The following is a 60,948-nucleotide window of genomic DNA, read 5'->3' as shown; positions in this document are numbered from 1 at the left end:
TGGGTCTGTCCAGGGATTTCTTAATTCTTTCCCTCATTTCCCCTTTGTTTAGTTGTTTTGCTTTTTTCTTCTGGCCTTCACCTGTTTGTTCTTGTGGGAACAGCTATTAAAGACTCTGAGGAGGCCTGTCAGTGAGTAATTGCTAGCACCCAGTAATTAGTTGAACTAATCAGAAGTGGTTAATTGTGATGGGATAATAAATGTAGTAGTCCACCACTGTGGTTTGCAGAAGGGAGGTGCAGATGCTCAGGTGAATTTTAGCACTTATGAGTAGGCAATGAATGGGGGATGTAGGGGCCTGGCATGGGTCTGGGTAAGAGCTATGGGTCCTCATTCAATAAATCTGGTGACTCTTGATATCTGGATGTTTAGGCAGCTGCAGTCCCTGAGCTGAGGTTAAGATGCACGGCTTCCAGGTTTCTTTACCCCACCGTGGCTCCGTGCACCAGCTCTGGAGTTCCAGTTCAGAGGGTTGCAGTGCATGTTGGATCAGGAAACTCCTACTGTCTTTCCTCACCCCTTATTTATAGAGGTGGCTCTGATCTGGAATGAGGTCTTTGAAATCACTACCATGGGTGTTGATGAGGATCTCTCCAACCTGAGTCCTCTGCTTGGAGAGCTCTAAGCCCTGAGTACTTGCATTGCTACTTTTTTGCCTTGGCTTGCTCTGATAAAGGGCATGGTTTGTGATCCCTGTCTTGTAAGACAGCAGGCTTTGGCACATCCTGAGACACCAGTCTCTTGGATCAAAGCTCCGACCTCAGGCAGTGAACAACTTTTTATACTAAGAAGCAAATGGAGACACTACAGAGAGCATGGCTGGGATGGGCAGAACACTTCAACAGAAAAAGTGTTGTGCTGTATCCTCTCTTCTCACTGAAATTTTAGACAGTACTCTTGTCTCCCTGCTTTTTCATGCCTTTGTTTCTGAAGAAGCATGGTCTGTTCTTTGCTTGGACTCTTGCCCTGATTGTGTTCTCCTTGGATATGCATCTCATCTAGAAGTGACCTTTGTATTTTGCTCTCCTTCTATTGCTAACCAAAACTCCAGACCATGGCTTGGGTGGGCTACTTGTGTCAGCTTTGATCATTTGTTGCCACAAGGCTTGCTTTTTCTTTTGTAAACAGGGGCTGCAAATAAAGTGCTGGATTTAAAGCAACAATGGGGAAACAAACCACCTTTTTTATCACTCCCTCTCCTGAGGATGGACCTCATTTAAATGGGGGCTCCTGATGCTGTCCTATGTAGAGTTTGTGTAGAAACTTCTGACGGGATTGTCAAAACTAGGTCATGGAAGCTGAAACTTCATCTTGGAAGGGCAGAATTTCTGGCCAGAGAGAAATATCCTCATCAGGAGTACTTGAAGATGGGATGAGTTTGGTGGTCACCTCAGAGAAGAGAAGCTGAATCTCATGCCATGGCTTGAAAGTCACTGTGCTGCATCCTGTACTTACTGCCTTGCTCACAGTTTATTGCTTATTGCACAAGGTTTGTTTTTCTCCTCTTGCACCTTTCCCCCTTCATATGGATAGCTCAAGAACCACTGAGCAGGAAGAAGGTAGGAATGAGATTTTCTTCCTTTTGTTCCCCCTTCCATCTCCCCTTTGAATGTCACAAGAGTGGAAGGTTTCTTCTTTGCAGAAGCAAATTAAAAAACACTCTCTGATGATCACCATTTTCTACGAGACTGAGCCCTCCTGGGAGGTCTCTACCCTGCCCCAGGGGAGGTGAGGGATGTGAGTACATCTGTGTATCCCAGTGCCTGTTTCCCACAAAGAAACTTTCCTTTATTTTGAGACTGGTTTTGTTTGGGTTTTTTTGGTCACATTATTAGTTTTTCATTTTTAAAGACCATTGACACACTGCCTCCAACATTAATTTGCCACTCCTCTCCTGTGATGTGTCAGAGACCCTTTGGGGCAGCTTATCTTCAAAGAAAGTCAGTTTTTCCTGTTTTACTTGAGGACTTTCATCATTCCTTCTTCAACCTGGAAAAAAAAAAAACCAAGCCCTAAATAAGCCCATGTGCAGGAATCCAGACAGATTGGATTGTACCAAAAGGACAAGACACAAACTGTACCTTTACACTACACCAAGCCCACAAAGCTCAAATCCATTCAAATTTTAATTCCTTTTAAACACCTAGATGGCCTGTATGGCTTAGAGAAAATCTAGTTTGCCTTGTCTACACATAGTGTTTGCTGTTTGCCTTTCTCTTGATGTGTCCTCTTCTCTGCTTGTCCTTGGCAAGAGGGAATCTGTCACTTCTTGAGCATTAGAGAAAAGCTTCTCACACTGTAGACTTATAAATAATAATAGAAACCTATAAGTGTTCATACAGTAAATGCACATTAAGCACCATCAGATCTGGAAGAAGTATTCATATTTTATGAGACACTGCACAGCCACCTAGGCACACATAATACAAAGGTGTCCTGAGCAGGTGATCAGATAGCAATCTAGGCCATAAACTGTGTTTTTTCTCCAGGAGTGGGGACCTGTTTGTTTGCCCAGAATCGCTCCTGCTTCCTGACATCAAGCGTGGCACAAAGTTCAGAGGGTGCGTGCATGACTGTGGGGTCAGCTTGAGTTCTTCTCACTAAATCTCAACATAAACAGTTTTGCCTCAAATGTAACATTAGAAACAATCAACAGATGTTAAGATGTGTTACACTAATGACCTATTTCATATTCAAGTTCAGTTCCGAATTCCCTTCTCAGCCGCTAATTTGCATAACGTTTTATTCACGCTCATTAGCCATCAGGAGATTCTAACTCAGCAAAAGTGGATATTCATCAATTTCCCCTTTGATAATGAATTGATATGACACCAAAAAACCATCATAAGCTTCCCTGTACCTGCTGCAGTACCTGGAAAGAGTGTGTCGTGCAGCCCAGTCACTTCATATCCGACAAGGATGCCTTGGGGGAATTCTTGTGTTTGATTTCGGTGGAATAAATGAGCCCTGCAGAGAGGCAGTAAAAAATATGAGACCATGAGCGCATGCTAATGAACCTGCCTAACTGTGAAGGTTTCCAAAACCGCCCCAAAATGCTGCCTGAAGTCCAGGAACCTGTACAGTTAGCAGCTGAAGCCTTCAAAGCTGCAGGAGGGTTACCAAGAGGGAAGAGAGACAGGGTAAGAACCAGGATGACCAATAATCAAAAAGTGGTTCTAAATCTGATTGATGGACCAGCTTACATCCTGCCCCTGACCTAGTCCATGTCAAACTGCATCATCAAAAACAGCAGCCACCACCTATCACGTAAATGGAAAGCAAATGACACCCTGACACACATGTATGGAGAAGACCAGAAAATTTTCACTGACCAAAAGCTGTTGACTAGCCTGGATTTTATATTTTTGTCCTTATTTTTAACACTGCTGGAAAACTTGGTGTTTGGGATACACTGAGTTTGTTTTCAGCTCCGAGGGAGATGTCTTGATGTCAATGAAATTTGTAATGGTGATGGCACACCAGCAAAAATGAGTGTGGCACATTCATTGTTAAGGGAGGTAGACTCGATCATGAAGATTAATTTGGAATCACCTGTTTCTACAAGTCCAATTAACTTGGAGAATCTTCAGATTCTGGTGTTTGTTTTTGAATGTGTCATGCTAAGCATGATGAATCTTGTTTGCCTTCAACTGTCAGGTCTAAAATAGGGTGGATTTGTCTCTATGTGGGGGAAGAAGGTACTGGGGAAGGTCTTTGTCACCCCCCTCTGCTCTGGATCTGGATAGACCCTGTGTCTTACAGCTCTGAGTTGTGAATTTAAGTAATTCCAGGACATGCCAAGGCTCAGTTAATAATGTAAGACAATTCTGGGAGTGGGGGTAGGGGGTAGCCTGCTGTTCCTTGTATTGATCAGGAATTAATGTCTAACCTTTAAAAATGCAGTAGAGAATCACAGTGTGATTGTGAAACCCTACTTTGTGCTGTGAACAGCCACCTCTGGGGGCCCATGGGGCTCAGCCTGCTGATTACAGATGCATTTGGAAAAACCTGAATTTTCAATTTTTCACATGAATCTTATAAAGTGAAACGGACTCCTGCTGGGATTTATGGAAACTGGTTTACTCTCCACTGCACTCAGTACATCTACTTAGCTGAGTTGGGAGAGTGCTTTGACCAGAGAGGCTCTGCAAGAATTATTCCACCCTCAGCAAGTTAATTGCTGCATCGTCAAGTAGCATGGTTATCCATCCTATCCCTTCTGCTTTCTCTCTCGTTTTTTCCCCCCTCTTCCTCTCCAAGAGCTGATGTGTGATGTCTTTTATTTTTTTTTTTCTCATCCTTGCCATCTGTTTCATGTTTGTAACTTGCAGAGGGTGGGTGTGTGGTAGTGGAGCTTGTGATGAAGTTTGCTGGTGGAGGCATTTCTTTCACTCTGTTAATTAGATTTGTGTTTTCCTTACTCCCAGTTCTAAGGGCCATGCAAATAGGACTAAATTATGCATTAGTGATATGCCCCAGTGTTTGAAACATTCTTATTGTTGGGGGACACCAGCTCCATCCTGTATTGCTCCTTTTCATTGAATTCAATTATATTTAATCTATTAACATGGAAAGTCTAAAAATTCTATTAAAATGTCAGTTTAATAAATCTTCCCAGGTTTAATCTTTCATTTCTGGACTGGGGGAAGGGGAGGATGAATTATGATAGTTTTAAGTTTTCCCTGAGCAGCCCCTGTGTGTTAAATTGTCTGTAACTGTCAGAGTGTTTCTGAACTTATCTCTATTGGTAAAACAATCTGAGGCAATAGGAAGGTGCTTGGGGTATTTACTGGAATCAAGCACTTCATGTACAGGTCTAAAACATGCCACAACTGGGGGAATTTGGACCCAGTTCTTTCTTTCGAACTGTTACAGAGAAGGAAGGGAAATGGGGGCTTCCTGCCTGGTCTCCACTCCCTGCTCCAGGCTCTCAAAGATGGGCTTATCTGGCTTTAGACATGTGATTTGGACCCAGCACTATTTAAAACTGATTAGATTGTTGTTTTTAATTTCTCTCTTCTTCCATGTGCCGCTTCAGAAATACCGAGGGCCTGTCCATCGTTCTGGTGGTACCCCACTGTGCTGAGTACCATGTGAGCCTCTCCTGTAAGCAAAGCTGTCTTCTCTCCCTCTTTTTGTGCTGTTTTCTGCTTTTAATAAACGCTGAAATCGTGTCTCTTCTGTTTGCTTCAGCTAACCCTTGATTTGAAGCTGTTCCAGTGTCTAACGCACAGGGAGTTTTTTACTATTTCCTCTCGGCATTCCTGTGCTTGAAATCAGGACTGACATAGGAGATTGCAATATAAAGAGATTGCAATGGTTTAGCCCAAATAAAGGAAATCCAGCTCTTGGTCCTGCACCCTTATGGCTGTAACACAGAGGATGCAGGTGAAGTGGTTGTTTTGAGACCTGGGACACGAACAGAGCATCCAAGAATGCTTTGTGACAGGGCTGCTCCTATCAGGCGAAGACTCGAGCTAAGCATCCCTTCGTGGGGGGTTTTGTGGGCACTGTCTGGGAGGGCAAAGAAGATCCAGGTGGTGATTTGACCCAAGTGAGTCTGCTTGCACCTGAAGTCCTCCTGGATCTGGTGTGGAGACAGTGATGAGGATGGTGGTGGGTGATACCTGAGGGTGATATTTTTTATGGGGCATTTGTGCTGCTCTGCCTGTCCCATAAAAATGGGGATTGCTAGTCTGTAGATGGTGATGGTTGCAGAGAGCTGTGAGTGTCAGGTCTGACCTTGCTTGAAGGGGCTCAGCTGGGGTTCCTCTGGACAGTGATGGATCATAATTTGTCCTGGCTCTGCAGGCTTTGCTCATGTTTTGGGGTGCAGATCCAGGACTGGGAGAAAATCCAAAAACTGTGGGCTCTTCAGAGGAAGGATGCTGAGGAGAAAAATCCAGCTGCCCCTCCATGGTGTAGAGTGATGCCAGAGCCAATGCACATGAGGATCTATATTGAAATGGAAAAGACTTTCATTAGTTTCTTGGCTTTGCTGGGGATCCCTGTGTGCTCTCAGCAAAATGTCTGCACAGCAGGAGAATGTGGTTGGCATGGGCATATGGCTTATGACATCTCTGCCATATCAGCAATGAAGTATCTCTGACAGAAGTCAGTTCCATGTGGGAAATTCTGCTGTGGCTGTTGGTGATACAGCACTGAATGAGGAATAATTCCCCCCAAACAGTCCATCTGACCAGTGATCCTATGATGACCTGGCATGCCTGGCATTGCTTCTCCAGAATGGAAATGGGTATGGTCTGGCACAGCACACCAAAAAAATAAAACTCCTCTTCTTGCCTCTCTCTTGCTCACATTTTCAACTTCTCCCAATGCTTAAGCTCAATAGAGCTGAATTGTCCTATTGCAGCCCTGGAAATGGAGAAAGTCAGTGATCAGCAAGGGTCAAAATGTTCTCAGTGGATACTGGGGAGAGAGAGGTGATAAATGGTACTGGTGGAATACCACGGTCAGCTGGGCTGTGGTGCGTAGCTAATGCCAGGCTGCAGGGAGAGTGTTGGGGCACAGTGCTTTGTTTGGGTGAATAAACCATGCATGTTCATGGAATATTAATTAATAATAAATGAACATGCATGAATTATTCATGCTCATAAAAGCAAATTTGCCCTGAAGGCATAACACAAGATAGGTTTTAAGAAGGTTTGTGGGGTTTTTTTGTTTGTTTGTTTGGTTGTTTTTTTTTTTTTTTAACTAAGGAATAGATTTGTATAGGGCACAACTGGTTGGTGGTAATTTGAATCCAAATGCAGTGTGACTGCCATGGCCAAGCCAGTGTATCTCAGCACACTGAACATCTCCTGCTTCCCCTAATGCTATTTTAGTCATTCAGTTGTCTTCCAAGATGCATTGAGGGACCTACTTGCTCGGAGTCCCATTTGACTCTGGCAGGCCAAAAGCAGTCCCCTGGGTTAACACCGTTGCTGTTGGAACAGGGATAGATTTGTCCCTGCGTGTTCGTTCTGCTGACAGATTTGTTCCACCAGTGTGCAGCGCAGATGTCTCATACATGATGCAGGATTCAGGTGAGATTTGAAGCAGTGAGCTGACGCAGGAAATGCTGCCTCTATTTTAAACTCCAGGTTATGCTAAACAGGCCAGCAGAACCTTTTGCTGCGCCAGTGTCCATCCTTCTGGACAGCACAATAAACCCCCATAAAGAAGGATTTAAATGAAAAAATGCTTTTGTGTCTCATTGATGTGCCACCCTGCCATAAGAGGCTGAAAGTTGTCCCTAACTTAGGAGGTATCATGACTCAGCTTCAGGCTTCACTCTTTGTGCCAAGGCAAAGATGGATGGCTGCAAGCAGTACATGTAGGATAGGTATCACTGTGGGACTGTCACCTTGTCCACTGTGCTCTGTAAATGCTGACCTTGCCAGGGCCAGGGGCATAATGTGTTGCAGCCATGCAAAGAAATATGCAAACATGTGCAGTATCTTTCTAAGTGCCCTGCATTGTCACTGGTCTACAAAGTGAAATGCAAAGTTTTTCTCCCCGTCTGAGTCCATTAAGGATTCTCAGGCTGCCATCACCCATAGTTAGATCCTAACAGAATTAGAAACATAGCCCCCACCTATCTACATCCCTGCACAAGTTTCATGTCAAAATATCCTGGCTTCTCCTGATTAGATGTGGGAAAACTGGGTAAGCTGGGTGTTGCTGCACTTGTCCAGAAGTTGCCTGTTGATGGTGGGTAATTTCTAGCTCTCCCTGGGCACTAAAATCTCTCCAAAATACCATCCTGTTGCTCCCAGAAAAGGAGCTGTCTGGGTGGTTGTACATGGATATCATGGTGATCGTGGCTGAAGGTCCTACTCTCCCTTCCTGGGCTCCTTGCACACTCTCAGCCTTCTCAAGTTTTGCACTTCTGGTCAAAAATTGCAGCTGGCTTAAGGTGCACTGTCCCTGCCCCACAAAGTTTGGCCAAAGTGGTGTCTCTGGGCAGGCAAATGCGGCCATGGTGTCAGTGACCAGCTGGGGAAAGGGCCCCCCACATCTCTGGAAAGTGGGTTAGGAACTGTGAAAGTAGAGAATGGTCTACACATTTGCTGAGTGGTGCTGGATGGATCTTGTGGGCTGGCAGGATGGCAGGTGCAGGGAAAGGATGTAGAGTGGCACACCATAAACATGGTGCTTGCCAGCCTCCCAGCCATCATTTCACAGGAGAACACCAGGGAACGTTAGAAATAGAGAAGAGATCCCCAGACACAACTCAGGTCTGCTATGAATCTGGCCTCAAGCCATCAAAATAATCTTAAACTCCTTTTTATTTCCTTTCCTATATTTTTTTTCCCCCAGAAGCATGCGTTGACTTCCTCAGCTAATAAAGAGCAGGGCCATAAACTCTGCTGCCTTTCCCTGGCAAGGCCATTCCCTTTGGTGAGCTGCTTCCTCCCGTCTTCATCCTCCCGTTATTAGGTTTTTAGTTTCTGCTTTTCCAGCAATCCTTCTCTGCTGAGCTGCTGTGTTTTGATCTCTTCTTTTTCTGATTCCACAACAAACATGTTTTAAAACCTTTGGTGCTGGTCTGCAGACAGTTTTTCCAGGAAAAGTGCTTCATGTATTACAATGTAAAACATGGGTGGATTTTTTAGGATTTAACATCTTGGAACCTAAGCCTTTGGTCTCCTCTTTCATATGGTCATGAAGGCAGAAAAATGGGAATGATTTAAGTAATCTGTATGTTAAGAAGTAATAATCTTTGCAACCATTTTATCCATCCAAATGCTTTTAACTTTGATCTTTCTGTTTTCTAGCAACACCTTGTGTTTTTTTCAGACCTCTTCACCTTCCAGAGATAACCATCCCTGATGACTCTTCTGAGTGCTTCCCTCAGCTAAAGAGAAGCAGTGTCTGATTGTCACTGCACCATCCATATATCTCCATGATTAACTGAGATAGTTTTTGGTGTTTGGGAGGTAGGGCAGCAAAGGGACAAAGCTCTCTAGACCTTGAAAGCTGCTTTGTCCTTGCACAATGGAAATCTGAAGCCCTAGGTCTTGCTGTGTTTAGAAGTCAGTAGATTTACTAATTAATGTTCTTCACTCAATTAAAAAGCCCTTGATCTGAGCCCATCAATAGATTTTCGGTATCTATAGAAATCTTGGCCTTGTGCTGAAAGATTTAGCAATTTCCTTCTCTTCCTTCAGACTAAGTCTCAGTGGGGATGAGAGGCTGTTTGGCAAAACAGGCTTGGCCACTCTGCTGGGCTGTGTCAGGAGCCCTGCTGGGAGGCTGTCCTCAGCTGCAGCTGGGAACTGGGCTTAATTGCAATAATTTACTGGGCTGGGTAATTATCGGATTAAGGGTCAGTGTTGTAGCACTGAGGGAAGGCATTGACAGAAGATGGGGTCTTGTCCCAAGAAGAATCTGGCAGGGCTGGTGCAAAAACAGCAAAGGCATCTGTGATACCTCCTTTTGAAAGGTCCCCCAGCTTAGGGAACAAGGCAGCTACAAACTGACATTTACTTTACTCTATTTAGGCCATAAACAAGGAGGGTAAGAAGGAGAAGTATTTTTATTTCACCTTGTAACAGGGTAGAGACAGTTAGTGCTATGTTGTCTCTCTTTCACCTCTTGCTATAAATACCTTCTTGAGAGAAGGATCTTCTCAGCCCACTTGGTTTGCATTTTAATTATTTTCTCTGTCTGGCACATTTCACCTGTTGAGCTGTCTATTGTTGTTGATGTTTGGTAAAGGCAGAGAAAAGCTGAGCATTACTGTGGACTGGACATCCCAGTTCATGTTGGAGAATGCATATGAACCTTTTCCCCGTAAGAGAAAACCCTAAAGTGAAAACTGAAGCCAGTTGTTCCTAAGACCACTGGCAGAGAATGATGCACTGATGTCTTGAGCTGACCTAAATCCAGCACTTTATAGTGTTAGGACCTATTTCAGTGACTTTCTCAAGAGGTTTAGGCACATGTAGCCTCCAGTTAAAAACTTTGTTCTCTTACAAGACCTTGCTGAAGTCATGAGCCTTAAAAATCTCTAATCATTCTCCTTTCCTGAGAAACACTTTCTTCGTCAGTTGTCTTGTTCCACCAACTCCTTTTCTTCTCTGCAGGATGGAAACCCCTTATTAGTCTTGTGTGTATGGCATGTCTGGTTTTTGGAGTGTTGGGAGGTGGAAATACGATGTGTGATGGGGAAGGTGACATAAGAAGCCAATTCCTAAAGCCTGTCCTTGTTAGGCAGTGCCATGGCAGAGCTCACTGGATAATATTCTCTGCACTTGCAACTGCCCCAGCTTGGCGTGGGGAGGAGGTGGAGATGAAGGGCCAGACATGGCAAGGGAATGAGCCCCTGTGGCTTGAAGGGAAGGCAAAGCTCAGGGACTGTCATCTCTCAGCCCTCATGCTGAAAGTGAAGGGGCAGGCAAGGTGCAAGCAGCACAGGCCTCTGCAACACGCTCCCCCTTCTGCTTTGCTCTTTAGCAGCCCAGCTCTAAAGCCAGAGAAGTCATCAGCCCTGGGAGGCTACATGGTTTCACATCCAAAAATGTAGCTCAGATATGATTCCGTTTCGCCTGCCTTGTGTTTGTCTGCTTTTCCTAAACCCTCAAGTCTCTCGGTCGGAGCGGATGGGACTCATCTCATCAAACTGGCATCCGCAGTGTCGGTGCTGACTTCAGCAGCAGTCACCCGGGGCTCCTGAACGGTCTGCGGGGACAGAGCCAAGGCAGCCGAAGGAGTCCAGGGCATGATTCATCTCTTCTTAAACTGGATGTCTAAAATAGGTCTGGAAAGTTGTGCTCGGGAAGTGCCGATTCCTCTCGGCTGGCTGTGAAAGGAGCTGACGGTGATTAGCTCAACATCCCTGTTGAGGATATCTGTGTCTAGTCGGATGAATCCTACCCAGATGGCTTTTGGCTGTGTTTGTACACAGAGCTCAGCACAGAGGGGCCATATCCTCAGTCACCGTGGATGTTACCATGATATAAATAATAACCACCACCACCACTGAGAACACGTACTGTACATCCCTCGCTATTCCAGCTCCACAACCATACATCTTACCATCTTCTGGGGTTCCACATGTATTTGCTAATATAATAAGAAGGGGGGGGCAGATGTGTGTGGGTGAGCGAGTGTACGGTGTCCTGTATGAATAGGTTGAGATGGGCTGATATCATAAGACAGCTCTTCTGTATCCTGATTGATTGAGGTGTTCTGTTTCCACATTAACTTGCAATAAAGTGCTCTCTGATGCCGATACGCATTCATCATGTGCAATTGTGGAGACTGTTTATAACTTAATTTACTCCAAGGTAATGATGATTATATCTAAATATTTATGGAGAGGTCAGTGCAAGTAAATTTCTCAGTAATTTTGTTTTGCTTTTCTTTTCTTTCTCTTTGCTTCAGCCAGCCAAATTATCTCAATGCTCCCTACAGACCTTCTGCTAATTCCTTTGTTTGCAGTGACAGTTAGTGGAGAAAGAAGGCTGATTAACTGCAGGCAGCCTCTGCGTTGAGCAAGCCAGCAGTCTAACCAGAGGTGCACGCCGCGTCTCTGCCTTTTATTTTAATTTTGACCTGAAGGAATGTCATGGGCCAGAGCTGTCTATTAGGATATATCTGAATCGTGTGCGTGTTTGTGTGAGTTAGCAATGCTAAGCAAAGCTTCCCACTAACACTGTAAAATCAATACTTTCTGCAGATGTGAGAGCGGGTGGCACTTATGCAGCACTGTTTGTCCATCTCATGATGATCTGCTCAGTGCAGACCATGGGTGATCATTTTTAGGGTGGGCTCAGTCAGGAAATCAAGTTATTTATGGCTTGGGGTGTTTGTTAATTTTGGGGTGTGGGCTTCTTCCTCCATTTGTTCTGCTTGCTCCTTCTCTGTGCTCTTTTTCTCATGTGATACAGTCCACTAAGGGGATCCCATCTCTTCTAGCAGGACTTAGCCCAGTGGGGCTGTGGTCTGTAGATGATTCCCAGCCTGTCTGCTAATATTTAGGACTGACTGGAGCTGGAATTTTTCACTCAGGAATTTTTTGAGGCAGCGTGGAAAATGGACCATTTTGTTATCTCTGAGGGAATAGGAATTTCATGATATTGATATGAAACAGCTGAGAGGATGTTTCATTTTGATGTCTTATGAAAAACATCTGTGGATCCCTGCGCTTCTTGGCTCTCCCTGCTCCATATGCAGAGCTTCAATACATCACATTATCCCTTTCCTTCTCCTCCTTCAGCCATGTTTGTGTACTTGTGTGACCCTGAGGGCTGTGCTTTGTGCAGGAGTTTTTGTCATTAGTCAAGCAATGAACCCCTAGTGTGTCCCTCAGGCAACCCAGGCAATGGAATACCTGGATTCTGGATGAGTGATGAACTTGGAAAGAAGATGGATGCTTATATCCTCAATCCCATGAAGGTGGCACTGGGTAAGACGGCTCTGCAGGATCTGATTGTAGCTGGATATCTCTTGCTCTCTTGGCTATCAGCACCAGCATAAGATAATTCATTTCTGCTCAAGAACTGCAACCTCCCACTAGCCAATGGCAGGCTGTTGTCAGCTTTGGGGGCTGGCAGTGGTTGTGAGATGTGGCAGCTTTGGACCTAAATGGTCTGCAGAAAGATGCTGCAGTCTTCCCTTGAGTTTGGCCCCCACTGGTACTTTTATTGCTGCATTCTAACACAGTGGTCCATGTCACCTTTACCCTCATCCAGCTTTAAATACTGCTTTACTTCCATCCCTGGCATTACCTCTTCAAGTATTTTCTGCTTTTCCCTTTTCCAGTTCTATTTTCCCTGGAGGAGCAGGAGAAGCCCAGCAGCCATGCCTTCCTGAGCAAGGACCACTGCCTTTTGTCCTCACCCCGTGCTGTGCCACAGCAGAGGGATGCCCAAGCTCTGTGACTGCTGATAAGTGATTGCTCCATGCATCTATTGGTGATTTGGTGGTGAGGATGTATTTTCAGATGCTCCTCAGAGCATTCGATCACCCAGCTGTGGCCCTCAGCTGCCTGGATCCAGCTGGAAAAAAGACCTGTCTTGCAGTTTAGTCTTTATGGCATGGAGAAAGGCAATTGTATAAATCCACTGTCAGCCTGAATCAAACGTTAGAAGAGAGAAAAGATATTGAAGTATTTTGAACCACAGAGGAAAAAAAAATTGTAAGTGCAATCTGCTCCATTAAAAATTTCATAGGCCGTTACTTTTACAGTGCAATTAGCTGAGTGATTCCAGTGCTATTGGAAGCCAGAGCAGTGGATAATCAGAGGCAGAAATGCCTGTGCAGGTACCTTTGCAGAAAACCTTTAGGTTTTAGCTGCTTCTCACGTGTTCTGAGTGCGCTCGTAAGTCACCAACTGTTGATCCCTTCCCTTCAGCTTCACTTTTCTCCTTTGCTTGTGTTTCCTGCCACAACTCCAACAAGCCCCAGCCCCTGTGCCTTGATGTCTTTGTTGCCTGTGCAGCTGCTGTGGGACAGCGGCACAATGGGACCTGTCAGCGCTGGGGAGTGGGGCGGCGGCGGGCGGGGGGCTGCTGCAGGCAGGCAGAGGGGGGCTTTTGTCAGCGGGGAGTGTTTGTACCTTTGATGCCAATCATTTTGGAAGAGTTAATGCTGACATGGAAAGCAGTGAGAGGGCTTTTCATGTGAATTCTGATGGAGAGAAAGGGATCCTGGGAGCCACATAAGCACGTTTCCATGGCTGAGCGCTTCGAACCAAGTTTGCGGTTTCTTTTTAATGCAAACTGATGGCCATTTTTCACTGCAATACTAGGGGGAAACTTCCTATTTCTTTGATAAAGGGCCTGATTCTGGTCTTGCTTGCACCAGACATGCAGGAGGAGGCGTCAGGGGACAGGCTTTCCTTGTGCAGAAAAATGTTTGGGGTTAATTTTTTGAATTTCATCATGAGGACTCTAAGCCATGAGACTTACATCAAGGCAATAAGAAGGTTTTACCACCTAGTGTTTGACACTTGAGCACTCTGGTTGTGTGCTTATGTCCAAAGGCTCAAGTCTGCCAAACCTTAGAGATCTGGAGTGGGCAAGGGGATAACTTCACTCAGTGAAAGCTGCAGGCAAATGGGAAGGCTAGACCCCAATTTTTACATCTGCTGTCTCTGTTCTGGCAGCTGAGGGGATGCTTTTGGCTTGTGCAGTTGTGCAGCATGGGAGGTGAGCTCTGTGAGTGGACACGCACGGTGGGAACACGAGTCAGGCCTGCATTTATATGCATGTCAATGACCAGCCAATTCACTGATTAATTTGACAGCAAGCCCCGTGAAAGGCACTGGGAGCTTTCTGCCCCCACTCCAAAGCCTGGAGTTCAGTGTCATACTACTGCACAACAATCACTAATGAGAAAAAAAATGTTCTTATTCCTTCTCGCTAAAAAAGACAGATTTCCTTAAAAGCCAGACCCCGACATTTCAGTGAACTGTAGTTGAAGACAAAGAATGTGCATTGTTTCTAAACAGATGCAATAATAATAATAATAAAAGATCTTCTGCTTTTCAAGCCAATCTCACAATTTCCATGGTTTTTCTCATGCTTCATGATGACAATGCCAAGTCTCTGTTGTCAGACTGCTGAAAAAACTCATTCAGTTTCACCCAAATACCAAAGAAATGAGCAAAATCAGATGGGTCTCCACAGTTCGGATGGAGTTTACATCTCCTGTTCTGATGCTGTGCCTTAGAAGAAGCAGCAAATGCAGGAGGCTGAGCTCCAAGATGTCCTCCTGCTGTCTTTCTTCTGTGGCTATGCACAGGGCTCCCTAATCTTCCCTCTCTCCTAAAGTATCTCCTCACAACACACTGCTTACCAGAAATGATTCATAATTCAAGATAATTCATTTCTCAGCATGAAGCCACATTGCAAAATACAGACTGCCCTGATGTTACTGGATCTGCACAACAGCTCTACCCTGAGGCTTTCCCTTCACTGCTGGTGCTTCTGCTCCCTGGACATTTCCACACCGTTTCAAAACTGAAGTTTTTCTCCTCCAGGAAAAGAGAATTCCAGCATCCAGGTCCAGCTGTCTCATGTAAAAGATTTCATAGCTAAGTTTTAGATTCACTTTTGGAAATGTGGTGAACTCCCCAGAATGCAGAAGGTGTGTTTTCTTTCTAGGTTATTTCACCACCACCGCTCACAAATCCTGGGCTGCTTGGGTGCCCTTTGCTATTTGGGATCAGATGACTGGCCAGGGCTCCCAGAAACAGCCTGGATGGAGCCTGGGATGAAAGCAGGACCCCAAATCCCATTCTGGAAGGGAACCAGTAACACTGCTAACTTGTTAGCACACAAAGGGCTCTGGAGAGAAAAAAGAAAATTCAGGGCACCTTCTTCCCAGGTCAGGAGTTACTGCACTGCAGTCAGGGTATGAGTGGCTGTTACTATGTCAGCTGTGAAGTAATATTGGAAAATCCAGGCACCTGCAGCTGGTAGTGGAATGGGCTAAACTCCATCAGACCCCTCCCTGAGGTTCTGGCTTCCATAAAATCCTCATTGTGGTGCTGTGTTCCTCTACATACAGGCACTGTTGTGCTCCCTGTCTGTGATTTGCAGAGGATTCTGGTAACCAGAGGCTTAAGATAAATCAGTTCTTTTTGTTGTTGTTGCTATTGCTGTGGGCAGCCTGGTACTGCTGAACTGTGGCCAGGGTCTCCAGTCCAGCATATTCTTCTGCCTCCTACAGCTCTGCTGGAAATCAGCTGTCAGGCCAGATGTTTAGCAACCATTTTTCCTAGTAGGAAATTAGTCCCTATCAGGTAGCAGGTGGCGTTTTCTCCCTTGCTGTACAGTCAAAGGCTTTGGGGAGTGAACATCCTCATCCTCTCTCACCTACAGCTATTTCCAAGGGGCAGCAGCATGGAACCGGCACCAGCAAAGCCTATTACTTAGAAGAACAGAGAGGAAATGAAGGTAAGAAAAATAAGTGTCTCTAATGGACCCAGACCAACAGCAGAACATCCATGAAATTGTAATTTACAGAGACTTTGGCTTTTACGAATACAGTCTCAGACAATGAGGGGTATCTATTTTCTGTTGGAGGCACTGGAGCGTCTCTCTTTAATGTTAAAAAAAGCTGTGCACACCTGGAGAGAGGGATATGAGGGCAAATGTGCCAGACAAGGGATGCAGCTTAGCTCTCCCAGCTGCTGCTGCAGAGATGGGTGGGGATTGGGAGGGCACGTCTTGCAGAGGGTTTTGGTTGCAGCTCCGGCTCCAGCGGCGAGCACATGTGAGATTCTGAGGTGCGATTCCCTGCTGATGTGCACCTGGCATCTGCTTTACCTGTGCCAAGCACGGCCCCTGCCAGGGCTGGCTCGTGGAGCAGCAGAAGTGTTGCTGAGCAGGGATTAAAGCTGCTGCCTTCCGCAGGTTTAGGGTGTGAAGGAGAAGAAAACATGCTTTGAGGACTCCTCAGGGAGAAGACATAGTAGCTGAGGTCCCGGGGGATACTAGATCCTAGATACCTACTTATCCATACAGAGTCTGTGTGCAAGAGGGCTTACAGTTTTCCTTGGAGATTTGCAACTTCTGCTGGTTTCCCCAGCATATAATATTGGCTTGACAACTGTAGCTAACTTCTGGTTCCACTTGCTTTTCCTGTTAGCTGGGAGTGTTGTGTGCAAAGAGGAGCAGACCTCGTTTATGTCTGCAGAACTGAGGGAGGTCAAAGGGAAGCCAGGAATGGCCCCAGTTGCCAGTCAGAGCTTGAGGCAGGGTTTGTGGGGAAAACTCTGTGTGAGTAACCCTCAGCTGGAGAGTGCTGTGGGGATTTCTGTATGTATATGCCATGTGTGTATTTATGCCCAGAGCTGCTGTGTTTGCCTGGTGGGAGCGTGGACACAGGTACGTTTGCATCTGCCTGTGGGCAGGCAGCAGGTTATCATGTTATTTCGCTTATCAGTTCTCCCTTTTAGTGGTTAAATACTTCCCAGATCAGGTCAGACTGTGCAGAAATGAGCCATGATTCAGAGAGTTTTGGGATAGACCAAAGGGTTTGGATGCTCTGGTAGCAGAGGCTCTGATGAAAGACAAGCTGAAAGCCTGTCCCCTCAGGGTATACCCAAATGTCAGGACCCTAACTGGGCTCTCCAGGCACTGCTCCAGCTTTATGCCAGATGTCTCCTACCTTCCCTGCAGGGTCAGCATGTAGCCAGTGACTCCACGTGATCCTTGGCTCTGCCACAAAATGTCCCCATGAGTCAGAGAGTGACCTCTGAGGCTGCTGGCAGAGCATACTCCTTGAGGGACAGGGGAGCCCTGGTGTGTCCAGTGATGCTGCAAACCATAGAGACACCCCGGACCTCGCTTGAACTGCAAAGGGTCTGGTTTCCAGGGGGATGCAGAGACAGACTTTAAAAAGGAATCAATTAGGATATCTCTGTTCTCACAGACTGCCACTCTATGGCTTGTACTGACTGACTGGTCACAGCTCTCCTGAAACATCTTTGGGTTCCCTGAGACCACATGTGAGTTCCCAGGGACCACTGGCCGCAACCAATGTGCCAGATTTTGGTAGGGCATTGACAGAAGCACAGTGGAGCTGACAGTGTGTGGGAGCAGCCCTGGCCCCATGGTGTCTGACTGTCGTGTTCTCGTTTTGGGCTCCTGTGGGGGAAGCATGGGGAATGTGCCTGCTGGTGACTTGGGCTGTCAGGTGTGACTGAGGGCTGTTTTTTGAGCCAGGGAATCAGCAGAAACCCACAGCACAAGAAGACCAGGAGAAATGGAGTCTAAAACCCTCTGCCGAGCTGCAGAGACATCAGGACCCAAGAAGAGCTAAAGCCTTGTGATTGCATGCTGTCTGCTGGAGGTAGAAAATGCAAAACAAGACAAAAAACCACAGCCAAATCCTCACCTGGTGCCAGCAGCAGCCTGGTGTCAGCTGAGGCTCAGCCCTGCGCTGGCGCCTGTCCTTGCAGGCAGCTGTGGAGGGGGAGCAGTGTTGGGCAGCAGAGCTGCTCCTCTCTTTCCTTCCTCCCCATCCTTCCCAGCCCCCTTCTTTACGGGGTTAATTTTATTTTTTCCTCCAGGGGTTTAGGAACAGCCAGCTGAAATGCGCAGGCCAGCTGCCTGCCGGTGGCAGCAGGAAAACAGGCAGACAAAGCAGATGGACGCAGCAGGGGTGAGGGAAGGAGCACTGTCTTCAGCGGGCCATGGGCACCACGAAAGAGTAAACAGCTCTCCAAAGGGAGCCGGGAGCTAACTCCAAACCCCATCCTCTCCCAAGTACTCAATCACAGCACATTAACAAGAACGCCTGGACTGCTGGGGGAGAGTAAACAATAAGAGGCCATGCTGGCAGGGGAGTGGGAAAAGCAGAGCCCCCTCCAGCTAATATTTATTGAAAGGGGTGTAAAAAGTGGCTTGCGGCTCAGCGTGCTGTCAGCGAGCTGCACTCTGTGCTGCTGCTCATCTCCTTTTGGGACGACCGCCCTTTCCCTATCTCTGTCCCTATCCCTGCGTGTGCAGGGGATTTGTTTGAGAGGAAAGAACAAAGGGAATCCAGAAGCTGGAGGTGAATCCACTGCCCCCTCCTCCTGAGCTGGCTGCGGCTCAGTGGGTGCAACCTCACTTCCCAAACCTGGGCTGGGTCTGGCATTTGGGGACTCGACTGCTCCAGCGCCACTCGCCCGTGCAGCCACCCAAGTGAACTGCTGCCACGTGGGAGGGGGGATTGTGTTTGGGGGACCAGGGCTATTGTTTAGCAGCAGGAGGGGGTGATTCTTCTCCCGCTTGTGCCAGCGTGACTTCCTTGATTTTGCTGGAGCGGCTCCTGATTTATGCCTAGGAGCTGGATCCCGCTCGCCAGGCGTTGCTCTTTCATCTGCAACATTGCAGTGAAGTTTGTTTACAAAGGTTTTGGCACGGCCGCAGATTCCTTCTCCCCTTTCCCCCCCTTCCTTCTAATCAGCTGCAGTTTTCTCTCTCCTTTGGCTCCCACTGAAAAACTGATTGACCTTTCTGAGCCGTGGCTGACACATGAACCATGCAAAATCCTTTCTGCTCCCTCGGCCCCGTGCTTGTTTGGGAACCAGGCTGCCTGCAGCAGCCCGAATGGGTGGCCTCAGGCAAATGAGTTTGCTGCCTTTTGGGAGCTGCTTCGCTTTTAATATTGGGCATCCTTGACATTGGGTGAATGTGTGTTTTGTGGCTGAGCCTCCCCAGTGCTCTTTGCAAACAATGATGACATTGCTAAAAATGTGCCTCTGACATGTGCTCAGTCCCAGGTTGCCTCTGAAATGGACCCATTTAAGCAAAACTGAATTTCAAGGCAGAATATGAAAACTTCTGGCCCAGTGGCCCCCTCGATCCTAGCAGGATGTATCCACATGGAATGTGCACAAAGGTTATTTACTCCTTTTTGGGACCAAACTTAGCAGAACCCTTCCATGAGAAGCCAGCCTGACCTGCAGCAGCTTTATGCTTTAGCCATGGGGTAAGACTTGCCCATGTTTGGCCTGCTGGGCTACTAAAAATCTAATGAGAGCCATGAATTCGCCATAAATATGCTTAAACTGTTTTTTCTTTCCGTATTTCTTGACGGTAAAGAAGCATGGGGGAGGAGGTAGTCTAGTGGTCTGGCTAAATTATCTTTGCAGCAGTTCCCACGGACTCAATGTCCAGTGATATTGGGGCCTAAACACTCTTTTACACCTTCTTGAGCACACATTGGACCTTATCCCTTTTACCACATTTCAGTGGTGGTTCAGCTTTCTGTCGTGTTACTTGTCTGTATTGCAAGAGTGAGGTTCAGAAGCAGCTTTCCACTGCTGGGAGAAACTGAGTTGTTTTTGAGGCAGACCAGCCTCTGCTAGAGGCCTATTGCTGTCTGCCTTGTATTTGAAAAGCTGGAATTGGAGGCAAGTGAAAATATAATCGAGATGTTTTCTTGCTGTTATCTAAAGCAGTGTTTTCTTGTGCTAACTGGAGTATGTTACACACCTTGGTGAAATCTGAGTGTTGCTCACCTTGTCCAACACAAATCAGATGAAATATAAACAGTAATTTGTAGCACACACAAGGACAGAGCTCTGAGAAAAAAGCCAAGGCAACCAGGGATGTGTCAAAGAGTGAAGGCTGCTTCAGCTCTGGAAGCAAGATAAGAAGTTTCCATTTCCACAGGAAGACAACAAATTGTCCAAAAAACCCTACACAGTAATCACACAGGCTGAGCCTCCTCAGGCTCAAAATGCAAAGCACGAGGGTCCCATCGGGTACCCAAATGTGTCTGGCCTGTGTCCAGCCAGGGGAGCTCTCCTTGGCTGTGATGTACCCCAAATGACCCGTACTCAGGTCATGGATGCCAGCAGAAGGCTTCCACTGGACTCGAGGAGAGCACTGGTATAACTTAACATCAGGATCTCCACCTCTTTTTCAGGAAAAGATGTGTCCTCAAATCAAGTGAAAAATAAAAGTGTTTTCTTCTCTTATCCCTCCTACGGTCAAATTCCTCTGGTGCTGATGGTAAGCTTCTCTTTTCCCTGGGAAATACATCAATTTGATTTTATCCCTCAAAGGATAAGTCACTGAACGACACCACCAGCCAATTTCCCCCCAATTTTGGCTGCCTCTGGGTGCTGGGGGAATACTGTTGAAAGGAGCTCTGCTTTGTTTCAGTCCTTCTATGCATGCTCATTTTATTTCTCATGCTTTCTTCCTCCCTGATTTTTTTTTTTTTTTCCCAAAGCATCCTTTTGTTCACCAAGAGCTGCTACTGCTGCTGGGCTGTGCCTGTAGCAGCAGAGTGTGTCCTAGCGTCTGTCCTGGGCAGTCTGTCCCTGCCTCTACTCTGCCATGCCGATTCCCCCATCAGAATAAAATTAGGGAAAGCAGCAGCAGAGCCCAAGTGTTTAGACCCTGCTGGAGGGCAGTTGCACTGCATGGAAGCATCAAAAAATTTGACATCTACAACCAATGGTGGCAGAGCCCTGGCATGGTGAGCAGGACCGGTCAGTGATGGGAAGCTTCTCTCAAAGGGCAGTAAATATTCAGCCCTCCATCTTCTCTGGGCTGTGGTTGAACAAGGTGGGCTCCAAAAGCACTCTGAAGCTCTCAGCACTTTGTACTGGTTTTCATATTGTACCACTCCATCTCACCTTGGGGTTTAACCCTCATGATGACGCTTTCTCTTTTACCCCATGGCCAAATAAAAGCTCCCTTATTTTGGGGTGTTGCATGGGTTTATCAGGCAGAGTCGTGTGAGATATGCTGCTCCTTCCCTGCAGGTGGGCAGAAGAAGAGGGGATTCATTTTGAAGACATCTCAAGCCTATTTTTCTTTTTTCCTCATGCCAATGTCTCACCACTTGGGTAACTTGGCTGGAAAATCCATGTGGAGCAATCTCAGCCTCTTGTAGCTCTGATCATGGTCTGCAGTTCCCTCCTGAAGCCCTCCATGCTCTCCAGGAACAGATTCACGCCAGCCTAAGGGCTGAAGGGTGACTTGTGTCGCTAACCCTGGGACCTGTGGATGCTGGTGTAGATCCCAGCTGAGGAGAAGAGCTCCTGGGGCTTGTAGAAGTAGATTGAGAGTCAGTCTGATGCTGCACAGTGCTGCTGTGGAGGCTTTGGCAACATCCACATGTGTCAATGGGGTCCTTTGGAGGGCATCAAGGGAGCTTTATCTTCGGCCTTAGTGATTTAAGAATGCCTGTCCTTGTCTCCGTGTCTCTTAATTTCATAAGATTGGATGTTTTAGGGATGTAGGGTATGTTTGTGCCCTCCAGAGGTCTACTAGGAGGCATCCAAGGCAGGCAGACCTTGCTTTTGGGAATGGCTTTGCTCACTTCCCTGGGATACAGCCAGTGCTGGATGCCACAGTGGCCCCAAAGAGTTCCACAGGGAAGGCAGCTCTGGGCTGGAAAACAGGGGCTGAGGAGCACACTGTGCTCGTGGTTGTCTGGGAGTGATCTGTCAGCCCAAAACAGGCATGACATCATTTTAAGAGCAAGAGCTTTCCAGACAGTAGTTAGGGATGTTTTGAAGTTTCCTTACTTAAAGACTGTGGAATATTTCGGGGTCCTTGGAAGAGAGACTTTGTCTGCAGTGAGTCCTACACCCCAATGTTTTTCTCAAACTCCGTTTGCCAGCAAATTGCCTGGATTTGAAATTCAGGTGAGTTGTTGGATGAAAAAATACGCTTCCCCACGTTGCTCTGACCTCTGAGATAGCTGGTTTATTTTTTAAAGACATCACTGCTCCCCTTGGGAATGGTGTCTAGCTCTGTTTTTTGCTCTAAGGAGGTAGCTCTTTTCATGTTTATCTTTGATTCAAACATTGTAAGGAGCAATCCCCCGCACTTATGCGCTTCATTGTATTCTGGCCATGGGAGATTCTCCCCTACTGTTTGTAGCTCTCTTTTCAGTGTAGCTAGTAAAATATTTGAACAGAAAATAAAAAAAAGAAAAGAAAAAAAAAAGAGACACTAAACAGCCTCCAGCATTTAGAGGATAAAACAAGATGTACGCAGAGGGCTGACTGTGGTTAATGCACAGGGCTGGGAGGCCTCAGATGGACCACGGCCTCACTTTGCTGCTCTTCTGATTTCTTCTGTCACTTTGTCTCATTTACTTGACCATCTCCTGCTGCAGCTCTTTAACATACCCCATGTTTTCTGCCTGGAAAACCCATGCAAAAGCAGAGTGACAAACAGAGGTTTGAGGTCTGTGTTGGGAGGGATGATGTTTGTTAGTTCAGCTGATGACAGATGAAGTATTGGTGGAAGAGTTCAGACAGCCTTTTGGAGTGGTGGAGCATGTGAGAGGCTGTGCACAAGCAAATGCAGCCTCCAAGGCCAAACAAATCAGGAATTTTCTCCACTTCAGCATTTTTTCTCCCTTGCTGGCCGAGAGAAGACTTGGGAAGCAGTTAGCCTACAGGTAGCAAGATATTTTGAAGCATGAGTTGTTGTCACTATAAGGATTCACACTTGCTGGACACATTTATGGGAGTTGTTTGCAATGTGCTCGCACATGTACCTGTTGAAGCCCCAGCTAGGCTGAGGTCTCTTTCCCTGCTGATTGTTTAGGGCAAAGGCAGCTTTCAAGACATCTTTCTCCCAGGTCTAATGCTGCAGGGAAGCTGTTTTGCACAAGGTGGTTGCAAGCAATGGCTCCTCCACTGAAAAAATGAGTTCGATCTCAATGGGCTGTAACAGGCAAATGTGTGTTAAAGGGTCTTAAGGTTAATTTTGTCCTTCGGAAGCCTGCTGTGAATTCAAAACTGAGCCAAACTGGCATGAAGGGGCATCATAGGGCTGAGTGTTTGGAAAAGCAGAAACTCACTGTGATGGTGATCATGGAGTAGTTTGAGGAGAGGCCTCCAGCAGGATCTGGTGCAGTCCAGGTAATTCAAGTAATTTAAAAAAGAATATCCCCAGATTCTGGAGGGTTTTTTTAAACTTCTGGGGCATAATGGCATGTTTGGGAATGGAGCAAAAAGAGTGAATATTTACATAAATAAGCCAATGTTCCTCTGTGGGAGAGGGACAGAGTGAGCTGTGAATTAATGATCCGCTTTTAATTTGTCCTTTCATTGGGATCAATGAAAATGTCAGAATGATTGAGGTATATGTGCTCACAGGAAAGATATGAGCCCAAGAGAACAACATTGTGCCTATTTCTAATATATTTTTTTTTCCATGAAGATGATGCTTCCCTTCACCTCTAATACCAGAAATGTGATAAGAGAAAGCAAAAGGGCAGCCTGAAATTTACCCCTCTGTGGGAGCTGGTCTGAAGGTGGTGATCCCTTGAGAGTCAAGTTATTTAACCTGCACTGCTGTGTTTGCCATGAGTAAATTTCTCAGGAAGCCTGGACAATGCTCATGTCCCATCAGAGTCTTGAAGTCCACCACCCCCGGGCTGGCAGCTGCCCTTGGCACAGGATTCAGCCTCCCTGGTGCTGTCAGATGCCATTTTGCTGGCTGCAGATGTGTGCTGTTTGCTCTCGCCAGTGCTGAGAGGTTCAGGGCTGGATGTGTTTCAGGACACCAGGGGGACAAAGAGACACTCATGTTTCTGAAGATCCTGATTTGAAAAGGCTGGTGAATGTGAAAAGCTGGAATTAATGTATTGGAGGCAGAACCAGCCTCCATGGCCAGATTTGAATTCTGATTACTGGGAGTATTGATGTTTGATCCCCACAGCCACATCTAGTGCAGGACAACATTAACCTTGGCTCTGCACAGGGTTGTCACATTTCCCACTGTGGGAGCAGAAGGAGTAATGAGGTTTTCAGTGTAATGAAGCTTCTTGAGGGTTTTCTTCAAGAGCAAGCAATTTACTCAACTTCATACTACAGCCACACATTCACAGCTAAAATGGGTGCCTTGTTTCAGCCAAAAAAAAAGGTATTTCTGAGTCTTGGGCTCCCTTTTTGGCTGCTCACTTGGTGCTTGTATTTATCATCTGTAAATCAAGTTTTTAAGGGTGTGGTCAAGGGTTAACTGCCTACAGGAGGGGCCTGGGTGGAAACAGTGGCTTGAGGTGGTAGACTCCTTTGTACATCCCCCATCTCGATGGAGGCTCTGGAGCAGCACCATGACAGGGAGAACGTGTCTGCAAACTGCCAGGTGTGCCCTGGCCTAATTAAATATTCATTGTGACAAAATGCCACAAACACAGGGGAGTTTCCAGCTATTGCTTCACCCCAGGTAACAAACCAACTCTCGCTCACTCCTGGGGCTCCCGCGATGCATTTCCTTCCTCCCTCCACACTCAATGCTCACCTTGCTCAGCCTCTTGTTCCTTGTAATGAACAGGGAAAGATTGAGCTGGGCTCTTTTATTTCATGGGTGCATTGTCTTAGTGCATCCATCCCCACAAATGCTTCTTTTTTTTGTCTCATGAGGGCCTGATTATTACATCCCACTCTGTTCTGTGGACTCTGGCTTTGAGTTGAGGTCTTCTCTAGGTGGGTCAGCTGCCAGACTGGACCTAGAGCCTCTCTCTTCTCTCTGCACCTTGGCTCAGGCTGGGTTTTTGTTACAGAAAATTTCTTATTCTCAACACTCCCAGACATGAGCAATGCAACTGTTCTGCTGCCAGCAAACACAGCCCCCAGCAGGAGCTTTTATGACAATATCACCTCAGCTCTTGCCACTTATCCAGCCCCGTGGTGCTGTCTCAGGAACTGACCTCATAGTTTCCTGATTTTGAGCTCAAAATTTGGGGCACAGGGCACAAACGTGCACAGCACTGATTGCTGTGTAACCTTGGTAGCCTGGTGAGCTCATCCTGTGTGAAACCACTCATCAGCCTGTCTTCATCAACCAATGTCCTGTGTCAGGGACCACGAGCTTCCTGGGTGGTCTCAGCAGACACAGGTTTTAGCCAAAATAAGGGTCACTCTTACACATACCCTAAAATAGAAGGGGAAGGACTGAGGGTCAGGCTCCTGGCTTCAAGTTACATTTCTTTTCTCTTTTGAGATGAATATGCTTCTTGTGGAAGGCATCAAGCTGGACTGTTCTCCAGGCTAGCTTAATTTCCATCCCACATCCTGACCAGTTCTTCTTATCCAGGCCAGATGCAAAAAACCCCTGCTGTTATGGAACAACTTAATCACAAAGAAACTTTTCTACAAAATCCTTGTTTTGCTTTCTTCTCATTCCCCCATCCCTCCAAGCAAGGAGTTTTACATCCCTGATGACCTGCTAGGGCTTTTTTGACTCCTTGCTTTTATTACTCCTGTGGCTCACAGAATCATAGAAGAGTTTGGGCTACAAGGGACTTTTAAAGGTCATCTCGTCCAACCCCCCCTGCAATGAGCAGGGACATCTTCACCTAGATCATCCTTATTATTAAAATGTCCAAACCTTCCCTGAACATGTGGCTTGTAGAGATGTACTAGTGCGGTGAAATGCGTATGAAAATTATGCATTATGTCAAATTCGGGGCAGAAGTCCTTCAGTGAGCTGATTTTTAATGACTTTATTTCTTTAGTTTCCCAGCTGATTATTTAGCCATCTTCACCAGAAAGTTGTCTCAGTGAAATGAGAACTCACCCACATTCAGGATAAAATCACAGTTTGTTTTGGTTTTTTTTTTTTTTTTAGGTTTGAAAATGTCGGGTTGTCTCTGGTGGAGGATGTGTGTGCTTGTTTTACTTTGTATGTGTGGCATCCCTGCATATGTTTTGGATTGGTTCAGGAGCTGAAATAGCAAAACAAGCTTTTCTTTATTCAGAAATGGAAATGAAATGATCAAACAGCTGAGACAGGAGCTACACGTAATGCTTTATGTTTTACTGATTATTTAGTAGATATCAATAGCAGTAATTATTATTACTATGGCTCTTTCTGCTGTTACTTTCCCCACCAGTCCTGAGTTTTTCTAAGTTTGCATTACATTTTGATAGCACATTCCTGTTTGTTTTCCACGCATTGAGGGTGTTTTAAACTCTGCTGCAATCTGCCTAGAGGTTGTGGCAAGCCAAAGACAGTGGTTTGTGCAGTGCAGGAATCCAGGATCCCTGCACAGAGGTGGCACTGGGTATGCTGTTTGCCCTTACCCTGCCTCTGTAGAAATGTGCATTTTACTGATGATTAGCTACCAAGGAGCATCCTAAAGTTCTTTAGGTGAATATCTGGTCACAGGGATGCTCTGATTTTTGGGCTAGGAATGCTAAAACTCAGGAATGCAGCAGAGCTTTATTGGCAGGCTCTAACAGGGGGAAACTGAGACCTAAGGCATGGTTGTTGACAACAGAGGGCAACTTCAGAGAAAGTCCTGCAGGAAAAAATGCATGGATAAATAAGGGAAGGGACCTGCATAAATCCATGTCCTTTTGCAATTTCAGCCATTAGAAGCTGGAAATGCAGGGTGGAAATCATTTTAGGCAACTAGGTTTGTTGCAGCTATGCAGCTAAGTGAGTTATGAAAAGGGGAAAAAATGCCAAATCAAAAGTTTTCAGGCTCTATATTTATGGATGGGGCTTTGCTGATCTTTTTAGTAGATTTCCCCTCCACCCCCCCCCCCCCCCCCCCCCCCCCCAATTTGGCACGGTTAGCATGACAGAAGCTAAGATGATACATATGTTTTATAACTGTAGCTCACATTGTGAGTTTAAAATCAGTTTGTCAATGTCTCTTCTCCTTTCTCTCTTTTCTTGTTCTCTGTATGTGCTGTTACTCTTCACGAAAAAGTTCTGCAGCCTCAGCTGAGGAACTGGATGTCATTTTGTTGAGGGAACAGCAGTGACATTTTGTTTGGATGGGACTGACATTCTTGCAGCTCAGATGGCCAAGAGAAAATGACAATCACACAAGGTCTTTTTTCTCCACATCATTTCTCAAATCCTGGCTGTGGCCATAAGAGCATTTATTTAGAAGAAAATTAAGAGAGGAATTGCCACAGCTAAGTCTGATTAGGCAGAGCAAAATGCCCAGGATAGCTCATGGCACATTTGGATGTAACAGAGACTCTTAAAAATACTAACTTCAGCTTCCCCAGAGGTGCTGGCCACTGCAGATGTGTTGACTGGATGTATCATGGGGCAGAAAAGCCACATGCATTCAAATCTTCAAACATCCTGTAGCTAAAGGCTCACAGTATCCTGTATTTCTGCATTGGACAGTGGGATATATCAGGGTAAAGTCTAACACTGCAGATGTGGGAAGGTTGCCCCACACGTAGGTCTTGCTTTAGCTTCTCAAAAGTGAACATTTTCCCAGTGAATCCAAAGTCTGCACATGAGATATAAACCTGGGAGTGAACCTCTCTTCTTGGCATACTGGCAAGCTCAGGGATGGGATTGAAAAAGATACAGCACTGATTTAGGTTGTTGGTTCATGCTTGCTTGGTGTTGCTTTACTGACTTCCATGAAGCTAAGCTGAATTAGATCTACTGAAACCAAATCCATCTAATTTTCTCCCCTTGCTTCTTACCTTCAGGCTTGATGTATTATGTCTGGAAGCAAACAGTTAGAATAAGATGCATTTGTTAGATTGTGTCTTTTCATTATCCAGACAGAAGGAAGAGGCAGTTGACAAAGCTTCAGCAGACGGTGCATAGTTGTTGTTTATGTTAAACAAAACGAGAATGTGCAGCATTCAGGGGTATAAACAGCATGACAGCAATAAGCATAAAACATAAGATTGGAAGCAGATTTCACTTTCAGGCCTTGAGGAGCAGATGGATCTCAGATCATTGTGCATTTGTGTACAACTCCAAGACCTATATAAACTCATTTATTCCCTGTGTCTATGTGTTTTACAAGAGTCAAATGTAGCACGGCTACAAATGGATGCAGCTCCATTGAACATAATGGGCTGGACCCAAGCACCCAGATCTGTCTCCTAAACTGCTCCAACAACACTAAAAGGATGGAGAGATGCTTTAGTCTTGCAAGCAGAGATTGCCTTGTCATCTTAATGTTCAGGTGACATAAAGATGAGGCAGCCCCTATTTGCATCTCCTCTGTGCACAGGCTGGAGGGAGCTGAATGCGAGAGGAGTCACAGCTGGTGGGATTTAGACTTGCTGAACTTGCACAGAAGCTGTTTTCCTCCCCATATCTTATATCTATATGATATATAGATATAGAAGAAGCCCTAAACTTTTCCCTTGATTGCTGTTTTCTTCACTCTCAACCCCCAAATTCCCATCCCAGATCTTGCAGCAGGGTGAACACAGCTGGAAGAGGAGATGTGGCTCAAACAATGGCGTTGCATCTGTTTGTTCATGTGTGTTTCAGGACTGATGTTGTAAGTTAGAGAGGAAACCAAGCCCACCCTCTGTACATTGGTGGAGATAAAGTCTTAATTTCTCAGTTTCAGTGAGCCAACTGGATCAGTTCAAAAGCTGCACTGATTTAGTACTTACAGAGGCAGGACCACACGGGATGCCTATTATTTATGGCCCTGATTCCACGGCAGATCCATGTCATTGAAGTGAAGGACATAATGAGGGATTTCAGGCCCAAGCAGAGACCATCCAAGCAGGTGGGAAAGTGACAGGCCAGCATCCAGCCTTCAGAGCACAGACCAAAGTGAAGCTGTTTTAAATAGCAACAATGGCCCTAATCCCCCGGCAGGATGGAGAGATGCAGATTGGTAAAGGGAAGAAAGGGAAAAAAATAGCAACCGCATCAAGTGTGTGCATGTGAGAATCTCTTTCATGATGCATTAATAGGATGCACTGAATAGGAAGAAGAGACCCTGGAGTGTGTTTAAAACTGATTCCTGGTATAATACGAAGCACTGTAAATGAAGCGCTGTACAAAAGAAATAATAAAAATACATCACTGCAGTCAGTACCACTGTCTGGGTCAGTGTTTAACCACGTCAGGGCTCATCATTAACTCAGAGGCAGAATAACATGAGCAAGCAAGATGATAACTGGGAGGGAGAACACAAGGACAGGACCCCAGCAAGGTTCCTCTTGCCGCTGCTCCAGGAAATGGGAGCCCAGGAGGGAGAGGAAGCCCCCCCAGCAGGAACAGCTCTGCAGACACCTCCAGCAGCGGCGTGGGTACGCGCTCACCTCCTCCGTCACCAGCCCTCCTGCAACAAGCCGCCTGGAACAGCCGCTCGCCTGCAAGCGAGGAGCTTTAATAAATGATCATCACGCGCAAGCCGTGCCTGTGTGTGAGAGAGGATGGGGTATTTTTAAACGCAAAACCTCCCACCAGCCACGGTTTGAACACGGACTGCATGATCCTTGGGGGAAGGAGGAAAATGTGCTGGTTTCCTCTAGAGTCGGACCATTTGCTGCAAACTGGGTTGTTCATCTGAGGAGAGTTACAGAAAATGCCATCCACAGTGGCTGGTAATTTCAGGGTGGTATTACTTTTAGGATGGCCTGTTAGAGGCCCTGTCCTAGGAGAGGTGTTTTGTACTTTCTGGAGATCAAAACATACCTAGATGCTTCAGGTTGGATTGCTCTGACTCCAGCAGCTGAGAAAATAAATCTATATGAACGGGTTTCCAATGCTGGTTGTAAATAATTTGTGCAACCATCAGGAGAAGGGTGAAATTCTACCTCCACCAGAGTTAATAGTACATATGCCACTGACTTCAGTGGGATGAGGACTTCCTTGGGCTGCCTGACTCTGTCCCCTTGGCTGACTGTGGTCTCCAGCTGGGATCTGAAGCCATGCCAGATCCAGAGCATCACACCCAGTGTCTCAAAGTAACAACTCGGGCCCAGTCAGATTTATCTACCCCTTGTATCCTGGGTGTTTTACTTCTCAGTGTTTAGCACCTTGCCTGATGTAAGCTTTAGTCACGCTGAGGAAAGCAGCTTTATTGAATTTGGCTGTAAGTTGGCATTGACTGGACAGACTGTATCAATTCAGAATGGACTATTACCATCCCATTTGCTAGTTATCTGGAGCTCACATATCCTGAATAACATGGTCTGATGATGTCAGTGTCTCAGGGTCAATAACTAGTCATCAATATGAGATCTGCTGTCTCTTCCTTCTCTTCTTTTTGAGCATGGGAGAATATACATATATTGTGTGACCTTTACATTGAAGATGATGCACAGAAGCTGAAGAGTTGCACAGAAGTCAGTGAGGATGCACTACAGCAACCATGACCTGAACCACTCTGACAGCCTCCACCATGAGGCTGCTGCCTTTAGCTCAGCAGTGTTACTTCAAGGGCATCTCGAACTGCATTTGGGGTTCTTTGTCTGTGACTCTTTGAGGAAGCTGGGAAAGTAGGAAGTGAGACAAGGAAATACATACTGGAGTCTCTTGAACCTCTCCAGTGAGTGTAGTGGGATGGAGGATGATGGGAGCAGGAGGAAGCTCACGGGAAGGAAAGGGGAGAACAGGCAGAAGTACAGACTTTGTGAAAACCTGCCATATAGGTTTAACCTAAACACCCACCTGCTGTCCTGGCCTCTCATGGCCTCTGGGGGACTTATGACAGCAACAGGGGGGGCTGTGCATGACAAGGGATTTTAAAAATGAGCTGTGTAGAAAGCTTTCCTCACGCCCTCAGCCTGACCTGCCAACCCCAGGCTGGTGATACCCTACATTTCTGCACGTCCCAGTGGAATATCTGCATGCCTCCAGCAGCAGACAGAGCCCCGGGCTGGTGAGGCAGGTTTTAAGTCAGCTTCTCAAAGCTACTCATCTGTCATCTGTGTGCACCATGTTAAAGCAGCATTTCATCCTGATGCTGGAGGGCTGCTCAAAGATGCTGGGTGGCCATCATTTGCAGCTCTAAGCTTTACAAAATCCAGCCAAATAGAAAGGGAAAGACAAAAAATGGTTCTGCATCATTTCTGCTGAGGAGGCATTTCATGACAAGTACAAATACAGAAGTTGCTTTGACTCCTGGACAGATGCAGTCCGGAATCTAAAGGATGATTGAGGACAGATTTTCAGAGGTTGGAACGTACATACTGACTGTAAAATTACTTCATTGTGCCTGGCTGTGCATGTTAAGCCCATATTTGCCTGCACAAACAAGGTGCTTATGCATGCAGTTAGAGGTTTTGCAGACACAGGGGCGAAGGTGAGTTCAAACCCTGGATTTCTCCATCTTTACGACTTTACTTAGCAGTACTCTCTCCTTGCCAGGAATGCTTCCCTGGGACCAATGTTTGCAAGGAAGAACTCATGCCATGTCCCCTGATGGAAAAGATTTAAGCTCATAGCTTGTGTTCAGCTAGACTGTTTTAATTGGGATGGTTCCCAAAGCAAAGAATAATAATCCTTGAGCTTTAAATTACCCTGGAGGAAAGTCTCTTTGGCACACAGTGGGAAGGTGCCTTCAGCATGACTTCTCACTCCTCATTTGATGCTGCAGCTTCAGCTCCCAATGTCAGCAGGTAAAAGCTCAGGGTGGCTTTTAGGAAATGCTCAAAATGACCTTCACTTGTGCCCCAGGGCAAAGCTCAGGGCTGATGTCTGCATTGTGAGGCGATGCTCGGGCCCATGGGCAGTACAAGCTGTGACAGCACTCCTGTCTCCTCCAGCTTCAGTCCATTTCACCAGTGGCAGGTGGCTTAAGTTCAACAGCTCCACGGTTCTTAGGGTGAGCTGAACTAAGGTTTCCTTTGTCCACCCTGCATGGATGGGGTTTTGGGTCCACTCTCTTCCCCCACCAGACCCTCTGGAGCAATGTTTATGTGCAGGACTGCATTGAAACCAGACTGGTGCTGGGACAACCTGGATAGAGGGTGGGCTCAGAGGTGGTGGACATGGGCAGCATGGGGGCAACAGAGTTGTATCAGTCATGATATAATGTGCAGAATGTCGTCTCTGTTTGATCACAGAAAAACTGCCTGGGCTTTCTGTGAACGGGGAATTAAAGCTGCAAAAGCAGCTGGTCACACCTCGGTGTCTGGAGGCAGAGAGAAACTGTGCTGCTCTTAGGGAGATAATAAAGGCCTAGACATCCACAGGCTTTGAAAATAATTCTCTGAGTAAAGCGTGCTCCTAATCCTGCCTCTCCCGTGACATTCCTGCCTCCCTCAAGATCTTTGTCTCCTGCTTGGCTGTCCGATGCAGCTCAGCAAGAAAACTCGTGGTAGTTAATAATAGCAGCTTGGGGATAGAGATTACAACCAGGGCAACGTAAATAAGACATTTATTTTCAACAAATGGGATAGGGTGTCCACTCTGCCATGTTTGCATTTGGCATTCATGGAAATTTAAGGCCTGATATTTGGTGTCAGGCGTGTCCATAACAATGTGGATTCATCACGGCCCTAATTATAGCTTGTGGGCAGATCACATGGGGTAGCATGGCTTATTTATAGGTAATATTTATAAACAGACCCTCAATCTTCCCAGGAAAAGGTCTCTTAAAGTGAGACACATTATGGTGATTACTCTGAGAGCCATCACAGGGAGCATCACTGCCAAATGCTTTCCCCTTCCCAGTCAGACCATGCAGCATCACTCCCTGCAGCAGGCAAGGGCCAGTCTTCCCATCCCACCCAAAACACGACACACAACCCCCACAAACGGATTTGCTGCACTTTCTGGTTTCTTGCAGGGGAAAGGGGATGCCTGTGTGAAAATAGTGGTTTCCCAATGCCACCGATTGCATGTGACAAGCGTGCAGTTATATCTCAATAGGCCACTGCAGCGTTCAGCCACAATCATGTGCCTTAATCACCTGACTGTATAAATGAGTTTCCCTTGACAAGATTCGATCCCTTCGGGCCCCTTGACTAATTACCTGCTATTGTGAGAGGCCCTGCTTGTTGGGGAAAGCAACTTTTGTCCCCCAGCAATAGCAAAATAGAGAAATAAACACAGAAGTCTGGAGATCAGAAGGTGCTCATTTACTCTCCATATTTAGTGCCACATAAAAGGGATGTTAATTATGTTCCTCTTTGATGACAAAAGTAGCTTTTGCAAACAGTTTTGCTTGTTTGTTCTCTTTTTTAAACAAAGGCACCTGTACTTTTGTCTTCCTAATCACTCTGTAGCACACAGCAGCCTTGTGAGGAGGAACTGGCAAGTAACCATGCCACCCAGCTGTGGATGCAGGGGTTTCTCATGGCCCTGAAGAACAGAAAGTGGAGCTTCCTGTCCCTTTTACATCCCCTGGATCAGAGCTGAAGGTGCTATGCAGATAGAGGAGCTGCCTGGCAACTTTCCTGCACGTACACAGAGGCAAGAGCTGGCCAGAGAGTGCAGGGCAGGTAGGAGTCAGGCCAAAGAAATTTTGCAACACCTGAGCTCTGGAGGGACAGTCTTTTAGTGCCTGCTCCCAACTGTGCATGCTCCTGGGCATCATTTTCTGTGCATATGGGTGACAATGATGTGCAAAAAACATTTGAGAAGGTAATTCGAGTTGCCCAAGAAGAGAGTTGGTATCTCTTCACAAGAAGGCATCGAGTCTGTTGTACCCGTTTTGACCTCTTGTTTATTCTGCCAGGCTTGCCCCATTCATTTCTGGATACATGGATCTGGAAATGGAAGGTGACAGAGCACATGCCTCTTGGATCCTGCTGAGTGGTGGAGAGGGTGTTGAGATGCCAGAGCTTTCCACATGCTGCATGAGGGTGCTGGCTGATTTACAGTCCCTGCTAGAGCAAAGCTACCTACAAACTTTAACGGAGCAGGTTCAACCTTTTTTAAAAATTTTAAATTTTTTTTTTAATTTCTCTCTTTTTTTCTGAATATGCAGAAATCCACCCCAAATTGTCCTAAATCAACCTCTCTTCTGACATGCTGTCTCACACCTCTTTGGTGTCAGATTCTTTTTTAGGTAGTGCTAGAAATCAGAAAGATGAAAAGAGGGGAGACGTCTGACCTGTGCCTTTTCTTAGAACATCACATGGTTGTGGCTCACAAGCTGGTATGATCCAGCTCCAGCAGTGTCAGTCACCCTGTACCAACCTGGAACTGCCCTGGGATGAGCAGGAAGTCTTCTGCCCATCTTGGGGAGAAGGGGCCTCTTTGATGTTTCCTAGTAGGGATGGTCTGTTTATAACTGATAATCTCCTGAGAAAATTATCAGGAACAGCCTAAGGTCATTTTCTATTCTTACGTTTTTTGCTGCTTTAAGCTCCACATAGGACAGTGGATCTGCTGTAGGTTTAGGAAGCACAGCTTCAGCTGAAATGGACCCTCAGCAACATGCAGTGATGCATTGGTCCAAGGTTTCTGTCCTGGATCACTTTGTCCAGTGAAAACCCAGGAGAAAGTTCCATCTTCCAGGGTTCTCTTTGAAAGCACACAGTGGATCTGTGCTTTGAAAATGCAGTTTCTTCTCCACTTCTGTTACCATTTGATCTTTGTGGGAATCTTCCAAAGAAATTACCACTCAGGAAACACCCATCTTTCAAAAGCAAGTCCTTTCCAGAAACAAATATACTTCAGTGAGACTTTTGAAGGGTGAGTTTCTTAAGGTAAGGATGATGGAAAATAAGAAAGGGATGTGTGGATACTGACTCCTACAAACTAAGAAATCATACATGTAAAACACTTGGCTTGGAAGTACAAGGGTTACATTCAAGACCTTGTACTGAGCTGTGAGGTGTCACAAGCCCAGTATCCTAACCTCTGGCTTTTTCAGTAGTTTGATGAAGCAGAGCAAGTCAGTCAGCATTTCTTTGGTTTGTCTGGCAACCTCCTGCCTCATCATTCAGTGCAGACAGTTGTTTGCCAGGTAAAATGTTTATATTTTCACCAGCCTGCGCATGGGGCTTTCACTGTGTCTGCTCATCAGTGAGTTGCACTTGGTATGACTTGTACCTTGACCATCTTGCTGCAGCTCTGCTTCCAAGCAATCTTGTGTAGCCATGCCACACAATGGAGATGTTATTCCACAACTTTATTCCACAAAATGGAAACCTTCTCTGCCCCTGAGTTCTCACCCCCCTGCAGCTGGGTTAACGGTACCAGCATCTCCCTCTTGGAGCATTTTTGACCGACTTCAAGGTTTCCTTCTTTGTAAGTGTTTGATTTCTTCCTGCCCAAATTAATTTCCCCACTTGTAATTTTTTTCTACTGACTTTAGTGAAGCTTTCCCAAGACTCCTAATCTTGATGACCTTTCAAAGAAGAAATACAAGTCAGCTTGTTTCCCCAGACAGTTTTTCCTAATTTCTTACAGCTCTGTTGACAACACATTCCCACCTCCCTCTAATTTCCTCTGGATATGATGATGCCTCTCCCAGCTCTAGAGAGACTAATCAATGTCAGGAAGAGAACCAGTCTTTTTGGCTGCTTGCAGGGGAAGCAGTTTGTCTTGTTTAAGGAAACTGGAGAGGGTCTGTGAGACACAAACCAGAGTGAATTACCACCTCTCATGAGCTGACAACTTACATATCTACGGTTTTTCCTTATGCTGATTCTTTCAAAGTCTGTGTGAGCTACCAGCATCCCCACTGGGGTTGCTTCTCACCTGGCTGCTGAGATTCCTGTGGAGGACCACCACATGACTTTTTTCGCTCTGTGATGTAGCTTTTTTGCAGCCAGATGATTTAGAAGGCATTTGGAGATGACCAGCTGAGACAAGAGCTGAAGCTCAGGTCTCCAGGTATGTCCTCATGTTGAAATCAGCCTTAGAGAACCAGCCTAAATGACTTGCCAAGGATAACCCAGGATATCTGTGACAATGACAACTGATGTCTGCTCTCCCCTGTTCCAAGCCAGTGCCCTAAACAGTGGTTTATCATTAGTCTTTTCTGTAGGACTTAGAGAGAGGAGATGTAGAGATTTCCAAGAAAAAAACCCCATCTCTATTCTTCAAACCTCTTTAAAGGCTGTGAAGCTGTGTATTTTTTTTCTGCAATGGGACCAGTATAAGCAGGACAAAAATAATGTTAACCTTCAACTCAAGTTGGTCTGCAATCAGAACAGCCTTTCCCAGCTCACCCCTTTTCTTTTTCCCCTTCCATATTGAGGACATTTAAAGAACAACAAAGACTCAAAGACTAGTCACAGGGTCTGGATTTCTGGCACAGCCTGAGCTGCTGCAGAGGAGCAACATCTTGTATTCAGATGACTCGCTGACAATGTCATAGCCCTGATAAAACATCATTAAAACCAGTTATTTCTAATGACATATTCCAGTGCAATGGAGATTCCTGTGTACACTAATTTGCTTTGAGGATTGCATCATCCTGACGGAAGTGTAGCCAGAGAGATTTAAAACAAAAGCAGTCTGTCTCCAGGCTGAGCTGTGGTACTTGGCAGAAATACTACTCTCCACTGAGCCCAGCATGCTGTTTTAGCATACTGCTCTCCTCTCTGCAATGTCACACAGGACGGATGGCATTTCTGCTCTCCCGATCCGTAAAGGATACTGGATGAGCTATTCAAGCTACCAGTGTCCTTGAATGAGGTTATTGGTCCATGTGGGGCCTTGTGCTGTTAGCATTACCAGAATTTCAGGGGAGATATCCAGGAAGCAAAATGTTGAAATAGAGCCTCTCATTATCGAAGCAAAAGCCATGGAAAGCTGCTGATAAATTGGTTAAAGGGCTCACATATTTATCCCTGTTACTCTCTCAGTAGTATATTAGGTAGGATCATAAGCTGAGGTGAATTGAGAGGGTTGGATGCCCAGGATGGGGGAAGGATTTCCTTGCCCACCTTAAGGATTCACACAGTGGAAACAATCCCAAGGCATCCATCTGCAACCCCAAAAGCTGACATATGTCCCTCACTCCCTGGCAAGACAGCTCTGGGTCCTTAGTATGGGTAGAGCTGGTGAAATGGCAGAAGGTATATTCTGGGTGTCTGTGGAAGAGCAAATAACTGGACAGTCAGCTATAGTAATGGTCACAAAAAAGTGTGGATAAACAACACTGGTGGAGTCCTACCCTTTGTCAAGGGTCCTGAGGGAGCTGTGCTGAAAGTTTGGAGTGCCTGGTCTTCATTGTCTTCTTCCTCTGTAAGGCCCTGAAATACCAAGGGAGGAGCATTTAACTCTTTCCTCCATCCATTTATAGCAGCATCTTGATGGATACTTGGCTCTCAGGTGAAGGGCAGCACATCAGCTCTACTGTGGCAAACTGGAACTGTGGCTGCGAGTGCGTTGCAGACAGAGAGTTGATTTTTTCTTTTCTGCTGGTGTGAGTGAGTGACGAGTAGAAAAAAAAAGAGACACTAGATGACAATAAGATCTTTTTGTTTTGATTCACAACTAATTAAATCATTTCATGTCTTACTTCAAGGAGCATCTGGACAACACTCTCAGTTACATGGTTTAGTTTTAGGTAGTCCTGTGGGGAGTGGAAGTTGAACTCAATGATTCTTATGGATCCCCTTGAGTGCAAGATATTCTATGATTCTCTTAAAAAATCACTAAGGAAATCAAACATTGAAGAGAGAAAGAGAGAAAGAGGAAGGAAGGAAGGAAGGAAGGAAGGAAGGAAGGAAGGAAGGAAGGAAGGAAGGAAGGAAGGAAGGAAGGAAGGAAGGAAGGAAGGAAGGAAGGAAGGAAGGAAGGAAGGAAGGAAGGAAAGAGAAAGAAAGAAAGAAAGAAAGAAAGAAAGAAAGAAAGAAAGAAAGAAAGAAAGAAAGAAAGAAAGAAAGAAAGAAAGAAAGAAAGAAAGAAAGAAAGAAAGAAAGAAAGAAAGAAAGAAAGAAAGAAAGAAAGAAAGAAAGAAAGAAAGAAAGAAAGAAAGAAAGAAAGAAAGAAAGAAAGAAAGAAAGAAAGAAAGAAAGAAAGAAAGAAAGAAAGAAAGAAAGAAAGAAAGAAAGAAAGAAAGAAAGAAAGAAAGAAAGAAAGAAAGAAAGAAAGAAAGAAAGAAAGAAAGATAGATCTTGGCTTTTATTGTTCATTTATTGAAAAATCCACCATAAAAATCAGCGGAATTTATGGTGAAAATTAGTAGCACCTGGATAAAGAAAGAAGAAACTTGGCTTGGAAAATTTTACCCTGTTTTAGGACTGATACATGGAAAGTACTTGTTATGGTACACTCTTAATATTAATAGTCATGTGATGGGGATGTGAAAGGGTAAAATGCTCCCAGGATTTGTTAGCACAACCTTCTTCATTTGGAAGAAGGGGAGCTCCTAGAAACCTGGCCAGAAAACAGATGACCAGGTCTCCTTTAATGAACAACCTCCCTCGAGTTCCCTGGTGCACCCATGCTTGCTGTCCCGACATGAGTAAGAGTGTAAAAAAGTGATTTTTAATCAATCTCTGCTGAAATGTAAGGCTGTTGCAATTATATTACATCTTCCCTCCCACCCCACAAAGTGATTAATTAAATTGCATACAAATTCTGCCTGGTACTTAAATGTTGTGCATGCATTATCTTCATAGTTCATTATCCATTCCTACGGAGATCAAAAAGCATGGCTCTGACTCTGAGGAATATCTCCATTAAAAAATGTAATCTTTTTGTTGTGCTGCTCTGCTGACTACCTGTCATCAGAACTTCATCTGCCCCGTCCCTCAGCTGGGGGCAGCTGCTGCCTCTGCAGCTCAGCATCACACAGGAGCTGCCTGGTGGATGTAGGCTCAGGTTCAAAGGACTTAGTGGGATAATCGATCAGTTAAAAGCAGGAGTCGTTTCATCTACTCTAGATACACTTTAGATGACAAAGTTTAGTGGGGCTGAAGTTTAAAGCTGGCAGTTGTGGGTGTTTTTTATAATCACTGGAGAAATCACTCCATGATCCTTTTACATTTTCTCGGTGGAGAAAAACGACCCTTTCTAGAGGATGGTTCTTCTGACCTCTCTTAGATACTTATTTTAGGATGAGATCACTTCCCATCTTGCTGTTGGCTGTAAATGAGGCCAAGGGTGAATATGTCTCAGTAAGATGTTTGGATACTTAAATTAGGGTAGATGCCCTGCCGTGTTGCTTCAGGTCAATTGGGCCATGGAACTCTCCTACCCCCATATGAAGGGTGAGCTGCCTCTTGGCTGGTGCCAACCTTCTCAGCAGATTAGTCTCCTGAGCTCAAGCTCTGGACAATTTCTTGCTCATAGAATCATGGAATCATAGAATGGTTTGGGTTGGAAAGGACCTTAAAGATCATCTCGTTCCAACCCCCCTGCCATGGGCAGGGTCGCCTTCCACCAGACCAGGTTACTCAGAGCCCCATCCAACCTGGCCTAGTTTGTCAATACACGAACCATAGGACATCCAAAACCGAGGATGAGTTTGCAAGGTGGGTGGCAGGGTGGAGGGGAGACCCTTCTTGTTCTGTTTATTTGGAAATGGATCACATTTGGTATAACATTGTTGGAGGACAATAAAATGGAGTTCATGGGGGTACCCCAACAGAGTCAGCCTTCAGAGCAGCTCCCACACCCTACAAGAGTCTGGCTGAGCAGGGAATAGAGCCTGGGAGGCTTCAGGCTCTATCTCTGTAGTACACACTTCAAGCAAAAGGGATCGTGCTCTTCACCTGCCAGAGTGAGAGGAGCCGAGGGGAAGGCAGGAGCTCAGCACGTTAACAAGCCACATGCCTTTGTTACTGAGGGAATAAAAACTCTTTGCACCAACTATTCCTTTCTGTGCCTATTTATAAGTGTTTCCACAATACAAGCACTGTTCAGAGTTCACTGCATCTGACTTTTGTTTTTTAAATCTCTGTTGTACTATTATCTGGAGCATATTAACCCCTAGGTGCTAAGGTTTTTAAATGGATAAGAGATGCCACAGGGAGGAAGAGGGAAAAAGAAAATATCTAATCCTGCTTAAAAAAGGGCCAGAAGGTGAAATAGCAGATTAATCACTCTTTAACACAATTTGCTGTCACCTTCACCACAAGGTCCCTTTGCTCTCATACCCAAAATTAAGAGACAAACTCAACTAAGTTGCTGCAATTCAAAAAACTTGTACATAAACACACACACACACACAAATAAATCCAAACCATTCCCTGTGGTACAATTGTTGGAAGCACAAACCATTTTTAAACTGATAACAGAAATGAAGTTTTATTTTCAATCATATTTACTGTAAATTAGAAATTACTCAGTAAAATGCAATCTGTTAGGCAAAATGCATCCTGTCACTTTCAATTAACCAGCTAAAAGGTTGTTAATGAATAAATATTGACTTGTAGAGGAAATGCTTCTTAACCAGCTGCAGATACATGTGCATGATATTTGACAAGTGATCAATACAGAGCTGGTATGCTCCTGCTAACTTGGAGGTAGCTGTTCAAAATGCCTTGGCACAGCATTAGATGACGAGTTTCATGGTGCTGTGGGTGGAGGGGCAGGGCAAAGGGGTGCTGAGGTATTACAGAAGTGCTGTATGTTAGTGAATCCAGCTCTACACCCGCTTCTAAAACTAAGCACCCTGGAGTGTAAGCTTGGAAACAGAGATCAACCACTCAAGCATCCCTGAAACTTTCACTTGATTTTTCAAAGCCTTGAACACTAATGAGAGCTGAGACAGCACAGCTCCCTTTTCAAGTCAGACCTTTTATTAGATACCAAAAATGTGCATGTAGGTGCTGTCCAAATTGACTCTTTAGGCTTCTAACAGTTTTTCTGACAACTCTGTCTGGAAAAATATCTAAAGGTGACACTTCAGGTCTACACTGGTTTGTGTGTATGGAGACCCACACTCAGCTCTTTGCTAATCCACAGAACTGAATCCTTGAGCCAAATGCTGTTGTGGGACATTGAGTCTCACAGTCCAGTAGAACTATTTGGGTTGTAGCATCTGCGGGTAAAGGAGAGCCAGGCAGAGAGAAGGATCCAATGGTGAAGGAGCACAGCTGGGATTCTAATCCTGGACCCAGGCTGCACTTTCAGGGATGGCCATATTGTTGCCTTAGTTCTCATTTGTATGTAAAAGAGTGGAACTGTTTAACTGGGCGCTGTGGTTGGAAAGGTTCCTGGTAAGTCAGAATCCTCTGGATCCCAAGTATGGAGTTGATTACATTTCCAGAAACTTTAGTCACTTTGTTAGTAGTGGCTGATGTGCCATGCTATAAGTAATCCACAGCAAAGAATACTTGGTGTGGTTTCACGTGAATTTTCTGTAAGCACTAAAGCTGTTCCCACCTCACAACACACTGGGCATCTGGAGAGAGGTGGGGATATGGAAAGACTTCCATACCATGGGAGGTTCTTAGAACTTCTTGTAATGACTGTCAAAAGAACACAGTTAAGTCTGTTTTTCTTCCATGTCCTGTGTGCATGAAAATAAAGGTTTCTTGTTTCAGTGCTTCAGCACTTCCAGTTGTTCCTACAGTAAAAAAAAATACTTCTCAACCCATCATTTCTAAAAACAGAGTGTAAACATGACAGCTGCCATTTGGCATTGCCTGGGAGATTAAAGAGTTAAGTGTTTTCCCCATGTTGGTGTTTCAAGTGTTTTTCTTGCTTGAATGGAAACAATTGTCTCTGGCTCCCTGGGCTGAAGATGATCAAGATTATGAAGTTCATAGATGCTTTTCTGCTTTGGCATCTAAATGGAAATGAGTCCATTGGCTGTGACTCCTCAGGAGACCATTGCAAGATTACTGTTTGAACTATGCCCATTGCTGCAGAGGTTAAAAAGGGCCTTGTGGAGGTGTGTTAGCCTTGTGTCAGATGGGCAGGATTGTCTTTGTTCTAAATATCCTGCTCATCCCGCTGATGTGGTGGGTTTAATTGGTTTTGTTATGTGAGGACTCAAAATTAATTCAGCTGCTCCCATGTTACTTGTGGCCCTTCAGGAACAGAGGGCTCTACCATCTTGCCATTGCAGATATATTTGCTCCTTTCTTTCTCCCTGTCCCATTTACCTGGTTTAGTTTTTCTTTGACCAGAACAGCATGGCCTGATGTGTGCAGGTTGATTCAATAACTGGAGAACCTTTGGGGTCTGACTGGCATCCAAGGGCATGTTAGAAAGGTGCTGTGCCCAATCTAACAAACCACATTTCTCAGCAGGGCTATTTCACACACTCCTGGTGGCCCAGCTTTGGCTTCTGGCTTTGAGGCAGCTCAGTCAGTGCTCACCAGAGGATTTTTTACCTATGTACACAAAGACAAGATCAAGGGACTCTGCCTTCCAGGTAAGCATATCACAGATTTTTCTCCAGCTTTAATGCACAGCAAGAGCTTGCATGCAGTGGTGCTCTCTCTCCATCTGCTTTAATTCCTGTGCCTCGGGTGCACCTAAATTCCTCTCACGTTCTCATTTGGGTGATGCAGCACAAATTATGAGAATGGACATTGGGTGTATCAACAACAGTAAAAGCTAACAGCATTGCACAGGGACCAATAAAGCTGAGATAAGAACTGCTGGGCTTTTCTCTTCTTCATTGGCAGTTAAATGTGATTTCTATTATCTCACTGTTTGCTTTAATGTTATATGGAACCTGTCAAGGCCCCATAGTTTTGCCACTTACTGTTCCACTAGAAGGAAAAGACTCTGTAAATTACAGAACCTTTTGCTACTGAAAGGTGTGTAAAACTATTCCATCTAATTCATGGTCCCCTTTGTCATAAGTGATAGTGGAAATGCAGAAGATTAGCAAGGTCAGATGAGTTTGGGATATCAGGCCAAATCTGTAAATCTTCTGAGCTTGCTGTATTCCCTCCATTTTCCCTAGACCTGCCAAAACCTATATGTGCTTCTGGCATGCTCCACCTCCAGTTCATCTTTTCCCCTAAAGTCACCCATTTTGGCATCGCGCTGGCCAAAAATACCAAAACTTCAATAAACCAATGTATGCCATAGAAGATGTGATTTATGGGATTGTAAATCTTGTGAATCTCTGCACTCAGACTATTTCCTCATGTCCCTGTGTAGACAACAGTGGGAGTCAGGTATGTTGCAGAAAGAGAAAGTCATTACCTGTGTCTCAACTAATGAATTCAAGCATAGTCTCATGGTAACGTCACTACACTGTTCCTCTAACAGGGATTGTTCTTGAAAATGTGCATAAATCTGCCTAGCATCTTGTGTAGGACCTAAGATACACCTCAAGGCACTTCAGAACCTTTATGTGTCTTTGTCCTACTTGTAGGGAGGAGCTTTGTTATTAACCTTTGCACAGTAACATCACCCACTAACCAAGACGGACAATTATTCTCCTGCCTCTACTGTTCTCAGCACAACCCAGCTTCTGCCTGGTGAGATTTTACCCAGCAGCACTGACTTAGAGGATGGCTCTGACAGCACAGTTGAGTCTTTGCTGTGGGGCTTAAGTTCCCTCCCTGGAGCTGTGCCAGTGGTGGCTGTAAAACAGCCAGAACAGGACATGAGTGTATAAGGTATGTGTGATAGAGGAAGGAGACTCAGTTCCTTTGGTAAGGGTCCAGATCTTCAAAATGATCAGATTTCTTCAGCTGGCCATTTGTAGAGTGATTTAAATATCAAGGGTATCATGAAAATCTCCCAGGACACATTGCTCATCCTGTGCCAAAATCCTCATCACCCTGGTGTTGTTATCAACTAAAGGTCATAACATTACTACTTAACATTTATGTTGCAGAATAAATCAGGAACACTTGGACCATGTTGGGCTATACACTGCACAAATAAGTGGAACCACATCTCCAGCCCCAGGGAATTCATAAAATGTGCAGGGTGTGTAAGGCATGGCAAAGGTTGCTGGCTTGGGAAGGAGAACCTGCATGGCAAATTATGACATATTCCAATCTCTGGGCTCTTTCCTCAGCTCCCTACACCGGCAGAACAACCTTAAGAAAAATTTTAGTTACTTTTAAGGAAATAAGAATTACTTCATGGGAATTGGTGTGGGCAACGAGAAGGAGCGAGTATGTCATCTCTGGTTCTGGACCAAAACAGAAGGATCCTTTCAGAAAAGATATATAAAAATCATTGTAAGAAAATACCAAAGGGGTGAGGGATGAAGTACCCTGTGATTACCCCAGAATCGTGCATGCCTTTTCATAACCTACTCCTGCCTTGAGTATTACTCTCCTACCATTGCAAACTCACCTGAGCCAAGAGCTGATCCCTTGCATGAAGATCACCCATGTCCTACAAACTCAGGTGAAGCCCAAATCTATAAGCAGATTGGCTAGCCAGGATCTAGTGAGTGACTCCTCTGAGCTAGGAAGGAGGCAGTGACTTGCACCCTGGGCCCAGCTCTTGGAGTTGAAGGGGAAAAATGGAAGGTACATGTTGAGTTGGATCCTACTGGAACCACGTTGAGGTCTGTGCAGTCCTGCTTAGTCCTGCTTAGTTTTTTGTGTGGGGAAAGGACATGAAGAGTGTCTGATTTCAGACTGGAAAAAAGTAAATTTTGAGCTGGCAGACCTATGGAAGGAGAAAAAGGCTGAGATTCACGTTCACAGTTCCCTGTGCACCTGGTGGAGAACACACTGAGGATTAGAGAGAATCCACTCCTTTTGCTCACAGCAGGAAAGGATAGAAACCTTGTCATCCTCTCAGGAGTTTCTTTTCTGACATGCTCTTAAGTAAGATAGTGATTAAATTCCTTTCCTGGGAGCTTGCCTTTCTGGGACAGATGAAACAAGGCAAGGAAACATGTAAACAAATATTAAACAGACAGAGCAGCCTCCCGTATTTCATCAGGCTTCAGGCTGCTGCTTGGCTTCTTCTGAAGGAGGTATGTGTGCCTGTGTTCCTGGGCTTACTCCCATTTGCCCTCCCTCCATCCTTATCTCTGTACCCATCGCTGCTTCTCCTTGTGCCTGAGCCGTACAGCAAATTGAAAATTTTGGAATTGGACTTTTGCTGTTAAGAGTTCCCCTCCAAATGGATTTGGAGATGATGTTTGACTATTCAGAGCAGCTTTGGAGCCCATGCAGAGGCTGGGCAGTGAGTGTGCTGCAAAGGACACAAGCAAGAGAGCTGCTGGGCAGTGTTTTGGCACCCAAAGTCTGCCCACAGTGCAGGCAATTCTGTGTCTGTTAAGTGTTACAGATCTGCATCTTCCCGCATCGAGCTGCACGTCCAAAGAACGTTCTGTTGCATTATGTCAGGAGCTGCCATAACATGAGGTAATTGGCTTTGATATGACATAATCCACCCATAACACAACGTGTGATAGATGAAATGACTTTCCCTGAGGCAAGAAGAAACCAGCTGGTACTGTAAACACCTGAAAAGAATGGGAGGTTTTTAATCATCTCCTCCTGCCTTGCTGGGGTGGCAAGTCGTTCAGTCTATGCACATCCTTAATTGAAAACTCAAGATGATTAATTGTTTTTTAAAATACCACAGCATGTCTTATTGCATTTGAAACAAATTAAGGTTTCCATAAATTCCTATCAGCCATCCACATGAAAAAAAGAAAAAAGACAAACCAAGCTCAGGTGAACATCTACAATGCATGAGATATGATCAGTTTTCTTCAAGCTCTTCTGATCTGAAGTACCTTCTGCTCATTCTTGGCATGTGCCCATGTTTAACCTCAGTTTTGCTGCTCAGGGAAACACTGATGGACTGAGACCCATTTAGATCTGATCTTGAGCAGAGTTTCTTGTGGAGATTCCTGCTGGCCACAGGTAGCTATAGAGGAGGTGAAACTTGGAAATGGCACAACTGAACTGAACATTTGATCATCTTTTCCTTGGGGACATCCCAACCTGTGATATCCCCTGAGTGGAAAGGGAAAGCCATGAACAGATGATTATTTATGTCTTAGGAAAGTGTTTTGGAACTTTCATTTCTGAATGAAGACATCCTGAGGAAAGAGCTTGAGGGAATGGAGGGAGACTTCTTTAGATAAATTAAAAGGGATCTGATCCTAAAGGGACCTGTCCCCCATCTGATTTGATTCAGGTTACTGTCACTCAGATGTTTTTCAGGTTTCCCTTTCAACATTACTTCCTGCAATGCTGTCACCTCTTCATTCACTGCAAATGTTTCAGAAAGGTTTAAAAAAAGTAGTAGTATGAAATCCTGACAATTATAAGGATGGGAAGAAGAGGGTGTCATTTTCAATGTACATGTCCTAATTCCTCTTGGCTTTGATGTATAGCTCATGTCTTAAGGAGTTTAGCATAGACTGTCTTGTGCATGTGGCACTCACACTTTCATGACTACACTCCTTATTTTTTGAGGTGCAGCATGTGAAGTTTCATGTTATATCACTTGTCTGTCAAAGAGATGAAATACTCCTTTTTGTCTCATTTCAAAGCCAACCCTACCCTCACTATTTTTGTCCTAGGGAAAATCAAAAGAAAAATTGCAGATGACAAGACAAAAGTGCTTACCACTGTCCAAGAATCTGGTTCACTTATGGGGAGGAGGACTTTTTTGCCATCACTTTGCAGCCCCACAGACTTCCCTGTCCTCTTTACTGGCCCTGTAGTGTCCAGGCTGGGCTCTCCTGAGCTTCTTGAGTTCTTTTGTAAGCAAAAGCAGCTCGACTACAAAAATGAGACATGTGACTTATTATGACGATCTGCAAAAAAGAGGTAATTTTATATTCCTGTCCAAGGCTCTGCTGCCATTTTCTCTTGCTGGTGTTTCCAACTGCTCCTGACAAGTATTGCCAGCCCAGTGGACGGATGGCCTAGTGAGCAAAGGCAAACTGTGTTTCAGTGCTGGCCTTGAATGTCCTTCAGTGGGTTGATAGAGATGCTGAATGTTGTTCTAAGCTGTTTCTTTTGTGATGCCTTTAGTATAAATCTCTGCCCTCTTTCTTAAAAGCCAGCTCAGCCACATGAACGAGGCTTTATTTTATGAGGCTCATTATTTTTATATTGATGTTCATTTTCTGAAAATAGTGTGAAAGCTAAATGCATACAGCCCCCTAGATGTTTTAACAAAATCATATTTCAGTCGCAGTATTGATTGTCTATCTATAAAGCAATATATGGCCAGGAGTTAATGTTAACAGTGCACTATGTTAACTGAAGTAATGTAGTGAAAAACAAAAATGAGAGTTGGGCTGCCTTCACTTTTTGCTGCAGTGTGACACCTCCAGCTGAGCTTTATTGCTTCTCCTGAGTGTTAGGTAATCACAGAGATGACCTATAGCTGTTTCCCTTAATGGATGATAAGCAAAATCAGCCAGAGTTCATGGTTGCTAGTATGAGGGTGGCACATAAACAATACTCCTTTCTTTGTGTTTACACTCATTTTTTTCCTGTCCTTAGAGCAAGAAACAGTTGGGTGCAGGTTCAATGTTAAAGTGGTGCCTACTCTTAAAGTGGTGACTGCTCTATACTCCTGTGGTCTTGAAACTGTTCTTGCTTTGCTGCAAATGGGTGGGGTTTTTATAGGAACTATATTTGTTCAACCATTTTATGTGAGGAAATGAGGCTTTAAGGCTAAATCCAGAAAACTCCTTAGACTGCAAAACCTTTCTTTTCTTGTTACTGCAGATACACAAAATGAGTTGGAGGACCTTGACCTGTACTCTCACTATCCATGGTAGGGTGGATCAGCTCCTGTTTTTGGAAGTCAGCTCCATCCTGGCAGATCCATGACCAGACAAATTTTCTAGGTGCATTACTTTTTTGCTTTCCTGGAAATGGATGAGAGTTTTGTTTCTGTATATTTACAGAATTTATGGGAAAATTGATAAGAAGAGGAATGTAGCAATCTGACCAAAGTCACATTGTCCCACCAAAGTGGGAGCAAACCTAAAAAATCTTGGTGTAAAAAGATTGTGAGAGAGCCTAACTAGTGATCTAGTCTGTTCCTCAATCCCTATATTTCTTCAATTCAAACAATACCTTTTGTATATAATTTTTTAAACCCTCCAGTGATAATTTCAAACACTACCATGGTGCTACTTTTCCATGTTCTGTTCTCTGGTCTTCCCTGTTCATGTCCTACACAAATCATGACATCTGTCTTTCTTGTAATGGATTGGATTTTGTTTTCTTTTCTTTTTAATTATTTTTTTTAAATTTTAAATTTGGACCTCCTCTCTCGCATTAATCCAACTTCTCCTGACATACAGCGGCCAAAACAAGAAAAAGTTCTCCAGCGAAGCCTTTACCAGCAGCAAACAGAGCAGAAGGCTTTCTTCACACATCTCAAACATGATGGTGCTCTTTGCATGCCTCAGCATGGTGTTTGCTGTTTTCAGCACAACCTTGTTGATTCACATCTATCTGCTGATCCTCTCCAACCCTCCAGTCCTTCTCTGCAGATCTCCCCCCCAGTCTGTTGTTGCTGGCTTGTAGTCATGCAGTTGTCTGAACCTGATATTTATTGAGGACAAAAGCTCATTTGCATCCTATTTTTTCAGACCCCTTCGAACGTTTGCCAGGATGATTTTGAACTCTAGCCCTGTGTGTTCTGGTGTGCTGGTAGCCCCTCCCTCCGTGGTGTTGTGTGTGCATATGTAAACATAAAGATTATGTTGTTAAGGGAAATATTGTAGAGTGTGACATCCCAGTCAGAACCTTGAAGATTATTTCTTGATATACATCTCCTTCTTGCAAGTGAGCTGCTGGTTACAACTATACTAATTTATCATTTTTCCCATATAGTTTTGCATGCTCCAGTAGCAGTTTCACCTAGAGCATATTTCTGTACCTTGATACGTTATAAGCTGCTGAAGTTGAGGTATGATCTCTGCTGCTCTTCTTCCATTCACTCTGCCAAAGTGAATCAGATTGGTTTAGAAATTATTTGATCTGAACACCAAAATAATCCAAATGTGAGTGTTGCTCAGCATTCCTGGGTGTCTCCCAGATATGTACAAACAGCTTCCTCTCTTGTCCTCGTATTGTTATGGAAATTGAAGTCAAATTGTTTTCCCTCTCTCTCTCTCTCCCCTCTTTCTACATTGGCTGTTGTTCAGTTCTCTGTAATCACTGTCATCCTTCAGGAGCTCTGGATAAACACTGTCACAGACTCGGAGATCTTCTAGCCCACTTCTGCAATGCTGTGGTTTCTTGGCCACTTTGTCTCTTCTCAGTCCTTCAGCACAGAGCTGCTGGATGCTCTTCTCCTGCTGTGCAAATCCTCAGCAGATGTATAGGGCAGATATTCACAGTCTGTATCCTAAACAGAGATGAGGGCTCTCATCTAATGGCTGGAGCACTTCTCAGCATCCTGGAGACTGATCCATCATGTCTCTAGAGAGTTGTCTCACAGTCATGAGAAGGGGCAGGGAAAAGTAGTTGACCTTCTCTATTCCAGCTGCTCAAAGGCTTCCACTCTTCCTGTTTAATGAGGAGCTATCCCAAGCCAAGGAGAAGGCATTTGACTATCATCCAGTGACCTTTTCTGGGAGGAGGAACCCCAGCTTTCATTCCCTTCTGCTCCACAGACTGGTTTTGTCATTTAATATGTTATTTTATGCATTTTTGATATGTAAAGTGGATAATTAAACCACATTAAATCTCTTCATAGACCCTCATTCAAGTTTAACATAGCATTAATTTGGCTGAGCTTAATTTACTTTGTAAACTGAATTAGTGGTAATTCTGAATGAGAGTGTGTATAAAGGAGCCTAATGTGGATTAAATAATCCAAATTAACTTAAAATGTGAACAGAAAATGAATTAATTTCCCTGAATGTCCCAGTGTAGATTCAATGCTTCAATCATCCTCTGCTGTGACAGCTCATCCCATGCAGGTGAGGATTCATCTCCAGTGATTCTCTCCCTCTTTGCTATATGGGTCTCTTGTTTCTCTGTAACCAGATCCTCTAGGAGCACTGATGTGAGCTGGATTGGCAGCAAGGGAGCAGGGGGAGTTTTGTCAACCCCCAGAAAAGGATGTGAGTTCTCAGAGCACACAGGCAAATCTCAACCAATGGTTAAATGAGGACGGGAGCAAGGAACAGACTCTCCTGGCCATGAAAAGGAAAAAGAAAAAAAAGCTCTTTCTCTGTTCTTTGCTCTGTCCCCCTTTGCTGTAACCACCACTCCTCATTTACACTGAAAAGAAGGGCTGGGCTCAAGGCTCCTGCATGTAAAGTATTCCTATAGGACACCATCCATTACTGTGCTGTGTAAGCACTAATAATCCCATTGAGTGTTCTTTCACTTGTGCCTTGATGCTAATGCCTTGTACACCAGCTTTCTCATGCATCTCCCTTCATTGGGAGCTCTGGGGAGAAAACTAAAATCAACCACAGATTACTCAGACTTGCCGAGTGTGCTCTGCAGAGCAGAGAGTACATTCTCAGCTCACTGCCTGTGCGTAACTCCCGTTCACATTAATGGGAGTTATGTGCTTACATCCACAGGAGGCTATTCCCCGATGCCCAACATCTTGTTTTATCATTTATGATACTGAAATGACCTGCAAATTGTAGGGCATGTAGTGACTGCAGCAAGTACCAGGATGTCGGAGTGGTGCCGTGGTTATATGGGCTGGAGAGTCCCCCTCCCTTACGTGACAACATTGCCTGGCCCAGGACATCTCTGTTCTCTCACTGCTAATAGGGCACCTTCTGGATAGTTTTGCAGAATAGAAAGAAGACAAAACCTCTCAAACTCTTCAACACCCCTATAGAACAGATTTATGTCAATCTTATGTGAAAGGGAATTAGCCCTATGGCAACAATCAGCAATCATACATGCCAGGTAAAGGAGCAATAGCTGCAAAGGGGATTAATTAGGAGTAAGGGAATAAAACTGAGAGGTGAGGTGGGAAGTTTAGTTTGGATATTAGGTCATGCTTTACACTGTTGCATTTCTCAGCCCATGGAATAGTCTTTAATTTTGCCACTTTCGAAACTCAAGCGTGCATGAAGCTAGAAGCCTGTGAAGGGACTTTACCTGCCTCAGCAGTAGTAGGGTAGGATATGAAAAGGATGGGAGCCTTCTCATGGTGAACCAGCCCTCTGGCATCTCCGTGTTCTGTCCTCCTTGCTGAAGGAGACATGGGCAGTGGATAATGGATAATACCAAGACAGTATGAATATGTCTATGCTACGAGCAAGAAAAACACAAATCAGTGACAAATGTCTTCCTTTCCTCCAGGGGTGCTGAGGTCTTGTAGCTTCATTGTCTCTGGACAGGAAGTTGGTCAGAAGCAAAAAAATCCTTATGACCACAGTGGGAATAAAGGAGGTGCAAGTGGGGAGAAGATTGCTGTCTGCAGGCCCTGAGACACAGTGTAAGAGGAGGACTTTGTGGATCTGCTCTCACATTGCTCCTACCTCCATAACTACATGGCTCTGCAATTGGAACTTGTTTGTGCCCCAGAGTGCTTACACATGGTTTTCATTTTGTTTTGAGTCTGGGTCATCCTGCCTGTCCCATTGACCTGAGAGACACACACCCAGGATGGAGACTTGCACATTGTCATATAGAGCGTGTCCCACAAAGCAGGGAGCAGAGCAAGCCTTGGCCCAGCCCCAGTCAGGCTGACAACATGGAAGAAGTACCAAATATTTCTCCTAATAGGCATATGTAGGAGTTCAATTATAACTGTGCAATGGTTCAATTTTTTAAGGCAGAACCCTTTGTACCCTTTCAACATCATCACTACAGCTCTGAGGCCTGAACAATCTGCTCTTCTAACAGTGGCCAATGTTGGTGAAAATAGGGTGGTTTCTTGTAATTACTTAGTTCTTGTAATTCTTTGGTGCTGTTCTCAAACCATTTTTGAATCTAATTTTTTTATGTTCTCCTGCGTTCATTTTTGTCCCTGAAAAACTCAGATGGGTCACTAGCCTCATGGGTGTGTCTCTTTAAGCCTGAATATGTCCATGAATTTTGGGTCTATATTGTCATGGTATGTTGCACCAGTATGTGTTTTCCTGGCATACACCACCCAAATTGCCTTTGGCTGGAATTTGTTAGTTCTCTAGTGATACTAGGTGGTAAAGAACATTCATCTTCTCTATTCAAAGCTGTAAAGACTGCAGGGGTAATAGCCAAGCCTGGTCTGCTACTCAGAGATCCTCTCTGTACTTGCAGAAAGCTGCTAGAGCAGGAAAACCTTATCCTATGCTATTTGCACCCTATAGATCTCTCCCTCTTCTCCCAGCCTTCCCTCCCATCCACAGTGACATGTCTGCAAGGTGTGACAGCTGCTCAACATTACACCTTCAGCCAGTTGAAGGTTTCCCATGACTGTGCTGTGCTGTGCCTTCTAACTGACAGAGCCTTTATTTACAGTAAATGGCATTTTTGAACTTCCCCGTCTCCTTACTGCTCTTTTAAGTCTGCTTTAATCTCATTACATAAGAAAGTAAGAGCCTTACAGGGAGAATCTCTACCCAAGCAGGCCAGCTCAGATAAAGCTCTAAGCACTGTAGGGTGAAAACCCCCAGTATCTGGTTACTGGCTACGTGGGAATCAATGGTGTTGTAGTGCTAGATTTAGCTGAGCAGGCTGTAGCTTCCTGAGAGCTCAGCAGGGATGCTCAGGGCAGTGTGACCACGGTCGCCCTCCCGTAGCCCATTTCGGACGGCCCCGCGATCTTGCTCTGGCAGCCAGCAGCGCTACAACCAGCGATGGCAAAGGAGGAGAGAAGGGTCTCCCATAAGGGTCTGAGAGGACTTTAATCACATCTTATCCCCCTGATCTCCAGAGGCAGAGAGACCTCGTGGTCCAGGCACGGGAGGGGGGGGGGTTTGTCAGGGGCTCAGGGACAGTACCTGGGTGGGGTTGGGGTACAGGAACCAATAGGGAGAGCCCGAGGGCATGGCCAGGGCTAGTGGCAAGGAAAAGTGGCGAACAACAATGTGAAACAGGAAAAGCAATGGGTGAACAGATCGCCACACAACGGGAGTGATGGTGTGACCTGGCAGCCAAGCAACAAAAAGACACAGAATGAGGCTGATTCTTCCCTCTGCTTCCCTTTTGGTTTAATCAGACTTTTTCCAATTCATCAGGGTAAGGAAAACTAATAGAACAATCAGACTCTGATTCCTGGGCTTTTTCCTGAGCGAGCTTTGAGAAGCAGATTCATCCTTGTCCTGGTGGAACACCAGAGAGGAGGATACCTCCTGGTTTCTGTTGCTATAGGGAACTGCTGAAGGCTGGTTTGGCTCATGGCAAAATTTGCGGCAGGTCTAACATTTTCTTTTGTTACAGGATGAAGGCAGCTCTGCTTGGCCAGGCTCCTTCCCATTCCCAGCCTGCCCTGAGACAGGAGACCACTCATCCTCATGCAACCAGTAGAGGTGGCAGGGAAGCACTGGTAATGCAGGAGAGAGAAGTTTGTGCTGTGTACAAACTGTGTATAGACCTGAGTGCTCTGGAAAGAGTTTGGGGTTATGTGCTTGCAGCTGTCATTGGGGCTGTAGGAGTTTCTCTGTGGGTGTCAGCAGAAGTCTCAGTACCTCCATTTGAGCTCTTTTTACAGAGGTAGAAAGGGATCCATAGTATCAGAATGTTAGGCAAATTTCAGATGGGTGCAATAAATATTCCTCTCCTGCATAATTCCTCAGTTAAGGTTTTTTTTTTTCCTCCGTTCCTGCAGGCTTTCCTGGGGTACTGTCATCTCTGGTCTTAAATTTGGCCTCTCAGCGACACTCAGTAAAAGCAGAAGCATTTAATCTCCCCTCCTGCATCCAGGCTGATGCTTCACTTTTTATTGTCTACATATATCTGTAATTATTAACTTAGAGCAACATTTCATTGGCCAATAAATGTTAGTTATGGTATATTTGGTAGCTTTATGAAATGTAATTAGTGCTGGAATAGTGTGAGATACTCAGGAGCTTCTGTGCTGGTAGACGAACCTTTTATCAGCTGTGGGCATTTAATTCACTTTAACAGAAAAGCTGTAAACAAATAACAATAATGCATCCTTGGACTGGCCTAGTTTCATCTTGTTTGCCTGCCTGGCTGCTGTGTTTCTACAGTTTCCTTATATGATTTTTAGCTCCCGCCAGGCTTGTAGTAAATTGATCATTGTTAGTTCTGGGATTCAAATTTCCCTTTCTACCATCCACAGTCCGTTTATTACTGCTTATCATATTTCACTGGAACCTAGGAACCCTCTGCCAGTTTTAGAGGACCTTGCTCAAGAAGTGTGGGACAGAAAAAATTGGGAAAAGTGCTATTACCAAAGCTTTGAAAGGATGCAGTTTGGCAGTCAAAATAAAACATATACCATTTGGATTAAGCCAAATTGTGTTTTCTTTCAGGTTTTCTGGCCGAAATAAATAACCACAAATTGTAGAATCATAGAATTTCTTAAATTGGAGAAAACCTCTAGGATCATTGAGTCCAAGCATTAACCCCGTGTTCACCATTAAATCATGTCCCCAGGTGCCACATCTAGATGTTTTTTGAACACTTCCAGGAATGGGGATTCCACTACTTTCCTGTGCATTCTATTCCAATGCTTGACAACCCTTTTGGTGAAGGAAGTTTTCCTAATATCCAATCTAAACCTCCCCTGGTGCAACTTGAGGCCATTTCCTCTTGTCCTGTTGTTTGTTACTAGGGAAAAGAGAACAACCTCCACCTGGATACAAACTCCTTTCAGGGGGTTGTAGGAGATAAAAAGGTCCCCTCTGAGCCTCCTTTTCCCAAGACTAAATATCCCCAGCCTCAGCCACCCATCACAAGACTCCAGACCCTTCACCAGCTTCACTGGTCTTCTCTGGACACACTCCAGCACCTCAAAGCCTTTCTTCTTGATCAAGCTTTGCTGATCACACATGGTGATCTCCTCAGCAAGAGGAGTGTAGCAGGGGAAGAGTCTTTCCACTGCCCCTCACTCTCAGGGACTTGGAGCATTGTTAGTTAAAATCCACAGGCATGTGCTAATCTAGTGAAAAAGGGAAAATAAAATGCCTTTAATCTGACTTTATTCACCTGAGAACTAGCACAGAGAGTGCTTGGACATGGAAGCACTTAGGAAGCCTTTGGGAGCTGCCAGCACCTGGTACAGGGCTATCAGCAGGTTGTGGGGCTGGTCTCAGTGCAGGCTGACAGAGCTGGCAGGAGGGGGAATTCACTTGTCATCCATTGGATTATACCTGATTTATGGCTTCACTCATTGACTTCAGAAATCTCACAGTGGCAAGCTGCATTGTCTTAACTTTGCATTTGTAGATTATCCACACTGCAGAGTTATAAATCCTTCTGAGCACAGCGTGCTTCCAAGGTCTAATTATATTGTCAGCGATAGGGTCTGGAGCGGGAGTGGATGCGTGACAATGCTCTGCCAGCCCCAAGTTCAGGAGGCATTCATAGAGGCATTTTATCAGTCAATTTCATGAGACATTAATTAATGAGATACTTCAATTAGATCATTTCTGTCACTAGGAAGGAATTATTCTTCATGGTCAAGATTACATCATCTTAATTAGTCCCTCTCCAAGTAATTTGCTTCTTTTCAAGCCCCGAAGAAGGGTACATTCATTATAGATAATTAATATTCAAGTTAATTGACTGTACCCTACAATTCACGGAGCCCCTTTGAAACAGATTTTCTAGTTAGGCATCGGGAAGGGCTGTTAAAGTTGCACTGTGCAGTCCTCTGTAAAGCTTCTCAATCATCTGGGGGACCAAATTATAATTATCAGCCCCGGGCCTGCCTTAGCCACTCCAGTTAATGCACACAATAGAATGCCCATTCTGTGCAACTACTATAGAGATACAAAAGTTGAGACCAGAAGGTTAAGCTAAAATCTCTTGTATTTATGTATACACTATGTAGGGAATCTATTTTTTTTTTTTTTTGTTAACACACATTCTTCACAGCAAAATTGCTTTGATTTGTCTATTTCAGTTTTAAAAGGGAATTTTTATAACAAGCCAATCAGGAATAACAGATACTTGAAGCTCAGATGCTGTTTGTTTATTCTCTCCAAAGAAAGGTTATGCAATATTAATGTTGTGTCTTTTAATGTTGCAAATAATCTACAGAAATCACTGTATCCCACTCAGAGTAGTAAATTTAAGGGAGCTGGCTGATGTCATCAAAAAACTCTCCGGACAATTTTGGAGCAGTCTTGGGAATCTGGAGGGGTCCCAGCTGACTGGAAGCTGGTGAATGTTGTCCTGATTTTCAAGAAGAGCAAGAAGGGGGACCCTGGCACCTACAGGCCTGTCAGTCTTACTTCTGTGCCTGGTAAAGTTATGGAGAAGATTGTCCTGAGGGGTATTGAAAAACACCTGGAGGACAACACAGTCATTGGTCACAGCCAGCATGTGGCTTCATGAGGAGAAAGTCCAACTTATTAAACCTGGTTGCCTTTTATGACAAGGTGACACTCCTAGTTGACCAAGGGAAGCCAGCTGGGGCAATCATTTTTGTTTTCACTGAAGCTTTCAATCCTGTCTCTCACAGTATCCTCCTGAACACGATGTCCAGCAGACAGCTGGATAGACATGTCATGGGATGGGCGACAGGTAGGGCACAAAGGGCAACGGTAACTGGGGTGACATCAGGCTGGAGACCTGTCATTAGTGTGGCTGCACAGGGTCCAGCCTTGTCCCTGTGCTCTTCAGCATCCTCAGAAATAACTTGGATGCAGGACTGGAAGAGATATTAAGCAAGTATCTAAAAAGGGAAAGTGCCAGATTCTGCACCTGACATGGGGCAACCCTGGATGTACAAACAGACTGTGGAATGAGATGTTGGAGAGCAGGGCTGTGGAAAGGGACCTGGGGGTCCTGGTCAACAGAAAGTTGAATGTGAATCAGCAGTGCCCTGGAGTCAGGAGGGCCAACAGAGTCATGGGGGGCATCAGGAACAGCATGGCCAGCCAGGCAAGGAGGGGATTGTCCTGCTCTGGTCTGCCCTGGGGCATCCTCATCTCAAGTGCTGGGAGCAATTTTGGGAGCCACAATATAAAAAAGACAATAAGTTATTAGAGACTGTCCAAAGGAGGACAATGAAGATGATGAAGGGCCTTGATGAGAAGCCGTGTGAGGAGCAGCTGAGGGCACTTGGTCTGTTCAGCTGGAGAAGAGGAGAATGAGGGGAGACCTCACTGCAGTTACAACTTCCTCGTGAGGGGCAGAGGAGGGGCAGGCACCGATCTCTTCTCTGTGGTGACAGTGACAGGATCTGAGGGAATGGCCTGAAGTTGTGTCAGGGGAGGTTTGGGTTGGATGTTAGAAAAAGGTTCTTCACCCAGAGGGTGGTTGGGCACTGAACAGGCTCCCCAGGGCAGTGGTCACAGCACCAACCCTGACAGAGTTCAAGAAGCATTTGTCCTTTCTAACTCAGCTTTTTCTGTGATTCTGTATCATACACAACCATTGACACATAACTTTTCTAGAATTTCTACTGTAGTTTTTACATTTGATGTAAGTCAAAACTTCACTTTGTTCTGTTTCAGACTAAAGTGGTGTTTTATATTTGAAAATGCTGCCTGCCTAAAGTCTCAGAATCTGGAAACCTCAAATGCAAGTCAGTGTTTCCATAAGCAGCTATTAAAAAAGAAAAGAAATTGATAACATAGCCTAGCAAAGTTACAAGCATCTACAAGTCTGAAACAACTCCCACTGAAGCCAGGGAATTGTGCTGTCTGTACTTGTATCAGGGCTAAATCTGCCTAATTGCAAGTGCAATATTGCTGCTCTTTATTTTTATGCAGATTGCTGATCCTGTCTGATCCAAGCAGAGCTTCCGAGGAAAAGAGATTCTGTCCATACGTGTGCAAGTCTTTGTTTTTAAAAACAAAACTTCCCCTTTGACTTGAACTTTAAATAACAGAGCCAGGCAAATAATGTGGATAACGTCACTGAATGTGTGCTCAGATTTCAATGGTTTATAGTTCTTCCTGTCTTCACACCACTTATTAGTTTCCTCTGAATAGTCTTCCAAACAAATTAAACCGCAGGAATGGTAGTGGAAACAGTGAGACATAAACAAACACTGAATATTCAGAGCCACAATTTTTGTTCCCAGCAGAAACCTAGTTTTAAGATCAGACTTTCTCCAACTGTGGGGAAGAAATATTAGTATGAGTACAACAGTGTTTGTGTGCAGGAGCGCTGCTAGAAGCATGCCAGGAGCAGGATGCTGTTGAGTGAGTACACACAGAGTGAGACTTGGGAAAAATCTGTATGTGAGAGAGTGTTTGGCCAGGGTGGTGAATCCACTGCCTGCACTGCATGGACTGCACGGAGAAAGGAGTTTGCTTTCACACCATTCCCACCAGGATCTGTTGGAATAGGTTTGGATAAGCACATTGGATATTTGAATTTAGTAATATTTATGAGGAGCTGTTCTGCTTGCACTGCTCTTTCTGCAACCTCCCAACCTCCTCCAGCCGCACTGTGAACCTCACTGCAGGAGGTGGGCACCAGACCCCACAGCAGCTGTCCTTGCTGAAATGTTACCTGTCCTGAATATGAGACAGAAGAAATGCAGAATCTCGAGTATGGAATAATTTTGGAGATGGCTGTATTCTGCATTTGGCCTTGAGGCAGAAAAAGTCTAGAAAAAAAAGAGAAGTACATAAACTTCAGCTAGAAAATACTTTGTTGAGAGTTATCCACCCAGGGCTGTTAAAAATCTAGCTTGAATTAACATCCTGTCACTTGCTTACTGCCTCTGCCTAATTCTGTTATCTCTGATTGATTGTCCAAGAGCAATTCTCAGGAGCTTGCCCCATTTTTTTAACTGCTATTTAGGCCAATGAAAAGCAATAGTCTAAAACTTCTTGTTGTCTGTCCCCCCACCCTTTCCATCCACATTCATTTTCTCTAGAGAACTTCTAGCTCTGCCTGTGCACCATTGCTGCATTTGACTTGCTGATAATTTTTTCCACTTTTTCTGCCCCACAGGAAACTGCAGAACCCTTTTGCTGTTGATTCTAGAACCCACTAGATTGACATTTTGTGGCCCAGATCAAATGTGTGTTTTTCTGTCACCTGCTTATGAGAGTACAGGCTCTGCTTCCACTGGCACAGAGAGAGGTGAGCACATAGAGCAATGGACTGAGCTTCTCCAACTGTCATTTTAAAATTTATTACTGATTTTGGGGTAGAACAGTGCTAAAAAAGCTGTTCTGCTTGTGTTACCAACTCACCTTCCAGGCTGTCTGTCGCCATGGCTGTGGACACCTTTGCTCTCACAGCTCTGGAGCTGGCAGCACTCTCTGCATAATAACAATCACAGGGTTTGTTTAGGAGGATCACTGCAATATATTTTCACCTCTGGAACAGCCAATTTGAGGATCTCAAATTGCTCTGCAAACATAAGTGCAAAATCTACCAAAGGTCAGTAGCATTAACCCTATCTTGACACTGACTAATTTAATGTCCAGAGAGACAGAAGGTCTGCACTGTGGAGATGCTGAACAAGTGCACTTTGAATTGAAGTCTGGAGGAGCTGTGGGTGTTTGATGTCTGTGTAAAGCAGAAATCCCACCAGGGATTTGTTTAAAGGTAAACAGAAGAACAAATGGGGAAATCTTGACTCCCAGTCCTCTCCTCTGATCACTGAATCACTCCAAAGGGTAACTTATTTAATCATCCTATGTCTGTACAATACCAGCCTGGAGCTTGTAAAAGGTGTTTTGTATTTCAAGGGCTTTGTTTCTTATGCTGTGAAAAATACTTGCTCTTTAAAGATATAATATTTATATATAAATAAAGTATAAATACTCCCAGTGTCTGTGCAGTTCTAAGGTTTAAACTGGGCACATTTAGGTTACTCACTGCTCCTGTGTGAGCACTGGAAGGAGCTAATGGAGATTTTTTTGCAATATTGCATCATCCTACCCAGTACCCCAGAAGTTTTCCTTGCACTAAATTTTCAAATACTCTGGTTTCTGTCCCCAGACTTTTATTGACATCTTCAGGCCCTGGCTGACTCCAAATTAGGAAGGAAATGTCCTGAGACAGAAAGCACTCATCAGCACATCCTGCATACTGAATAATTACAGTGAAAAACCATGTCCATTAGCAGAGGTGAGAAAAATCATGGAAAAAAGATAATGGAGTCCACTGGAGCAAAAAATCCATTCCAGCAGAGATCTCTGAGAGCTGGGGGAGCTGTTTTCAATGAGAAAATAACAAACTGCACATTTTAAACTACATTTTTCTGAGTAGAAAATTTGGAGAACCAGGTAGATGTAGGTCTTTGGACAGACTGGATACAGGGTCCCACAAACCTGCTTAGATGAACTGGAAATCTGAGAGCTGTTTGGGATGGGAACAGCTTCCCAACATGATGCTTTGGCAGACACAGGGCAAGAGGCAGAAATCAAATTTCTTCTGGAGTGACTGATAGCCTCTGACAACATGAGGCAAGTTAATCACAGATTATGCTGTAACCTTACCATCAGGCAACTTAAAAGTACTTCTGCATGTCTTAATGCTGCAGTATGGTACACTCAGCATAGCAGCATCGAGGGTTTTTCCCAGCTAAGCATTTCTTTTTTTTAATAATCTCCAGCTTTTCATGAGAAAACGTCTTTTAATTAGGGTTTTCTTACGTACTTGGACATTTGCCCATCGTTGCAGCATCTGCTGTTTGCTTTGTAGGTAGGGACCTGCTGGCACTCACAGAAAGAAGCTTTTTGCAGGTCTCTGAAGAGGCTCAGGTAGGTGTGGTCATGGCCCAAATCTGTGGCCAGAGCAATGTGAGTCATTTCCATATGGTGCTTTGAGTCTGATGGGCTGCAAACAAAGGGAAAAAGGAAAGAGCTCCCAGAGCACAGCCATGGGGGCTGAGATGGCAACCTGATGGGACCTTTCCAATGAGCACTGAAAATACCCACGATCTGCATTCTGGAGAGTCTTTTCAAGCTTTTTCCCCTGCTTCTTTT

At 44.9% G+C, this 60,948-nt stretch overlaps 1 long non-coding RNA gene across 1 annotated transcript; it reads left to right on the top strand.

Moving 5' to 3' along the window:
- Positions 1-9,339: 9,339 nt before the first annotated feature.
- On the top strand, positions 9,340-13,401 carry LOC138105591 (uncharacterized). The gene is made up of 3 exons (XR_011148545.1): positions 9,340-9,522; positions 12,320-12,415; positions 12,772-13,401. It is a non-coding gene; the product is annotated as an uncharacterized lncRNA (long non-coding RNA).
- The last annotated feature ends 47,547 nt before the right edge of the window (positions 13,402-60,948 follow it).

Source organism: Aphelocoma coerulescens, chromosome 2, assembly GCF_041296385.1.
Source record: "Aphelocoma coerulescens isolate FSJ_1873_10779 chromosome 2, UR_Acoe_1.0, whole genome shotgun sequence".
Classification (NCBI taxonomy): domain Eukaryota; kingdom Metazoa; phylum Chordata; class Aves; order Passeriformes; family Corvidae; genus Aphelocoma; species Aphelocoma coerulescens.
Note: the sequence above shows the minus strand (reverse complement) of the source record. Positions and strands in the feature narration are given on the sequence as shown.